General features: G+C 35.8%; 1 protein-coding gene and 1 long non-coding RNA gene across 9 annotated transcripts; one reads left to right on the top strand and one right to left on the bottom strand.

The window, feature by feature from the left end:
• Positions 1-36,039: 36,039 nt before the first annotated feature.
• Positions 36,040-40,868, bottom strand: LOC113325950. Of its 8 annotated transcripts, none has more exons than XR_003348195.1 (9): positions 40,615-40,868; positions 39,944-40,521; positions 38,797-38,912; positions 38,263-38,310; positions 38,124-38,186; positions 37,770-38,013; positions 37,608-37,669; positions 36,499-36,665; positions 36,040-36,174 (listed from the first exon to the last, which is right to left on the bottom strand). It is a non-coding gene; the product is annotated as an uncharacterized LOC113325950 (long non-coding RNA). The 8 variants fall into 8 exon arrangements; XR_003348194.1 differs by lacking the exon at positions 36,040-36,174 and adding an exon at positions 39,224-39,330 and having other exon boundaries at positions 36,200-36,665; XR_003348199.1 differs by lacking the exon at positions 36,040-36,174 and having other exon boundaries at positions 36,200-36,665; positions 39,944-40,367; positions 40,457-40,521.
• A 25,505-nt stretch (positions 40,869-66,373) lies between these two features.
• On the top strand, positions 66,374-67,076 carry LOC113326722. Its single transcript, XM_026574386.1, has 2 exons — positions 66,374-66,465; positions 66,576-67,076. Exons 1-2 carry the CDS (start codon positions 66,396-66,398, stop codon positions 67,001-67,003), a joined length of 498 nt encoding a protein of 165 aa, XP_026430171.1. The 5' UTR covers positions 66,374-66,395; the 3' UTR covers positions 67,004-67,076.
• The last annotated feature ends 5,013 nt before the right edge of the window (positions 67,077-72,089 follow it).

The following is a 72,089-nucleotide window of genomic DNA, read 5'->3' as shown; positions in this document are numbered from 1 at the left end:
CATGTCCAAGATTTGAAATCTATGTGTATCGTCTTTAAGGATTGGTTTACCAACATGGAAGTAGGTATACCACCAATACTGCAAATTACTCCGTAATTTTAGTATTTTGACTTTACCTACATTTGTTCATAAAAATTATTTAAATTTAAAAATAATAATTTTGATATTTACCTCTATGATGCCCCAGAAACGAGTGAAATTAGGCACACCTATGGACGCTTGATCCATCCCACAATACAATTTTGCTAAAATTGCAGACACCCAGTCATAATACGGTGTTTTGTCAAGATCTTGTAACGCTTGAAGCCAACCAACACGAGCAACAGAAGTTGAGTTTGGAAAGAATGTCTGACCCAGTACCCATAAGATAAACACCCTTTCGATTTCAGGATAGTCATCTACATCTTCTGGGTTTCTTCTTTGGGTAAGGAAAGACTTCAATGCTGAACATTTAATCTCACTTCCTTTCAATTCTTTATGATCTTCACGTATTTATGATTTTATAAACGAGGGGAAAAGCGTGTCTCATTTACTATTTGATATCCATTCGTCTTGGTTGAATGGTACCGGTTCTCTCATTCCACTTGGGATCCCACAAATGAAATACAAATCAAGGGGCGTAATTCTTATTAGAAGAATATTATCAAGTATGATTAATTCTTTTGATTATTTAATAATTATTTAAAAAATATAATTTAAGTTAAGTTAAACAAGCTTACCAATTTCAAAATCCATAAAATGGAATGTGTGCATCGTCGGCCACCACCTTTCTACCACTGTTGTCGTAATTCTGTTGTTGTGCGCACGCCAGGGATATCTGTAAACCCTTGACCTTCATAAACATCTTTTAAGTCTGAAAATCCACCTCTCATTCTAAAATAACTCTCAGACCGATCTTGATGCCCCGACACATGATCTTGAACTAATGATGGATCAGCAACGACACTCGTCAAAGCAAACTCTACTTCCCGATTTTGAGAATAATCTACACCTGTGGCAGGCCACGGTGCCGGTTCATTTCTTCGATCTCTTCTCTTAAATAGTATTGACCTCTTTTCTTAAATAGTTGCTCATATTGTATCAAAAATTTATGATTTAAAAGAGTTTTAGAAGAAGGAAATAGTAGTGGTGTGACTGAAAATGAATTCAGTTGAAGGAATTTATAGTTTTGAAAACTATAACGTTGGGAATATGGACGTTGGAAAATCGACCGTTGGAGTTTTGGTGAGCGTTTTTTCTACCAGCGCCGCGTTTAACCTACACACGCTGGCGTATGTCTCTAGCCCGTGTGCTTGATGTTCAACCTCGCATTGTGGTTCCCGTAGTGCAAAATCCCATGTGACCATCCACCTCGCTCAACAAAAAATTTCATTTAAACATTGCCATGGGAATTTCCCTAAGGGTGCGGGAAAATGGAGAACATTTCTGCTGATTTTTGATCGAATTGTTGAACGTGTTCTAGGGAGATTCAATGGCTGATTTTTGGTAGATAGTTGTGATATGGCCTATTAAACACACTGTGGGCGTTTGGTTCGACCAGAATTGGCTAGAATCAGCTAAACAATTCATGGGTTGAAAACAGGGCAGTTCGTGTATATCACGGGGTTCACGTGATTTGGAGAAGATTCAACGTGTTTTGTGCGTGCATGGAAGACCCTCACAGCCTGTTGGAGCGTGAAGGAGTTAAATATGGTAATTTGGAGGCTTGAAAACGCGTGAGAAGATGAAACGGGAAAGAAAATATTCCCAGAAATATTTTCTTTACTGCCGAGTTAAAGAGAATTATATGGAGTGAATGAGCGAGATTCGATGGGTCTGTTGGCTATAAATAGGTTGTGGGGTTGAGTAGAAAGGGTGTCGAGAGTTTGGGGTCGATAGGAGAGCTCAGGAGCGAGAAATCAAGAGTTGATGAAACTTTTCTGCTCCTGCTGATGATGAAGAACACGAAGAACAGACTCGCAGGGACAGTCGTTTATCAACAGTGAAACAGACTCACAGGCGTGGGTCGTAGGTGTGGGTCTTAGAACCACAGCGACAATAGCACTTCTCTTTTTGTTCTTTTGTGACGCTTCCTGTGGGTCGCACATTAGCTGTTTACACCATTTTCTCTTCTTCTCTTCATTGTAAACACCATTTGAGCAATAAATAAATATTTTGAGCGTGTTTTTATCATGATGAGCTAAACCCAACACTGGGACGACGGAGGAGGGTGAATTTCATACACGGGTAAATTTATTTTATTCTTTTTATGACTTTTGCATTAATTTAAAATTGAAATATGATTTGAATTAATTGGTTGTTATTTAATTTGATGATGTATGCTTAGCTTAGGTGTTTTGATACATCATGCTTAGGACTTACAATCGATGTTTTGAGAATCTATCTTGGCAAAATCAGAGTCCATGTTAATTTTATTGAGTTTTAAATTGTCAAAGAATATATGAATGAACCCTGTGTAGTGAATTCGGCCAAATCCTTAGTCCCAGTACCTCTCGCCCATTGTTAATATTTTTGTATATATATTTTTATTAAATCTTTCATTTCCTTCACAAGTCTGAGAATTTTTGAACTCATACTACAACTCATCAAAAAATATTATCAAATTTTGGCGCCGCCGACGCGGATTTGTGCTTAGGTAGAATTTTTAGGTTTTTATTATTTTTTATTATTCCATTTGTTCTTTTTACGTCTCTTTGGTTGTGTCTTTGTATTACAGGTTTGAAGTTGGATACTAAAGACCTTGGAATCAAAGCTTAAAGCTAAAAGAGAAGGAAAAAGACAAAGCAAAAAAATAAAGAAAAAAGAGAGAAAAAAAAGAGAGAATTATTTTTTTTTATTTTTTAAGAGACTTTCCATTTTTATTTTATTTTTGTAATTATTATTATTATTCTTTGTATTTCTTTTCATTGGACTGGACTTTGGACAATTTATTTTAATTTTAAACCCTACGGAAGGGTTATATAAAAAAAAATATAAACTGTTTGCAGGGAAGGACGACGATTACAATATCGTCTCGGCCCCTCGGGTTCGCACACTGACACCGGAGTCAGTGGCCCGAGTCGACTACAGCGGTTCTTCGCCCGTCTGGTACGGGAGGTAAACTTCTAAACACCCGCGAATCTCCTGTCAGCGGGTTTACTGTCTGCCTTAAGGTGATTATATGTTGAGGACTGAACCGGCTGCTTTAATTTCCTAGTAAAGGGCAAGAACTGGCCATATAAGATAAGGGTTCGGATTTCATCACCGTTCCCTTCTTGCCCGCCTTAGGTAAACGAAACCTAACGCGAACCCAAGCTTAAAATTGATTAGAACGAGACCGATAGGGTAACGAGCTTGGTAGGAAAATCTTTCGAAAAATATTGGTTACTCTTTTAAGCATACTTCAAAGTTCTTGATGGTTTCTGTAAGTTGAATGCGTGACTGCGCCTTGTGATAGCGGTGAGGCCTTGGGTATCAAAGCTCCACTGAGCTTCCCTCGCCTCGATTCAACTTACATTAGCTCGGATTGATTCCAGAGGGGTGTGCTCAAATTGTAACGAATTCCTTTTCGAAGGAATAGAAGCTGGTCTAGAAAACAATCTAAGTGGAGCCATCATGCTTTTTGTTTGCTAGATTCTATAGGTTTGATTTGGTCGAGTCAGCCTTGTTTGTGATTGTGTAGAATTCCCTTGCAATTAAGAATGTCGAACTGGTATGATAGAAGCCAATACAATGATATCGACCTGAATTTGAATATGGACATCATCCTTTTTATGACCATGTTGGGAATAGTGGTTGGGAACGCCATCCTTTGGAAGGATATGGGTCATACCCTGGTGAGCCCAATTACTATCCACACATGCATCAGTCTTACGAGCAAGAAGATTATAGTACTAGTTCTTCGTCTCTAGAGGATACAATCAAACTATTGAAAAGTAGTCCTTTTTATGATCCCTCTGTTCCTATTCCTCCTTTAGAAGAGTCCCTCAGGAGTTAGCTGAGTCGACGCGTAAGTTAGCTGAGATGAATAGTATAATTATAGACGAAAGAACTACAATAATGAGTGAACTTCTTTAGAAGACCCTCAGCGGATAGCTGAGACGAACGAAAGAATTGCTCGAAATTACTTGAATTGCCAATATAGTGTATCCAATAATACCCTTGAGAATGAAGATAGTTATTTACATAATCAAGATAACAAGGTTAGAATTGGTAGCACTACTTGTTTTGATGAGGTTCGATCTTTTCATGTTATTATGATGAGGATAGTGTTGATGGAGAATCATACTTATGTAGGAAGTGATCAGGAAATGGAACTCCAATTGAGCTTTACAATGATAATATTATTTCTATTCAAATCCAAATAATTTTAATATTATTCACCTATTCAAAAGGACGAGGATTTGATAGAGATACCCCGTTTTAGACGATGTAGTATTTCTGTTTACAAAGCCGATAATGATTTAGAGGAACGAGTTTATTATGAAAATGTTTTAGAGTCTAGCGATTAGAAACAATAGTCTTAGACGAAGAAATGAACTCGTAGAGCTTTAAATATGAGTGAGGATGCATCACTGAGTATAACCTAACAGAAGCAATTGACTATTTTCAGGATTCCATGATCTAGAAATTAAGGAAATTGTAGTAGTCTACTAGAGATACCCAAAAATCTAAGTTTGGGGGTGATTATCATTCTCCTGTGCTACCTTTAGCTCTTAGAATCCCTCATTAGGACTTGATATTTGTGCCTCACCATTACAAGATTATCATACACGTTTTCCCGAACCTAATATGTCCAGAAGAAGTTCAGTCGTTAGAAACCCATCCTCTGGTTGATGTGGTTTGCCCAGGCTATGATACCCATTGACTTTGTTTTCCCACCAAATAGTTTTCTTCCAAATGTGGGAACGTTTATATTTCAAATGTGTCGAATATTAAGTTGTGAGACTAAACCTAAATGCTTTAGGAAATTAGAATCGACACATTTGCTTAAGAGTGACCACTACCTCATTGTGGTCAATTTTGTAAGTCAAACTTATTGACTTAGAGGATCCTCAATTATTTAGGTTATTATTGTGCTTCTAAATTTTATTGAGTTTTTAGACTCTAGGACCTAATGATTCGGATCCACCTATGAAGAAGCAACCAAAGAAATATATTTAGACCCTTTTTAGAACCTGAACCTGACCTGAACCACAATTAGATATTGTCTTAATCAGGAAACTAGATAAGGGCATGCTATCTTGTTCATTTCTTGGTTATGTAGTTTCCTTTGGTCAGCTCTTTTTGGTTTTGAAGACCCACAGTTATTTCGGCTGTTACTTTTTGATTCTATGAGGTGACTAATTCCTTCCGATGTCTGGCTGAAGACTTTAAACTTAGCACTTCTTGGGAGGTAACCCAATCTCATGCGACACGGTAATATCTTTCCTTAACTCTTTTGCTTCAAATGGTAACAGTTTCTCCTTGTTCATATGCTTTTAATTTTATCTTTAGAACATTGAGGACAATGTTAGATTTAAGTTTGGGGGTATGGGAGAAACTTTTTAGTTGCACTTTTGAAACTTCTAGCGTCACATGGTATCCGGTTAGCTAAGTTTACATACTGTTTCTCACCGAAAAGATAGAAATTGGAATGCTAGAGATAACAACTTATTGAGACATTAGAGAAAAACATTGAGATCCTTGAAATTCAGGAGAGAACTTGTTCCTTTTAGAGGGTAACCGTGATGGACCTAACCATACATGATGGAAAGGCAAGTAGGTCAGGGAAATGCCAGAAAGACAAAGCAACCTCACAATGTAGTCTTAGTTACTGGATTGCGACTCTCTCTCAGTAGAAACTTATCATCATCAACAAGCGGAGCGACATCAAAATCTATGAAGAAAGTTGAAGACGTTTTAGGTTTAGAAGCAACAATAGAAGAGAATAATTCAAAAATCAAAGTTGAAGTTATAAGAGCAAATGATATAAGTTGTTAGAATCCATGATACCAAGACATCACAAGTTGCGAAGATCCAAGTTTTGAAAGTCCTTCTCTCATGGCCATGTAAATTTTTGTCTTGTAATTTTTTGTTTTCAAAAAAAAAAAAATGAAAAAAAAAAAAAAATGAAAAAAAAAAATGAAACATTACGTTCTTTTTGTTCAATAAGGCCATAGGGAAGAAGAAATTTATAAGTCAAGCAAGAAATCGAAGAGAAGAGTTAATTGTCAAGGTTCTATGAGGTTCGAGAGTTTATCATCAACAGTTGAAGACCGAAGAAGGCGTTGTTTCTACTGAGCACTGTGAGAGAGTCGAAGAAAGATGCATTTTGGTTGCTTTGTTAGTCTGCTTTCAATCTGGCACAAAATCTTTCTAGCACTGGTTTAACTCATCACACGTAATTAGTCCAGCTGTGTAGCAGATGTCCCTCTCATTTTTATCTCTCTCCTAATCTTATCCAGCTGTAAAGCAGCGGACGCATCTTACAATGTTTATCTAGTGTGTAGCGGATATCTCTTTATCTAGCAGTGGTGTGGATGTGTCTCCCCTTTTCTTCAGTCAGCTTTAGAGCTGACACCTTTAATTTCTCTGGCATTCTACTTACTTGGAGATAGGTTGAGAATATGTATGTCCTCATAGCTCTTTGGATACTTGTGACCAATTAGGAGTAAAGGTTTTGTGGGTACACCTCTGGTAAACCCTCCGGAGACAACACTCCGCCGCTAGGGCCACCTAGCGGTTTAACGGCCTGCTGCACGTGCTAAGTGTAGTCTTTTTATCTTTTCAAAAATAAATTTTGCTCGAGGACTAGCAAATAATAAGTTTGGGGGTATTTGATAGACACATTTTTGTGTTTAATTTGATCTCAATACTATATATTGTTGGCACTCGAGTTTGTACTAATTTTGGTGTTTTATGTGTTTGTAGGCACCTTTGGAAAATAAACATTTTTTGGAAAATTCGGCTCGAAAAGTTGGTAAAAGCCCCGGAGGACACGTGTTATTCGGACTCTCACCGTTGGATAAGGGGCACCTCAATTACTAAGGGGCACCCCAGGTCACCCCAAAAGGCATCTGCTATTCGCACCCCAGTACAGGATTAGGGGGAGGTCATCTTCTCCATTTGAATTTTTTTTTGGCGGGAAAATGGAGAACACTTCTGCAGATTTTTGATCGAATTGTTGAACGTGTTCTAGGGAGATTCAATGGATGATTTTTGGTAGATAGTTGTGATATGGCCTATTAAACACATGTGGGCGTTTGGTTCGACCAGAATTGGCTAGAATCAGCTAAACAATTCACGGGTTGAAAACAGGGCAGTTCGTGTATATCACGGGTTTCACGTGATTTGGAGAAGATTCAACGTGTTTTGTGCGTGCATGGAAGACCCTCACAGCCTGTTGGAGCGTGAAGGAGTTAAATATGGTAATTTGGAGGCTTGAAAACGCGTGAGAAGATGAAACAGGAAAGAAAATATTCCCAGAAATATTTTCTTTACTGCCGAGTTAAAGAGAATTATATGGAGTGAATGAGCGAGATTCGATGGGTCTGTTGGCTATAAATAGGTTGCTGGGTTGAGTAGAAAGGGTGTCGAGAGTTTGGGGGTCGATAGGAGAGCTCAGGAGCGAGAAATCAAGAGTTGATGAAACATTGTTTCTGCTCGCTGCCTCTGATGATGAAGACACCAAGAACACGACAGACCGCAGGGACAGTCGTTTATCAACAGTGAAACAGACTCACAGGCGTGGGTCGTAGTGTGGGTCTTAGAACCACACGACAATATCACTTCTCTTTTATCGTTCTTTTGTGATGCTCCTGTGGGTCGCACATTAGCTGTTTACACCATTTTCTCTTCTTCTCTTCATTGTAAACCCATTTGAGCAATAAATAAATATTTTGAGCGTGTTTTTTATCATGATGAGCTAAACCCAACACTGGGACGACGGAGGAGGGTGAATTTCATACACGGGTAAATTTATTTTATTCTTTTTTATGACTTTTGCATTAATTTAAAATTGAAATATGATTTGAATTAATTGGTTGTTATTTAATTTGATGATGTATGCTTAGCTTAGGTGTTTTGATACATCATGCTTAGGACTTACAATCGATGTTTTGAGAATCTATCTTGGCAAAATCAGAGTCCATGTTAATTTTATTGAGTTTAAAATTGTCAAAGAATATATGAATGAACCCTGTGTAGTGAATTCGGCCAAATCCTTAGTCCCAGTACCTCTCGCCCATTGTTAATATTTTTGTATATATATTTTTATTAAATCTTTAAATTTAATCTTCACAAGTCCGAGAGTTTGAACCTCATTACTACAACATCATCAAAAAATATTATCACTCACTCATGAACTAGTTTGAGAGTTTTTCAATTGCTTAGATCTCATAGAAGTATACAAGACATAATAGAAGCAAAATCGGTTTGATTCACATGAATCGATTCATGGACATTATAGCCACGGTTTTTAACTTGCATTCCTTATTATATAAATGTTTAAGTTCATGAACAGACCGATTTTAAAAAGTAACCAACTTAAGTATGCGTACGGGTATGCGTATTAAGTGACCGGAATTGAGTTTGTTTAAGTTTCCAAACTCAGCAGAAATTCACGGATGTGAACTTCTCGCCAGTATGCGTATGGGTACGCATACTTAGGTAACCAGATGAGTTTGTTTTGGTTTTCCAAACTCAGCAGAAATTCACGGACGTGAACTTCCTCCAGTATGCGTTCCATCACTTCCCGGTTTTGGATTTATACACTAATGTGCGAACACACTATATATGTTTATATCCAAAGATGGTTACATATTCTAAACTTTTTATTTCAATCATTGAAACATTCTTAGAGGATGTTATATAGTTGTTATTCACAAACTATTTTTCATCAAAGCAATTTTTAAGATATTGAAATAATCATCATGACAATCGTCACGAGTAAAGATGAACTTGGCTAAAGCGAAAGCTTACCAACACATAGCAATACGATAAGAGATAGAATAGATAGACTTTTGAGTGATAGATAAGTTCAAGTATCCACATACCTTTTTGTCGATGAAGTTCCACCAGTTCCTTGAGTAGTTCTTCGTCTTTGAATGATGAACGTCGTGGAGTCTAGAGCTCAACTATACTTACTATCCTAGTCCGAGACTTAGCTATAAGTAGACTAGAAATTAAGACTTATAGTTTTGATCACTAATATTGAAAAGCATGATTGAGATACAAACGCATGCGAGTTCGACCGAGCAGTGCTCTAACAAAAGGCTCTTCCGTTTAACCAATAAAATCCTTTTCCTGGTCAGATCAATCTATCCAACAACTACCAAAGTAGCACAGTTTAGATTTGCAATCAATCAATATTGAATCAACAAGAAACTATAATGTGATGTAGATCTTACACAACTAATCAATCGAATAAATCTAATTCTAGTTGGATCCCAGCCGATCAAGGTTTGTGCACACCAAAGATATAAAAACCAAATTAGAAATCTTCTTTGTCTTCAAATGGATTATCACAAGACGTCTTTAGATCTACAAATTGTTCTAAAGATCCCGTCGATACTTCGATCTAGTTTGAGTGACTCTTATATCAGAAAAGAAGATTCTGAAGAATAAACAAACTAGGTGCAATAAAAGTTCAACAACCGTTAGTCAATTAAATCAATCAAAAACTAAAATAGACTGCAATTATCCAGTTTCCCACCAACGGTACTCGTAGACGCTTCTTGATCCCACAGAATTCTTTAAACGAGCGGTCGTAAGAGATTTCGCCTATAACTTTCCTCTCCGATTAGACGGCTCCACCAGAAACAACAAAAATATGAAGTTTGCCTGGTACTTAGGATAGTTTGCTTGAAATGCAAACTTGGGTATTTATAGACCAAGGATGTTTGGACACCAAGGAATTTCCAAAACCAAATATTCTCAAGATATGCAATAAATGCCCAAATCAGTTTTCATAATTCCTGGAAATGCTTTGTCAAATATTTCCGAAATCTCACTAGAAAATCTCCAATTAGTAAATGCACATTACCAATTTTTATTCTCTAGAGATATGCATTTAATTGCTGGTAATTAAAGCATATAAAACTAACAACCTTAATTAATAGATTTTTAATTTATTTCAGTCTGGGATCTCCTTGAGTTATTAAGGAACATCTTTGGACAATAAAAGATAAGAATTATTGAGCATGTTCAAAGTATGTTGACATCCTTTCTTTGTAAATTCTCTTTCATATTTACAATCTTGGAACCGATTATACCACACTTCCAAACGAGTTTAGAGTTGGTTCATATGTATTCCAAGAACTATGTGATTGATCAAACATCAATTCACTAATCATGGGTTTACGGTTTTACCTTACACGGGGATTGGTTCTACCTTAATATGGTTACTGGGACTGGTTACATCAGTTACTAGGATCGGTTACATCAATTACCAGGACCGGTTACCATATTCTCATGGTATTACTTGTGATCGGTTACACAAGTGACTAGGATCGGTTACACCAATTACTAGAACCGGTTACGCCAGTTACAAGGATAGATTACACAACTCTTTTGTGATCGTCTGCACCAATTACTAGGATCGGTCACACCAATTACAAATATCGATCATACCATCTTAGGTGATTACTTAGGATAGGTTACATAAGTCAGGCACTATGATTAGTTTTACCAAGATACATAACAAATTATGATCGGTTCTACTAAGTCACACATATTGGTAATCCATAGATATGCAATGAATAATAATACCAATAAGCCTAGCGGTTTCCCTTTCGATTCATAAAACAAGTTCATGAATGTACTTCCTTTAAACAAATATAACATTGTTTCCTAGGGAAATCTTCACCTTTACCCTACACATAATCACAATTGCATTCATACGATTATGTCGATGTATTATATACGAAGTTCAAAAGATAAGAGTTATACTTCATATCCTAATTCCTTAACACTATGATCATGTGATCATGTCTTACTACTAGAGATAATCATTCACAGCTTCGCAGTTATGTTTTCAATATAACACGACTTGAAAGATACGTTAGGAATGAAACAGTTCAAGTCAAAATATTACTAACCTCAAGCGGAAGGATGATGTCGTTGTTGTATCTTGTTACTTCTTCACATTCTTTAAATCTTCGATTAATACTTGTATGTCTCATAATCATAGTCTATCTAGCCTAACCTATATGAAGTTGTCTCTAGTACATAATCAAGCGACTCTTTAAATTTTGATTCACTAAAATATGACAACCAAACTTGACATACCGACGCTTGGTGGGTTCAACCGAGCTATGCTCTAACACCTTGTCATCCAACGGTTAGAAATTTTATTTCTATAAATACTCTCCATTTCAACTCCAAATTCACACATCTAGTCTTCTTTTTCTTCTTCTCTAAGCTTAAAAAAATTCTTCAATTCTTGAAAATGTCTCGACCCTTATTAGTTCGGTGAGCTCTGTATACTAAAGAAGAAGATGAATTTATTTGCAGAAAATATGTATTTCATTTACTCAGCTTGCTTCAGCAAAATATCCATGGGTGAATTTCTGGGCAGTTATTCACGACGGGTTCTGCAGTGACACCTGTAATCCGAGTGGTCGTGCTTTATGCGACATATAAAATCGTTTTCATACAATTAAGAAAGAAGTAAGTGAATTTTTAGCTTTAACTATACAAACCAATCGATATAGACTGAGAGGTGAAACTGATGCTGAGATGGTAAAAATATCTTTGGCTGAATGACGAAGATGGAAAAATGTGTCTTTTCCTTTTGAATTTTTTTCGAAAACCTTAAGGTGTTGATAAGTTTCAACCCCTTCTTTGTAGTTCATGTTCCACCTAGTACTTCTCATGAGTGAAGCTAATGTACTCTGCCGTAATTCAGTGAAGCTAATGTAAAACGCTTAATTTTAAACATATATATGTATTTTCATTTAATTCAGCCCGTCGTACTTTTAAAACTATAATTAAAAATGTAGCAGAATTAAAAATTACAATCACTCTAACGTCGCTCATCGCTAGCTCCCTTATTGTTATCTTCTAGAGTCAAGAATTCTCCAAGACCTGGGATATCCCCTCTTTCCAACATATTAAATAAATTTCCATAAGGGGATAAAACTGGTTGAACAATATTAGGCGATTGTCACTAGGAGATTGGAAAGCACTGGGCGATTGGAAAGAACTCGGTTGTTGGAAAGCACTCGGTGCACTCGGTCCTCCAAGCATATAAGATGTGTTTGTTGTTTTGGTAGTGGTGATGTAACATTGTAGCAATCATTTGGGTTGTAGGGAGAGAATGATGATGAAATGCGCCTAGGATCTAACCGAAATACTTGAGGTTGAGATACATGCAAAATTTGTGGTGAAGTACTGTGTCGTACTTGTGTTTCTCCCACCAATGTATTATCATTATCGTGCAATGATCTGTTGCTCCTAGTGGAATCGGTAGATGGTAAATCCCCATCATCGTTCACAGTTGGACTCGATCCAAACATTGTGTCCTCGTGCCATTTCCGACACACCCCAAAGTGTATAGCCTCCATTTGCCGATTCACACAATACAAATCGTTCAGTCGGCTTTGAAACTCTTCGTAACTGGCAGCACATTGTAGTAAGGAAAATCACGTTCCATAGCTTGGGAAACAATGGGAATCATGGTTGGCTCACCTTGTGAAGTAATACTTGGAATCTCCCAACGAATTTGGTCTTATTTGACGAAGATAATGAAGAACTTGCACCCGTGGTGGGGTAAGTCATAAAGCATAGCTCTTTTGGAGGTGGCTGGCTAGGAACGATATTTGCATCATGGGACTGGCTTGATAACCTTGGGAAATCAAACCCATAGATCTTCATGGTGTGTGTCCCAATTACAGGCTTTACAATCGAGTTGTACCAGGTGACATACTCAGCTTCACCAATATCCCTCTTTGTATTTAGTTCATACCTCTCCTAATTGATTCTTCTCAGGCGGTCAAAATCTGATCCAGAGGTTTGCATCTTTGTGGAGGTTAATTCAATTGGATATATACCTTGTATTTGGTACTGCAATCTTTCTCTCCGGTACCAAGCCCTTTATCCAAATCTGGAGTGTAAAAAACAACTCTACGGAGAGAATGATCAAGAACGCGTTCTGCAATCATTTTCAAAAACTGAGGAAAATCAATATAAGGGTGAACAACAACATTCTTTGGCCTCGATCATCTGTTGAAATCTCTGAACAAAATCGGAAGCCAGACGTCGCTACCAGTGTCCTTCGCCCAGTTGCTCGAGACGTACATGTCCAAGATTTGAAATCTATGTGTATCGTCTTTAAGGATTGGTTTACCAACATGGAAGTAGGTATACCACCAATACTGCAAATTACTCGTAATTTTAGTATTTTGACTTTACCTACATTTGTTCATAAAAATTATTTAAATTTAAAAATAATAATTTTGATATTTACCTCTATGATGCCCCAGAAACGAGTGAAATTAGGCACACCTATGGACGCTTGATCCATCCCACAATACAATTTTGCTAAAATTGCAGACACCCAGTCATAATACGGTGTTTTGTCAAGATCTTGTAACGCTTGAAGCCAACCAACACGAGCAACAGAAGTTGAGTTTGGAAAGAATGTCTGACCCAGTACCCATAAGATAAACACCCTTTCGATTTCAGGATAGTCATCTACATCTTCTGGGTTCTTCTTTGGGTAAGGAAAGACTTCAATGCTGAACATTTAATCTCACTTCCTTTCAATTCTTTATGATCTTCACGTATTTATGATTTTATAAACGAGGGGAAAAGCGTGTCTCATTTACTATTTGATATCCATTCGTCTTGGTTGAATGGTACCGGTTCTCTCATTCCACTTGGGATCCCACAAATGAAATACAAATCAAGGGGCGTAATTCTTATTAGAAGAATATTATCAAGTATGATTAATTCTTTTGATTATTTAATAATTATTTAAAAAATATAATTTAAGTTAAGTTAAACAAGCTTACCAATTTCAAAATCCATAAAATGGAATGTGTGCATCGTCGGCCACCACCTTTCTACCACTGTTGTCGTAATTCTTTGTTGTGCGCACGCCAGGGATATCTGTAAACCCTTGACCTTCATAAACATCTTTTAAGTCTGAAATCCACCTCTCATTCTAAAATAACTCTCAGACCGATCTTGATGCCCCGACACATGATCTTGAACTAATGATGGATCAGCAACGACACTCGTCAAAGCAAACTCTACTTCCCGATTTTGAGAATAATCTACACCTGTGGCAGGCCACGGTGCCGGTTCATTTCTTCGATCTCTTCTCTTAAATAGTATTGACCTCTTTTCTTAAATAGTTGCTCATATTGTATCAAAAATTTATGATTTAAAAGAGTTTTAGAAGAAGGAATAGTAGTGGTGTGACTGAAAATGAATTCAGTTGAAGGAATTTATAGTTTTGAAAACTATAACGTTGGGAATATGGACGTTGGAAAATCGACCGTTGGAGTTTTGGTGAGCGTTTTTTCTACCAGCGCCGCGTTTAACCTACACACGCTGGCGTATGTCTCTAGCCCGTGTGCTTGATGTTCAACCTCGCATTGTGGTTCCCGTAGTGCAAAATCCCATGTGACCATCCACCTCGCTCAACAAAAAATTTCATTTAAACATTGCATGGGAATTTCCCTAAGGGTGCGGGAAATGGAGAACACTTCTGCAGATTTTTGATCGAATTGTTGAACGTGTTCTAGGGAGATTCAATGGCTGATTTTTGGTAGATAGTTGTGATATGGCCTATTAAACACACTGTGGGCGTTTGGTTCGACCAGAATTGGCTAGAATCAGCTAAACAATTCACGGGTTGAAAACAGGGCAGTTCGTGTATATCACGGGTTTCACGTGATTTGGAGAAGATTCAACGTGTTTTGTGCGTGCATGGAAGACCCTCACAGCCTGTTGGAGCGTGAAGGAGTTAAATATGGTAATTTGGAGGCTTGAAAACGCGTGAGAAGATGAAACAGGAAAGAAAATATTCCCAGAAATATTTTCTTTACTGCCGAGTTAAAGAGAATTATATGGAGTGAATGAGCGAGATTCGATGGGTCTGTTGGCTATAAATAGGTTGCTGGGGTTGAGTAGAAAGGGTGTCGAGAGTTTGGGGTCGATAGGAGAGCTCAGGAGCGAGAAATCAAGAGTTGATGAAACTCTGTTTCTGCTCCTGCTGATGATGAAGAACACGAAGAACAGACTCGCAGGGACAGTCGTTTATCAACAGTGAAACAGACTCACAGGCGTGGGTCGTAGGTGTGGGTCTTAGAACCACAGCGACAATAGCACTTCTCTTTTGTTCTTTTGTGACGCTTCCTGTGGGTCGCACATTAGTTGTTTACACCATTTCTTTCTCTCTTCTCTTCATTGTAAACACCATTTGAGCAATAAATAAATATTTTGAGCGTGTTTTTATCATGATGAGCTAAACCCAACACTGGGACGACGGAGGAGGGTGAATTTCATACACGGGTAAATTTATTTTATTCTTTTTATGACTTTTGCATTAATTTAAAATTGAAATATGATTTGAATTAATTGGTTGTTATTTAATTTGATGATGTATGCTTAGCTTAGGTGTTTTGATACATCATGCTTAGGACTTACAATCGATGTTTTGAGAATCTATCTTGGCAAAATCAGAGTCCATGTTAATTTTATTGAGTTTTAAATTGTCAAAGAATATATGAATGAACCCTGTGTAGTGAATTCGGCCAAATCCTTAGTCCCAGTACCTCTCGCCCATTGTTAATATTTTTGTATATATATTTTATTAAATCTAAATTTAATCTTCACAAGTCCGAGAGTTGAACCTCATTACTACAACTATCATCAAAAATTATCAAATTTTGGCGCCGCCGACGCGGATTTGTGCTTAGGTAGAATTTTTAGGTTTTTATTATTTTTTATTATTCCATTTGTTCTTTTTACGTCTCTTTGGTTGTGTCTTTGTATTACAGGTTTGAAGTTGGATACTAAAGACCTTGGAATCAAAGCTTAAAGCTAAAAGAGAAGGAAAAAGACAAAGCAAAAAAATAAAGAAAAAGAGAGAAAAAAAAGAGAGAGAATTTTTTTTTTTATTTTTTAAGAGACTTTCCATTTTTTTTTGTAATTATTATTATTATTTTGTATTTCTTTTCATTGGACTGGACTTTGGACAATTTATTTTAATTTTAAACCCTACGGAAGGGTTATATAAAAAAAAAAATATAAACTGTTTGCAGGGAAGGACGACGATTACAATATCGTCTCGGCCCCTCGGGTTCGCACACTGACACCGGAGTCAGTGGCCCGAGTCGACTACAGCGGTTCTTCGCCCGTCTGGTACGGGAGGTAAACTTCTAAACACCCGCGAATCTCCTGTCAGCGGGTTTACTGTCTGCCTTAAGGTGATTATATGTTGAGGACTGAACCGGCTGCTTTAATTTCCTAGTAAAGGGCAAGAACTGGCCATATAAGATAAGGGTTCGGATTTCATCACCGTTCCCTTCTTGCCCGCCTTAGGTAAACGAAACCTAACGCGAACCCAAGCTTAAAATCTGATTAGAACGAGACCGATAGGGTAACGAGCTTGGTAGGAAAATCTTTCGAAAAATATTGGTTACTCTTTTAAGCATACTTCAAAGTTCTTGATGGTTTCTGTAAGTTGAATGCGTGACTGCGCCGCCTTGTGATAGCGGTGAGGCCTTGGGTATCAAAGCTCCACTGAGCTTCCCTCGCCTCGATTCAACTTACATTAGCTCGGATTGATTCCAGAGGGGTGTGCTCAAATTGTAACGAATTCCTTTTCGAAGGAATAGAAGCTGGTCTAGAAAACAATCTAAGTGGAGCCATCATGATTTTTGTTTGCTATTCTATAGGTTTGATTTGGTCGAGTCATCCTTGTTTGTGATTGTGTAGAATTCCCTTGCAATTAAGAATGTCGAACTGGTATGATAGAAGCCAATACAATGATTATCGACCTGAATTTGAATATGGACATCATCCTTTGTATGACCATGTTGGGAATAGTGGTTGGGAACGCCATCCTTTGGAAGGATATGGGTCATACCCTGGTGAGCCCAATTACTATCCACACATGCATCAGTCTTACGAGCAAGAAGATTATAGTACTAGTTCTTCGTCTCTAGAGGATACAATCAAACTATTGAAAAGTAGTCCTTTTTATGATCCCTCTGTTCCTATTCCTCCTTTAGAAGAGTCCCTCAGGAAGTTAGCTGAGTCGACGCGTAAGTTAGCTGAGATGAATAGTATAATTATAGACGAAAGAACTACAATAATGAGTGAACCTTCTTTAGAAGACCACTCAAGCGGATAGCTGAGACGAACGAAGAATTGCTCGAAATTACTTGAATTGCCAATATAGTGTATCCAATAATACCCTTGAGAATGAAGATAGTTATTTACATAATCAAGATAACAAGGTTAGAATTGGTAGCACTACTTGTTTTGATGAGGTTCGATCTTTTTCATGTTATTATGATGAGGATAGTGTTGATGGAGAATCATACTTATGTGAATAGTGATCAGGAAATGGATACTCCAATTGAGCTTTACAATGATAATATTTTCTATTTCAAATCCAAATAATTTTAATAATTATTCACCTGTTCAAAAGGACGAGGATTTGACTAGAGATACCCTCGTTTTAGACGATGTAGTATTTCCTGTTTACAAAGCCGATAATGATTTAGAGGAACGAGTTTATTATGAGAATAATGTTTTAGAGTCTAGCGATTTAGAAACAATAGTCTTAGACGAAGAAGATGAACTCGTGAGCTTTTAAATATGAGTGAGGATGCATCACCTGAGTATAACCTAACAGAAGCAATTGACCATTTTCAGGATTCCGATGATCTAGAAATTAGGGAAATTGTAGTTAGTCTACCTAGAGACACCCAAAACTCTAAGTTTGGGGGTGATTATCATTCTCCCTGTCCTTTACCTTTAACTCTTAGAAAGTTCCCTCGTGTAGGGCTTGACATTTGTGCCTCAACCATCGTACAAGATTATCTCATACACGTTTTCCCGAACCTAATAATGTCCAGAAAGAAGTTCAGTCATTAGAAACCCATCCTCTGGTTGATGTGGTTTGCCCAGGCTATGATACCCTTATTGACTTTGTTTTCCCACCAAATAGTTTTCTTCCAAATGTGGGAACGTTTATATTTCAAATGTGTCGAATATTTAGTTGTGAGACTAAACCTAAATGCTTTAGGAAATTAGAATCAACACATTTCTTAAGAATGACTACTACCCTCACTGTGGTCAATTTTGTAAGTCAAACCTGATTGACTTAGAGGATCCTCAATTATTTAGGTTATTATTATGTGCTTCTAAATTTTATTTGAGTTTTTACAGACTCTAGGACCTAATAATTCGGATCTCACTTTTGAGGAGTTGCAGCCTAAAGAAATATATTTAGACCCTTTTATAGAAGAACCTGAACCTGAACCACAATTAGACGTAGTTGTCTTAATCAGGAAACTAGGTAAGGGCATGCTAGTCTTGTTCATTTTCTTGGTTTACTGCAGTTTCCTTTGGTCAGCTTTTTGGTTTTGAAGACCCACAGTTATTTCGGCTGTTACTTTTTGATTCTATGAGGTGACTAATTCCTTCCGATGTCTGGCTGAAGACTTTAAACTTAGCACTTCTTGGAGGTAACCCAATCTCATGCGACACGGTATATCTTTCCTTAACTCTTTTGCTTCAAATGGTAACAGTTTCTCCTTGTTCATATGCTTTTAATTTTATCTTTAGAACATTGAGGACAATGTTAGATTTAAGTTTGGGGGTATGGGAGAAACTTTTTAGTTGCACTTTTGAAACTTCTAGCGTCACATGGTATCCGGTTAGCTAAGTTTACATACTGTTTCTCACCGAAAAGATAGAAATTGGAATGCTAGAGATAACAACTTATTGAGACATTAGAGAAAAAGACATTGAGATCCTTGAAATTCAGGAGAGAACTTGTTCCTTTTAGAGGGTAACCGTGATGGACCTAACCATACATGATGGAAAGGCAAGTAGGTCAGGGAAATGCCAGAAAGACAAAGCAACCTCACAATGTAGTCTTAGTTACTGGATTGCGACTCTCTCTCAGTAGAAACTTATCATCATCAACAAGCGGAGCGACATCAAAATCTATGAAGAAAGTTGAAGACGTTTTAGGTTTAGAAGCAACAATAGAAGAGAATAATTCAAAAATCAAAGTTGAAGTTATAAGAGCAAATGATATAAGTTGTTAGAATCCATGATACCAAGACATCACAAGTTGCGAAGATCCAAGTTTTGAAAGTCCTTCTCTCATGGCCATGTAAATTTTTGTCTTGTAATTTTTTGTTTGTTTCAAAAAAAAAAATGAAAAAATAAAAAAAATGAAAAAAAATAAATGAAACATCATTACGTTCTTTTTGTTCAATAAGGCCATAGGGAAGAAGAAATTTATAAGTCAAGCAAGAAATCGAAGAGAAGAGTTAATTGTCAAGGTTCTATGAGGTTCGAGAGTTTATCATCAACAGTTGAAGACCGAAGAAGGCGTTGTTTCTACTGAGCACTGTGAGAGAGTCGAAGAAAGATGCATTTTGGTTGCTTTGTTAGTCTGCTTTCAATCTGGCACAAATCTTTCTAGCACGGTTTAACTCATCACACGTAATTAGTCCAGCTGTGTAGCAGATGTCCCTCTCATTTTTATCTCTCTCCTAATCTTATCCAGCTGTAAAGCAGCGGACGCATCTTACAATGTTTATCTAGTTGTGTAGCGGATATCTCTTTATCTAGCAGTGGTGTGGATGTGTCTCCCCTTTTCTTCAGTCAGCTTTAGAGCTGACACCTTTAATTTCTCTGGCATTCTACTTACTTGGAGATAGGTTGAGAATATGTATGTCCTCATAGCTCTTTGGATACTTGTGACCAATTAGGAGTAAAGGTTTTGTGGGTACACCTCTGGTAAACCCTCCGGAGACAACACTCCGCCGCTAGGGCCACCTAGCGGTTTAACGGCCTGCTGCACGTGCTAGTGTAGTCTTTTTATCTTTTCAAAAATAAATTTTGCTCGAGGACTAGCAAATAATAAGTTTGGGGGTATTTGATAGACACATTTTTGTGTTTAATTTGATCTCAATACTATATATTGTTGGCACTCGAGTTTGTACTAATTTTGGTGTTTTATGTGTTTGTAGGCACCTTTGGAAAATAAACATTTTTTGGAAAATTCGGCTCGAAAAGTTGGTAAAAGCCCCGGAGGACATGTTATTCGGACTCTCACCGTTGGATAAGGGGAACCTCAATTACTGGGGCACCCCAGGTCACCCCAAAAGGCATCTGCTATTCGCACCCCAGTACAGGATTAGGGGGAGGTCATCTTCTCCATTTGAATTTTTTTTGGCGGGAAAATGGAGCACACTTCTGCTGATTTTTGATCGAATTGTTGAACGTGTTTAGGGAGATTCAATGGATGATTTTTGGTAGATAGTTGTGATGTGGCCTATTAAACACATTGTGGGCGTTTGGTTCGACCAGAATTGGATAGAATCATCTAAACAATTCACGGGTTGAAAATAGGGCAGTTCGTGTATATCACGGGTTTCACGTGATTTTGAGAAGATTCAACGTGTTTGTGCGTGCATGGAAGACCCTCACAGCCTGTTGGAGCGTGAAGGAGTTAAATATGGTAATTTGGAGGGTTGAAAACGCGTGAGAAGATGAAACAGGAAAGAAAATATTCCCAGAAATATTTTCTTTACTGCCGAGTTAAAGAGAATTATATGGAGTGAATGAGCGAGATTCGATGGGTCTGTTGGCTATAAATAGGTTGCTGGGGTTGAGTAGAAAGGGTGTCGAGAGTTTGGGGTCGATAGGAGAGCTCAGGAGCGAGAAATCAAGAGTTGATGAAACATTGTTTCTGCTCCTGCTGATGATGAAGAACACCAAGAACACGAAGAACAGACTCGCAGGGACAGTCGTTTATCAACAGTGAAACAGACTCACAGGCGTGGGTCGTAGGTGTGGGTCTTAGAACCACAGCGACAATATCACTTCTCTTTTATCGTTCTTTTGTGATGCTCCTGTGGGTCGCACATTAGCTGTTTACACCATTTTCTCTTCTTCTCTTCATTGTAAACACCATTTGAGCAATAAATAAATATTTTGAGCGTGTTTTTATCATGATGAGCTAAACCCAACACTGGGACGACGGAGGAGGGTGAATTTCATACACGGGTAAATTTATTTTATTCTTTTTTATGACTTTTGCATTAATTTAAAATTGAAATATGATTTGAATTAATTGGTTGTTATTTAATTTGATGATGTATGCTTAGCTTAGGTGTTTTGATACATCATGCTTAGGACTTACAATCGATGTTTTGAGAATCTATCTTGGCAAAATCAGAGTCCATGTTAATTTTATTGAGTTTCAAATTGTCAAAGAATATATGAATGAACCCTGTGTAGTGAATTCGGCCAAATCCTTAGTCCCAGTACCTCTCGCCCATTGTTAATATTTTTGTATATATATTTTTATTAAATCTTTAAATTTAATCTTCACAAGTCCGAGAGTTTGAACCTCATTACTACAACATCATCAAAAAATATTATCACTCACATGAACTAGTTTGAGAGTTTTTCAATTGCTTAGATCTCATAGAAGTATACAAGACATAATAGAAGCAAAATCGGTTTGATTCACATGAATCGATTCATGGACATTATAGCCACGGTTTTTAACTTGCATTCCTTATTATATAAATGTTTAAGTTCATGAACAGACCGATTTTAAAAAGTAACCAACTTAAGTATGCGTACGGGTATGCGTATTAAGTGACCGGAATTGAGTTTGTTTAAGTTTCCAAACTCAGCAGAAATTCACGGATGTGAACTTCTCGCCAGTATGCGTAGGGTACGCATACTTAGGTAACCAGATGAGTTTGTTTTGGTTTTCCAAACTCAGCAGAAATTCACGGACGTGAACTTCCTCCAGTATGCGTTCCATCACTTCCCGGTTTTGGATTTATACACTAATGTGCGAACACACTATATATGTTTATATCCAAAGATGGTTACATATTCTAAACTTTTTATTTCAATCATTGAAACATTCTTAGAGGATGTTATATAGTTGTTATTCACAAACTATTTTTCATCAAAGCAATTTTTAAGATATTGAAATAATCATCATGACAATCGTCACGAGTAAAGATGAACTTGGCTAAAGCGAAAGCTTACCAACACATAGCAATACGATAAGAGATAGAATAGATAGACTTTTGAGTGATAGATAAGTTCAAGTATCCACATACCTTTTTGTCGATGAAGTTCCACCAGTTCCTTGAGTAGTTCTTCGTCTTTGAATGATGAACGTCGTGGAGTCTAGAGCTCAACTATACTTACTATCCTAGTCCGAGACTTAGCTATAAGTAGACTAGAAATTAAGACTTATAGTTTTGATCACTAATATTGAAAGCATGATTGAGATACAAACGCATGCGAGTTCGACCGAGCAGTGCTCTAACAAAAGGCTCTTCCGTTTAACCAATAAAATCCTTTTCCTGGTCAGATCAATCTATCCAACAACTACCAAAGTAGCACAGTTTAGATTTGCAATCAATCAATATTGAATCAACAAGAAACTATAATGTGATGTAGATCTTACACAACTAATCAATCGAATAAATCTAATTCTAGTTGGATCCCAGCCGATCAAGGTTTGTGCACACCAAAGATATAAAAACCAAATTAGAAATCTTCTTTGTCTTCAAATGGATTATCACAAGACGTCTTTAGATCTACAAATTGTTCTAAAGATCCCGTCGATACTTCGATCTAGTTTGAGTGACTCTTATATCAGAAAAGAAGATTCTGAAGAATAAACAAACTAGGTGCAATAAAAGTTCAACAACCGTTAGTCAATTAAATCAATCAAAAACTAAAATAGACTGCAATTATCCAGTTTCCCACCAACGGTACTCGTAGACGCTTCTTGATCCCACAGAATTCTTTAAACGAGTGGTCGTAAGAGATTTCTCCTATATCTTTCCTCTCCGATTAGACGGCTCCACCAGAAACAACAAAAATATGAAGTTTGCCTGGTACTTAGGATAGTTTGCTTGAAATGCAAACTTGGGTATTTATAGACCAAGGATGTTTGGACACCAAGGAATTTCCAAAACCAAATATTCTCAAGATATGAAATAAATGCCCAAATCAGTTTTCATAATTCCTGGAAATGCTTTGTCAAATATTTCCGAAATCTCACTAGAAAATCTCCAATTAGTAAATGCACATTACCAATTTTTATTCTCTAGAGATATGCATTTAATTGCTGGTAATTAAAGCATATAAAACTAACAACCTTAATTAATAGATTTTTAATTTATTTCAGTCTGGGATCTCCTTGAGTTATTAAGGAACATCTTTGGACAATAAAAGATAAGAATTATTGAGCACGTTCAAAGTATGTTGACATCCTTTCTTTGTAAATTCTCTTTCATATTTACAATCTTGGAACCGATTATACCACACTTCCAAACGAGTTTAGAGTTGGTTCATATGTATTCCAAGAACTATGTGATTGATCAAACATCAATTCACTAATCATGGGTTTACGGTTTTACCTTACAAGGGGATTGGTTCTACCTTAATATGGTTACTGGGACTGGTTACATCAGTTACTAGGATCGGTTACATCAATTACCAGGACCAGTTACCATATTCTCATGGTATTACTTGTGATCGGTTACACAAGTGACTAGGATCGGTTACACCAATTACTAGAACCGGTTACGCCAGTTACAAGGATAGATTACACAACTCTTTTGTGATCGTCTGCACCAATTACTAGGATCGGTCACACCAATTACAAATATCGATCATACCATCTTAGGTGATTACTTAGGATCGGTTACATAAGTCAGGCACTATGATTAGTTTTACCAAGATACATAACAAATTATGATCGGTTCTACTAAGTCACACATATTGGTAATCCATAGATATGCAATGAATAATAATACCAATAAGCCTAGCGGTTTCCCTTTCGATTCATAAAACAAGTTCATGAATGTACTTCCTTTAAACAAATGTAACATTGTTTCCTAGGATGAAATCTTCACCTTTACCCATACACATAATCACAATTGCATTCATACGATTATGTCGATGTATTATATACGAAGTTCAAAAGATAAGAGTTATACTTCATATCCTAATTCCTTAACACTATGATCATGTGATCATGTCTTACTACTAGAGTATAATCATTCACAGCTTCGCAGTTATGTTTTCAATATAACACGACTTGAAAGATACGTTAGGAATAAACAGTTCAAGTCAAAATATTACTAACCTCAAGCGGAAGGATGATGTCGTTGTTGTATCTTGTTACTTCTTCACATTCTTTAAATCTTCGATTAATACTTGTATGTCTCATAATCATAGTCTTTCTAGCCTAACCTATATGAAGTTGTCTTTAGTACATAATCAAGCGACTCTTTAAATTTTGATTCACTAAAATATGACAACCAAACTTGACATACCGACGCTTGGTGGGTTCAACCGAGCTATGCTCTAACACCTTGTCATCCAACGGTTAGAAATTTGATTTCTATAAATACTCTCCATTTCAACTCCAAATTCACACATCTAGTCTTCTTTTTTCTTCTTCTCTAAGCTTAAAAAAATTCTTCAATTCTTGAAAATGTCTCGACCCTTGTTAGTTCGGTGAGCTCTGTATACTAAAGAAGAAGATGAATTTATTTGCAGAAACTATATATTTCATTTACTCAGCTTGCTTCAGCAAAATATCCATGGGTGAATTTCTGGGCAGTTATTCACGACGGGTTCTGCAGTGACACCTGTAATCCGATTGGTCGTGCTTTATGCGACATATAAAATCGTTTTCATACAATTAAGAAAGAAGTAAGTGAATTTTTAGCTTTAACTATACAAGCCAATCGATATAGACTGAGAGGTGAAACTGATGCTGAGATGGTAAAAATATCTTTGGCTGAATGACGAAGATGGAAAAATGTGTCTTTTCCTTTTGAATTTTTTTTCGAAACCCTTAAGGTGTTGATAAGTTTCAACCCCTTCTTTGTAGTTCATGTTCCACCTAGTACTTCTCATGAGTGAAGCTAATGTACTCTGCCGTAATTCAGTGAAGCTAATGTAAAACGCTTAATTTTAAACATATATATGTATTTTCATTTAATTCAGCCCGTCGTACTTTTAAAACTATAATTAAAAATGTAGCAGAATTAAAAATTACAATCACTTTAACGTCGCTCATCGCTAGCTCCCTTATTGTTATCTTCTAGAGTCAAGAATTCTCCAAGACCTGGGATATCCCCTCTTTCCAACATATTAAATAAATTTCCATAAGGGGATAAAACTGGTTGAACAATATTAGGCGATTGTCACTAGGAGATTGGAAAGCACTGGGCGATTGGAAAGAACTCGGTTGTTGGAAAGCACTCGGTGCACTCGGTCCTCCAAGCATATAAGATGTGTTTGTTGTTTTGGTAGTGGTGATGTAACATTGTAGCAATCATTTGGGTTGTAGGGAGAGAATGATGATGAAATGCGCCTAGGATCTAACCGAAATACTTGAGGTTGAGATACATGCAAAATTTGTGGTGAAGTACTGTGTCGTACTTGTGTTTCTCCCACCAATGTATTATCATTATCGTGCAATGATCTGTTGCTCCTAGTGGAATCGGTAGATGGTAAATCCCCATCATCATTTACAGTTGGACTCTATCCAAACATTGTGTCCTCGTGCCATTTCCGACACACCCCAAAGTGTATAGCCTCCATTTGCCGATTCACACAATACAAATCGTTCAGTCGGCTTTGAAACTCTTCGTAACTGGCAGCACATTGTAGTAAGGAAAATCACGTTCCATAGCTTGGGAAACAATGGGAATCATGGTTGGCTCACCTTGTGAAGTAATACTTGGAATCTCCCAACGAATTTCGGTCTTATTTGACGAAGATAATGAAGAACTTGCACCCGTGGTGGGGTAAGTCATAAAGCATAGCTCTTTTGGAGGTGGCTGGCTAGGAAAGATATTTGCATCATGGGACTGGCTTGATAACCTTGGGAAATCAAACCCATAGATCTTCATGGTGTGTGTCCCAATTACAGGCTTTACAATCGAGTTGTACCAGGTGACATACTCAGCTTCACCAATATCCCTCTTTGTATTTAGTTCATACCTCTCCTAATTGATTCTTCTCAGGCGGTCAAAATCTGATCCAGAGGTTTGCATCTGTTGTGGAGGGTTAATTTCAATTGGATATATACCTTGTATTTGGTACTGCAGTCTTTCTCCCAGGTACCAAGCCCTTTATCCAAATCTGGAGTGTAAAAAACAACTCTACGGAGAGAATGATCAAGAACGCGTTCTGCATCATTTTCAAAATACTGAGGAAAATCAATATAAGGGTGAACAACAACATTCTTGTGGCCTCGAGTCATCTGTTGAAATCTCTGAACAAAATCGGAAGCCAGACGTCGCTACCAGTGTCCTTCGCCCAGTTGCTCGAGACGTACATGTCCAAGATTTGAAATCTATGTGTATCGTCTTTAAGGATTGGTTTACCAACATGGAAGTAGGTATACCACCAATACTGCAAATTACTCCGTAATTTTAGTATTTTGACTTTACCTACATTTGTTCATAAAAATTATTTAAATTTAAAAATAATAATTTTGATATTTACCTCTATGATGCCCCAGAAACGAGTGAAATTAGGCACACCTATGGACGCTTGATCCATCCCACAATACAATTTTGCTAAAATTGCAGACACCCAGTCATAATACGGTGTTTTGTCAAGATCTTGTAACGCTTGAAGCCAACCAACACGAGCAACAGAAGTTGAGTTTGGAAAGAATGTCTGACCCAGTACCCATAAGATAAACACCCTTTCGATTTCAGGATAGTCATCTACATCTTCTGGGTTTCTTCTTTGGGTAAGGAAAGACTTCAATGCTGAACATTTAATCTCACTTCATTTCAATTCTTTATGATCTTCACGTATTTATGATTTTATAAACGAGGGGAAAAGTGTGTCTCATTTACTATTTGATATCCATTCGTCTTGGTTGAATGGTACCGGTTCTCTCATTCCACTTGGGATCCCACAAATGAAATACAAATCAAGGGGCGTAATTCTTATTAGAAGAATATTATCAAGTATGATTAATTGTTTTGATTATTTAATAATTATTTAAAAAATATAATTTAAGTTAAGTTAAACAAGCTTACCAATTTCAAAATCCATAAAATGGAATGTGTGCATCGTCGGCCACCACCTTTCTACCACTGTTGTCGTAATTCTGTTGTTGTGCGAACACCAGGGATATCTGTAAACCCTTGACCTTCATAAACATCTTTTAAGTCTGAAAATACACCTCTCATTCTAAAATAACTCTCAGATCGATCTTGATGCCCCGACACATGATCTTGAACTAATGATGGATCAGCAACGACACTCGGCAAAGCAAACTCTACTTCCCGATTTTGAGAATAATCTACACCTGTGGCAGGCCACGGTGCCGGTTCATTTCTTCGATCTCTTCTCTTAAATAGTATTGACCTCTTTTCTTAAATAGTTGCTCATATTGTATCAAAAATTTATGATTTAAAAGAGTTTTAGAAGAAGGAAATAGTAGTGGTGTGACTGAAAATGAATTCAGTTGAAGGAATTTATAGTTTTGAAAATTATAACGTTGGGAATATGGACGTTGGAAAATCGACAGTTGGAGTTTTGGTGAGCGTTTTTTCTACCAGCGCCGCGTTTAACCTACACACGCTGGCGTATGTCTCTAGCCCGTGTGCTTGATGTTCAACCTCGCATTGTGGTTCCCGTAGTGCAAATCCCATTTGACCATCCACCTCGCTCAACAAAAAATTTCATTTAAACATTGCCATGGGAATTTCCCTAAGGGTGCGGGAACATAAGAAACCGCAAATTCCGGGATAGTAGCCATTACTGAAGATGTTGAGAACCCACCATTCTCTGGGACAGTGCCGACATCATTGTCCTTTAAATCAAGTGATTTCATCGTCATAAATAAGAGTGAGCAAAAATTCCGGAACCGCGGATTTCATCCGTATCCGTCCGTAAAATTACGGATGAAACTCAATCCGCAAGATCTATGGGCCGGACACGGGTGAGATTCTCAAATCCACATTTTTGGAGGTTTGGTTACCGTTGGAGTTTGAAATCCGCGAATGCACCTGCACCGTACGGGAAAATAAAGTGATACATTTCACACAAGTGCAGTCTGGATGTTCGAGCGGTATAGAATTCCAAACAGTGGAGCAGTACTCTCTTGCTTAGGCTGTTTCCTTGCATCCGGAACCCCACGTGTGTTTGGATATGGAGTGAGCAAAATGACTTTCTTTGCTCAATTCAAGGGCGGGCCTTGTTCTCCTTCAGTTTCCAAGCAGAAAAGAATCTTGTTGAATGTGAACATGAACTGAATCTTTGGAAGTGCGGGTAGGCCTATGAAAATGTTGCTGCTTGACATCGCGTCGATATGGTATTTTGTCAACTGTTATGCGGATTATTGCTTTTTGCAATGTACTCAAGTGGCTGAAATTACATTATCAGTTTTTTCTAACCCCTAATATTTTAGCTCTACAAAAGTTCATCTTCTCTTTGGTCTATCAGCAGGCTGTAATTGCATTTTCTCTGCAGCATTCAGTAGCAGTTTGAACTCTTTTTCTTTTTTCTTTTTTTTTCTTCCGACCGAATCCGTGGTTAATCCGCATCCGGTCCGTATCAACCATTGATCCGCGGATGTGAAATCCGCGGGTGATTGGACCGGACATGGTTTGATTTTCCAAATCCGTAATTTTGATGGATTGGACACAACTAACCCCTAATCCGCATCCGTCCATCCGTTGCACACCCCTAATCATAAACATCCCATCATTTTGCTACTAACATCTTAATATCTTCCTTTTCCATGTTAGCTTCTTTCCCTGTGTATCTCCATGGTTTTGATCCCTACATAAGAAAATTCCAAAATTAAATATGTTTGCGGGATCGAGTCCCCTCTCGCACATATTTTTACTTCGCGAATATTTGCTTCTCAAACAGTTTCCATCGCATATGTTTTCTTCGCAGACAGTTCCTTCGCATATATTTTCTTCGTAGAATTTTTCTTCGCCGATATTTCCTCCGCAGTACAATGCTTCTTCGCGTGATTACTCTTCTTTGTTATCAACTTATGCGAGCACAATTAGTTACAAGAACAAAGTGTCGCCAAGCCCAGTATGATTAAAGCCCACTAAGATTCAGTAAATTGTAAAGCATCCCATTATAGCTTCAACTTAGCCAGCGTCATTTCTCGTGCGAGATTGACATCACTAGCGAGTCATATTAAAGCTAAGTACCACTTTTTTTGAAATTTTTTACTTATAACATATAAAAAGTTTTTGATTTGGTTCGATGCTATACAGTTACACAATTACAAAAAACTGAGAAAAGTCTCACATATATCAACTATTAATATTTTTCTTGTCTATTTGCTTTGCTTCAAATGATATGGTATTTAACATGGAAAGTAGTAGGAGGAAAAGATAAGCCCTGAAGACCATGAGTCGGTTCAAAAACAACAATTAGGAATCATTTCCATGGGAGGTATCTATCAAATGAAACGAAAAAAATCTTACAACGGAAATCAAACAAACAAAACGATTTGAACTTGCACATAAATGAAATTTTTTTGACCTTTGAAATTTTGGATGCTAATTTAAGTTTTTATTTGCATTACACCACAAATGGGGCAAAGTATAAGGAGTAGTAGTTTCATATGCTTTGTTCGCGATACTTCTTATTGGCATTCAAAGATCGATACTTCTTATTATTTATACTTCTCATGCGATACTTCTTATACTTCTTCAAGGATACTTCATACTTCGCATATACTACATATTTCATACTTCGCATACTTCGGGAAATGATACTTCTTATTTCGTAAATATACTTCGCAAATATTTGGAACTTCGCAAAAGAATAGGGACAAGTACATAATTTGAAGCAAAATGTATTCTTTCAATCTATTGCTTCAACAACAAAGATCAAATTTCACAAAGCTTGCAATCATTTACTCTAGCACCATGCGTTTCGCTCCAAGAACTACACCAAGACGGATTTTTCTTTAAATATCACTCTTTCGGCAATACTCAAGAAAAAAAAGGCAAAATATAGATACAAAAAATGTTACTCGACACGTGGCTCAATGCAAAATCCGAAGCTACTTAGTATTCTAGGATCGCCTACATCTTATTTTTGCATAGTTACCTTAATTTGTAAGTAAAGGGTGTAAATGTAATTTTCTCTCCTAATTACCCTAATATATAAAGAAAGAGATTGGGAGAGAAAAAAGGAGGTCAATTTTTATATTCTCTTTTATCATCTTCTTCCTCACAACCTTAGATCTAGAGCTTCAACCAAAGACACATTATACATTTTAATAAAGAACCATGGATGTAGATCCTATTATCGATCGAACCATATAAAAATCAGGTGTCAACTTTACATTTCTAGCATTTATATTTCATTTTTGATGTTGAATGATGTTTAGATCTATGAATTGTTAAGGGGTGTAGTTTGTAGGATTTCCTGCAGCTACATTTAATATTGAGATTTTCTAATTATTTCAAAATAATCAAAAGAATAAAAATATAGCGACACTATGGAACTTATAACAGCATAGTTGTGGACCACTTTAACTTTTTCGATTTCAACATTCTCTGGATGGCACCATAACATGGTTAAAATTAAGTTTTATGTGTATGCTATGTCGGTGCCAAGATTGAAATTAGTCAAACTTGTTTAGTCGGTGAGTTTGGGTTTGGGATTAACCCAAACTTAGTTGGCTAGTAATTTTGGGATAAATCTTATTTGTTTACTTGTGCCTAAATTCTAGGGAAAACTTATTCTTAAATTGTAAGTTCTTAGGAGACAGGTTAGGATTTGTAGGGTAAACAATGTGACTCTTATAAAAGGAGGTCTAGGATGTGATTTTTATCTATGACTTCTCAAGGAAATTCTCATTACAGATGTGAGGAATTCAATCCACCTATTGGGGTGGATGTGAAAGACCATTATGGTGGAAGGAGTACACCATTATGGATTCATGGAGTGCTTATCAATGTTGAGATATATGTCATTCTGGAGGACTAGTATGGAGATGTTTGTACGACATCGTATTTGAGGACAAGATCATCTTGATGGTGCTGGAGAAAATTATTAGTGCTGAAAAGAAGGCCAAGAATAATTTATGTCAGGGTGTGTCTAGAAGATCATCTCGTTGTGGTAGATAATATAGTAAATATTATCTCGTTTGGGTGAAGACACTATTTTAGAGTTATTGAGAGTTTGTGGGAGTTTGTTGTGTTCAGTCACATTGTGGTAAATCAACAGATTGATTATTCAATTCTTGTGTAATTCTCATGTTGATGACTCTATAATAAAGAAAGAGGTCGTAGCCGTTTTGGTGAATGTAGAAAATATACACACATTGTGTCTGTTGTTGAAACACGTTAAATCTATGAGTACTTTCTTTACTTATTGCTTTTGTTTATGTCTTGCATCTATTTGGTTCTTTTTCTCTTCTTCTTATCCTGGATCGGAATGAGGTTCATGGAGCAGTCTGAGAAATCAAGTGTTTCTTGTTAACTATTTTGTGTTCCGCATTATTAGCATGTGTAGATGACTCTGAACCCCGAAAATTGGTATCAGAGCAATGTGTTGGATCAGAGCCCTAGGTTGGATAGAATATTTGAAGAGAGAATGTTTGGATTTTTTGGTTGACAGAAAATTTAGAAGAATGGGGATTTGGTTTCATCAAGTATGTAAGGATTTGATGTTTCAGCTTTCGAGGATGCAGAGTTTGATGTTATCAAGTATATGTAGGATTTGATTTAATCAGCTTTGGTCACAAAGAAAAGTAAGAATACTTTTGAAGGAATTAGATTATATCAGGTGATCAATATTCGATGTAGTCAAGATGTATGGACTTGATGTTTGTGATGCTTTACATTGGAGATTTTACATGATACTTATTAGAGCATAAACTTTATGCATGACTTCAACTAAGTTTATTTATTCTCTATACTTCGTACCATATTCTTGTGAACTGTTTGAAAGACCTGCGTAGATTGTTTTTCAATTAATTGGTGTTTGCATGGCAAGACACTTGGGATGCAAAAAGAAATTGTATGTTGGTGGAAGTAAATATGAAAATATTAGCATGTCAAAGTCTCGTTAATATTCCAAACCAAGAGAAACAATAATTGGTTATCAATCGTCATCAGTTGCACCATGTTGTTGTTTATCTTTAACCTGAAGTTAGAGAATGTGAAGATGAATTCAGAATCGTTCTGCCTTAGTTGTTTGTTACAATAATGATTTTGGAAAATCTCCCAGTAGGTTTCGTTTTGGAAGTATTGATCGTTGGCCAGGATTAAATACGTTCTGAATGTGAAGAGTTTGATTTTTAGTCTTAGTATTTGAAGCGCGTGGCTACAAAAAGTTGCAGGACAATGATCGTTGGATGAGACATGTTATTGATTGTGGAGGAGTTATGGTTTCTTATTATTGTATAAGAAGCATTTTGTCAACACAGTTTGTTGGGTTTGTTTGTATGTGTGGAGTTTAACATTATGTCGGATAGAACAATGTTATGGAATTTCTCTCAGACTGTTTCCGATGGAGAATCTAGATAGTTTGTGATCTGTTGATTCTTGTCGATGACGTTCAGTCGAAGAGTTTTTTGGTTGTACACCATTTGAAGTCTATCAGAACTAGTTGAAGTGCAAGACCATTGGGAGAAACAGGTTGGTCTATTGTGTTTTGGATATGTTCCTATTTTTGGTAAAGACCCATTATGAGGAATTAAAAAGTTATCGCTTGGACACTTCAAGAATTTAAAGTATAAAGATACGATACTACAAAATATGTGTAGTGGTGTGGCTAAAGAAGATAGCGCATATTACAAGGAGTAAAACACGGTGCATGAATTTGAGAAGGGCTACGATTTGGGCGTGTTATTCCAACAACATTATATTATTCATTGGATATTTGATTTTTTGATGATCAGTGAGAGACTTTATGTTGGATAAAATTACATTGTCGAAATAATAATATTTGTGGGCTTACTCGTCTAGTACAGTTATTGAAATTGATTTTAATAGTGACAGAGCCTGTAAAGATGGAGGTAAAGATTTCTTTTGAGAAATTTGATTCAGCAACGATTTATTTTCCGTCAAGTTATTTTCTCTACACAGCATGAGAAGATAAATACAAAAACGTCTTAAATTTCTTGGAGCTTGAAGAAGTTATTAAAGGTTTCAGAACAACACGCATGAAGAAGTCAATTCAATTCAATTCAATACAAAATCTAAACAACACCCGGAACACCTACTTCAAATCTAACTTTTGATGCAGCAGCTGCACCTCCATAACCTTCAACTAAGTATACACGCATGATTTTCCAACCCTTAATCAAATGTAAATTAAAAAGATAAGACCCTTTCATATCGGACGGAGGAAGAAAAACGTTACATTTAAGATATGAACCTATCTTTTAGGAGCATGATTCTTAACATTATCGAGGGTTATATTGTTTCTACATGTGAAGAAATATTTCGGGAGTTGGAGATTAAGTTTTGGGGAGATGATAGAAAGATTGAAAGAATGGACGGCGTAGTGGTTTTTCTTTTTTGTAATTTCCAAAAAGAAAAAAAAAATAGTAAAAATACAGATATAAAATAAAATTGAAAGTGGTTTCGTTGATTTTGTTTTAGTGGTTTTGTTGATTTTGTCGATAAATTGGATTAGCCATAATGTGCACCACGGTTTAAGAGGGTGCACAAATTTGGACTCTATTTTTGGAAATTATGATTGTTATTGTGATTTATTTTTAAATTGGAGAGAGAAAATAATAAAAAAAATAGAAAAACATAAAGATAAGGAACAAAATGGTTTTACCTATTTTCCATCCGCATTTTCCCTAAATCCCATCCCAATTATATAAATTATATTTTGTTAAATTCTTTTTAAATTGGGAGACCAAAACACTCTATTATTCTCCATATTCAACTCTCACCACTTCCACCAAATTGATGGGGATCGGATCCCAAATCACCGTCTAAAATGGGCTGAAGATCAAATTGCGGAACACTCATTTACATACTATCTCCAATTTTAGTTATAAAGTAGGTCACCTAATAGTGGGACGGAGGAAATATATAATGTGATAATCAGGTAGTAGTATGGACAACTAAAGTAAAAAAATTCATTAAATATATAATCACTGGATTAAATACAAAGAAAACCTAATGCAAACAGTAAAAATGACATGTTTCCTTCGTAGATCGATTTTGGTGTTTACACTTTGTTTCAATCATATTAATAAAGAAATTAAACGTCCACTAAAATAAGAAAAGATTAATTAGATTTGGGAAAGAGTCATTAGATTCAAGAGAGGAAGAAAGAAGATGATGTTTGATGGTTAGTAGTGCATATCTGTTACTGATTAAATTTGTAGCAGATATACGCCGTTGCAGAAACGCTGAGTGTAATATTGTTATAGTTTGTTGCAACGGTGTTTTCTGTGACAATGATTAATTAAAGTAACATTAAAACCGTTACTAACAAATAGCAACAGCTAATCTAATTTTAGGATTTCAACACGTGTCTTACCACAACTAATTTAACGGTTAAAAGTGTTACTCTTTCTTGCAACAGTTACTAGGATGTCACGTGTCACGATACTCACACTTTTGGTATCGATTATATTTGTTACATCTATCTTTGCAACAATTCAAAAGAAGACACGTGTTTTTGTTTAGTCACAGCTCTCAAAAATTGATCCAGTTATTTCCGTTAGAATCTTCGTTACATTTAATAAAAAAAAGGTGCCCTCCGATCACCCTAAACCTGCCGGAGTTCCAGGCTACAATCTAACCAGAAACACAGACCCACAATGCATACATTTCTCACTTGAGGGATCACCCTGAACCTGCCGGAGTTCCAGGCTGCAATCTAACCAGAAACACAGACCTGCAATGCATACATTTCTCAATCTCAATTTGCAATCTACCCGTTATTACCTACACTCCTTAAGATCTTGAGATATCATTTTCTTCATGAATCCTGCACAAAACACGCTGAGAGATTAATTAGTTCATATAACAATTTAACAATGGCAACGTGGAACACAAAGAAACCGAAATAATAGACCAAGTTATCAAGATCTTTCAGAAACGATAATTCTACTATTTTAAGCAAAACCAAGTAAGCTATCCACAAAATGTTTACCTTCTTCTCAACAGAAAGAAAACCCCGAGTATTGGGGCCTCTGATACTCAAACTCAGCACATCCATCTTGGAAGAAATGGCATGCTTAGGACTGCACAAACCCGACCCAACCCACCGACCCAACCCACACCCACCTGAAATTACCCACACCCGACCCAACCCACCTAGGAGCGGGTCGACTATGGGTCACAACATCAAAACCCATAGTATTGTGGGTCGACTATGGGTCAAAGCTTCCCTCACCCGACCCAACCCACCTACCCACCTAAATATTTCTTAGTTAATATTAACCCTTAGATGACCTATCCTAGATGAATCATAGCCGTTGAAGTAGTGATATATAATGCCTAAACCTAAATCGCTAACTTCACTTCAGTCTTCACTTCTTCAATCACTTCCTTGAATAGTCTTTTATCTTCTGAGCTTCGAACAATTGAGCTCATTTCTTGTACCTTGTATGCACTTTGCACCAACTTCTTACTTCTCTGGATTATAATTATCATTTGTTTACACTTGACTTGGGGTCAGTTCTTTAATTGTCATATGTAAGAGTTTTAGGTAAGTCTGTAACTTTTTTTTTTGATGCAATGTAACTGTAATGTGTATTTTACGGTGGGTAACCCACCACCCACCCGACCCAACCCATTATAATGTGGGTCGGGTGAAAACCGACCCATTGTTATGTTGGGTTGGTTGTGGGTGACAACTTCTGCTACCCACCATCAGTGGGTTGGGTGGTGGGTGAGGCCAAACCCGACCCAAACCGACCCATGTGCAGCCCTAGGCATGCTTGAACATGAACCCCAATGAATAAAAGGATACCTGCAATAGGCAGAATATACACTTCTCAGAAACTTGCACGTAATAATATTTACAGGTGGTACTACACAGGAATTAGCAAAAAAGCCACAAGCAGAGAAGGTAAACTCTTGCTTAGCTTTCTAGGCTCTAGATTCAGAAATGAAGAAATTATGTGTGCTATGTACAACTTGTTCAGGTGAGGTTCAGAACCAATCCCCTGACAGTTCCAAGAAAATGTAATTCACAGTTTAATACTTCTCAACAGACAACTGTGGACCACAATGATACAAGAAGTTGCAAGAGAAGAAAAATACACAAATGAATCAGAATGATTTGTAATCATACCATATTTCGAGTTTAAACAAAGTTATCATTCCAAGTAATTCCGTCTTTGGCATCAAAATACGCGTGACCAGACCAACAATAAAAATTGAACATGTTAAGGACGGAAATGTTGAAAGTTGAAGAGGAAAAATACACAGCTCCTCAATTGCAGCCCCTTAAACAAACCCCTGGCATGATTCAAACAACAAAGAGAAAGACAAAAATATCATTTTAGGCTACACTATTAGATTATAACACAGGCATACTTATAAGAGGTTATGTGTCTCATATAATGTTTTAAAGTCTAGAAACATCTCAACCCCACAGCAATAACTAATAAAGAGGTCCAGCATAATGGAAGAAACCTAGAATCACAACTGAAAATGGGTTACTACTGAATTTACAACACACGAGAAACATAAAATAAAACTTATTTGAATTAGCTACATCACATAATCTTGTTTAGAAAACAAGACTCGTGTCCTGCATTTTTATCTTCCCCGTTGTCATTTACTTTACCAAACACAAAAGCATCATACCAAATCAAGATACTTTATTTACCTCATGAATTCTAGCAAAACAGGATGGTACATGCAAGATTTTTCTCAATGAGAAGATTAGTTGAAGCACTTTTAACACATTCTGGGTTTTACTTTAACAGCTTCTTATGGCTGATCCTTGTACCGGACATCGAACTTCTTATGGCTAAAAATTGCTACGCATTTTACCCACTTATTAGATTCTTATTATAGACATTTTAGACTATACCAAGCAACATATATATAAAACATACAGCAAGCAGAAACATATCTTCATTCATTCGAGTATACCTCACATAAACCTTCATGTATCAGAACATAAACCTTGATAAATAATTCAGAAAAGTGCAAAGAGAAGCTGTAAATCTAGAATTTCATGACACCAGAGTCTTGCTAGCAAGAGTGAAATGTGAATTATGTATACAAATTATTCATTTTGTTCCAAGTGCTACCCTGAAATCTATGCCTAACTACCCTGTAAGGTATCCCTGTCTTCTAGAATGGTGAAATGTATTTAGTAAATATCAAGATCAATCTGAGGATTATTATTTAAGAAGTCGACAGTGACAACGAAATCAGCTGCAAGTATACCTTGACACAGGCTCAACAAGATTACAAGCTCTCTTGAGACTTCATTCTTCTCGTCATGATTCCTACAAACAAAAAAATGGTCCGAGAAATTAGTTCACATACCAATATTGACAAAACCCACAAGATATACATGAAAAGTAAAAAATAAAAATCAAACCATACTTCTTAGATATTCCAGCAGACTCCCAATACATGCCAAGAGCAAGCAGGCTTGCATCATTGGGTGCAGACCCACACTAAAATCTAACCCCTCGGGCCTCGCATAGCATTATTTGCAAAGTTAGTGCCTCATACAGGTTCTCAAAGCTACAGGGGTTTTCAGCAGCTAAATTGACCTCCCAGTGCTTACTCGAATACCCCATTTCAACCACACAAGTTTGTCTTATCTGTGCAAGACGTTATGAACCTGTGATGTTGCAGGCCAAAAATCAAAGATTATCAAAGCTATACTGATCTTTCCTTGCAAGAGATAAAAGAACTGAGTTCAAAAATCAATATAAGCCTACAAGTGACTACCAGTTCAAAAGCTACCTCCATTGCATCATTTTCTCACTTTCCTCTCTAACAGTGTCATTCAACCTATTCAACAACACACCATACGGTTAGACCATTCACAAGGCTAACATTATATAAACAAGCTCAGTAAAAAATATACCTTTACACCCAGATCTAGGCACAAGTAGCTTCAGCTGCAAGAGTGTCCCTGCAAATCACAGAACCCAATACAATTAGGTTTCCATCTCCAGTACCAACAGTGGTGGAACCAGGATTGAAGACTAGGGGGGCTTGGAAAAAAATGATGGGCACTTGGAAAAGAAAAACGAGCGGTGCAAATTATTACGATGCTTGGCATATTGACAACACAGATACAAAATATAATAAAACACTGACAGACATCACAGTTGGTGTTACCCAGACAGCTATTAAAAAGACATAGGACTTCATACTGCTACTCTACGCAACCAACTTGTAGCATCAAGACTTCTCAAGTTTACCATAGCACAATAAACTAAACAAGACTATGCTTAAGAATTCAATTCAAAATACAAACTGGATGCACACAAGTGAGAATTCATTCTTGTTTTCTACCAGAATCATATTATACAAACGCGCATTTGTGAAATCCTTCAAAAAAAATTGAAAAACAACCAACAAAATGAATACTGATGGAGAATGGAGAAACATTCACCTCATAATTTTTATTCCTGTCATCCTGGTGACAAGTCACAAGTATAGAAAGTCTGTGATATGAATACTGATGGAGAATGGAGAAACATTCACCTCATAATTTTTATTCCCGTCATCCTGGTGACAAGTCACAAGTATAGAAAGTCTGTGATATCTTTTGGTTCATTTCAAAATTCTCAATCAATCAACACTAATAACATAACATCCAATTCCCATCAACTAATTTGCCTAACTAGCTAGATAATCACAGATTCATAGATGACATCAAAAATTAAACTTAAATAAAACATACAAGCCCCAGCAATTTGGGTCATCAGTTATAGCTATACCTATACATCACAGAATTGAAAGAATTGAAATCTTTTGGTAACTATCAAGCACAAAAAAACAAGAATATAAGAGAAACAGATCTACAAGTTCATTCTTACCACACTAGCATTCTTAGTGGGATAAACATCACCGTATACATTCATCTCAGGCCTATCTAGCAACAGATATCATCCTAGAGTTCTCTTTGAGGTACTGATGTAAAGAACTGAAAGGGGAAAGAACGGAGAAAAAAAGATATGGTATTAGCATACCATCTTCGTACATACAAATCTACATCCACGGCCGGTCCTGAGGCAAGGCTGGCAAAGCCTTACTTCGGGGCAGCACGTGTAGTGGGGCAACAAATTTCAAATTTCAAGCGTAGTTTATGTGACAGAAAATGAGAAAAATAATCTAAATTGTGATTGGAAATGAAATATCAGACATATATGATATATCCTGAAAGATTCATGGGCAGCACACAAGTAAGTAATTACTTCAGTGGTGGTCTATGTTAATATGTAGTTCAAAAACTAATCAGAAACAAGAAAAAAAATCTATATCGTTCTCTCTCTTGACCAGTACTGTTTCTTCCTCAACAGCACCAACTCTAATTTCATTACTAGTACTTAGTAGGATTAATCAATGAGTAGATTATCATTTATACAAGTGTAAGCATAATAATCATGATTTTTTGTCTACTTAATCTTTTGCATTTCTAGGGAAGAAACTTCAAACCCATTTTTGGCACAAAATCTTCAATCAATTCAAAATGGGACAAAAACTTCAATAATTCAATCAAAATGATTTGAAATGTGTTTTTTACCGTTGAACTATACCTATTTTGAATATTTCCTCTTTGTGCAAGGTGAGGTAACTGATGCCGATAAAGGTAAACTGCGGAGATGAACACATGGATCTACTTCACATAACAGTCTCTTCCCTTTGTCTCTTACCCCAATAATTTCTCTCTTTTGACAGCCAAATTTACCGAAAGAATCTTTGTACCCTTTCCGCATACAAGTATCAAGTTATGTTTGTTCCACCAGTTTGCATGTTTCGTTTTTAAGCTATCTACTCTTGGTTCGCTTCTCAGAACTTATTCTCTAAACTTTTTCTACTAATGGGAAAGAGGTAAGAAGAATCCATAACAAGCTCTAGTTGCCAACTTGGTGAAAACTCATTTGATGCGCAAGCAGAGCCGACCATGAGGGGGCAACAATTTTACCTTTACTTCGGGGAAGTAAAATCTCAACGCCGGCCCTGTCTCCATCATCCCAATTTGAAAATGAGAATGAAAAAATGGGTACAAACCCTAGATTTAAAAAAAAAAATGAAGAGAAGGAACAGACAGTACAAAACGATGATTTCTTCACAGAATCCTTAAGCAAGTCCGAAACAGCAAGTTTTCATTTTCCTGCACAGTACAAACAACATCACGAAATCAAATCGATGAGCAAAATCAACTAGGATTCTACGAAAAGTTAAGTATTTACAAAAAGACGCTAACCTTAAGTCGATATTCACCAAGTTGAACTAAGTTCTCTTGCTGATTGATAAATTATTTCTGCTCTATAACGGAATCAGGGACTCCTCTTCAAACAATTTTTACTTAGGGTTTTATTTATAGTAGATTCACCATAGAAACTTCTTCTATTTCTGGTTTTCGTAGAGGTGTCTAAGGGTTTCTAGTGAGAAAGATTAAGGTTTGCTCTGATTGATATTGGATTTACAAAGAGAATAACAGAGTTTGGTTTCGGAAAAAAAAAGATGGAAAGGTTGAGGGAGAGGAGGCGGAGAAGAAGAATCAGATAAGGATTCGGTTTTCACCCTTCTGTTACAGCGCACCAGAGCTAGATGACTATTGCGTACCACACCAATTTGATTGGTTTTTACAGATCTAAGGGTTAATATCCAACCATGTGTCCAAAACCAAAATAATTGAACAGCTGTCCTTGTTTTTATAATTATGAGGCATTTTATGACTTAGACTTAGTTTTGGTATTGCTCCAGCTTTTGTAAAAGCACTTTTCTGCTGTGCGTTGTTGTGCTGTGATGTGAAAAAAAAAGCAGTTAGATGTTTGGTAAAAAATTAATCAAAGTTAAAGCTGATTAAAAAAGAAATCAAAATGTGTTTGCTAAAATATCAGATTCAACCATTGTTGTTATAGCAAATGACAAAAACAGACATTTCTGAAAATTGTTTTATTCAATTTTATTAGTTTAAAAATAATTAATTTTTTACTATTAAATATAAATATATATAATATCAAATTTACTAATTTTCATTATTATTATTATGATTGCTAAAAGAAAATATTTTACTTAACCACTTTTTAATATATATATATATAATTTTCAAACAAAAATCAAACTAAAATAAAGTGATTGTTTAATATTATTTTTATTTCTAGTATTACATCTTGCATCTGCTTGAATGAGGGTTTTGTCTTGATTAACTTAGAGATAAGATATTAACCTACCCGTATTTATCTCACATTTAAAAGCTAACTTTCTCAATTAATCCCTGCAATTAAGAATGATACGACTAAGGCTTCCTTTTGAACAGTTACGGATTAAATGCACAAATTATCTCTAGGTTCCGTTTTAGATTTGAATGGAAAAACAATGGCAAGAATAAAACTGGTGGCCATTAATGGGAGTTCAAGTTTGAAAGGTATATAGTTAGGAACGAGTAATAAGCGTGCTTAAAATTTTGTGAGGATAGTTCTGTCCGATTTATACAAATATATTAAACCGGTTGTGATTATAAGTCAACAACGATTTTTACACTCCTCGGATCCATTTTTGCTCTTCCTCTAACAAAAATCTTGCTTTTTTTTTGAAAAGAAGTTTGTTAGTAGTTTAGTTTGGTATATCTGCGGCTTTTATAGAAGCACTTTTCTGCTGTGCGTTGTTGTACTGTGCTGTGAGAAAAAAAAACAGTTAGACGTTTGGTAAAATATTAATTAAAGTTAAAGTTGATTAAAATAGCAATCAAAGTGTGTTTGGTAAAAGATCAGATTCAACCATTGTTGTTGTGGCAAATGACAAAAACAGACATATCCCTGAAAATAGTTTTATTCAATTTTTTTGGGTTTAAAAATAATTAATTTTTTACTATTAAATAAATTGTATTCGTGAAAGAATATTAGTTTTTTTTAATATTAATTTTTTTAAGATTGAAAGAATATGGAGAAAACTTACATTTCTAATAAATTGTATTCGCGATGGTTAGTGAACAAATACTTGGCCGAACTTTAAAATTTAAATATAAATATATTAAATATTGAATTTACTAATTGTCCCTATTGTTACTATTATTATAATTGTTAAAAAAAATTATTTTAATTAACCATTTTTTATATCTAATTTTCAAACAAAAAATCAAAATAAAATTAAGTAATTATTAATTTATTTTTATTTTTATTTTTATTTTTGACAAATTAAATGAAATGAAAATAAAATATAATAATATTTAAAGAATAAATATATGAAATAAAAAATTGATTGTATATATATTTTAAGGGTAATTTTTGTCATTTACAAAATAAAATAAGGATGAAAAGGATAAATCAAGCACTAACAGAGATAGACTCGGGGTTCGGATATCACTAGAGTTAGACTTGAGTTTCTCATTCGGATGAATTGAAGAGGGAAATATATCAGATTGGAACATCCTAGGTTCAAAGATTACTAGAGTTAGACATGAGTTTCTCATGCGGAAGAACAAAAGAGGAAATATATATGATTTGAACATCCCCGATTCGAAGAATAGTAGAGTTGGACCTAAGTTTCTCATTCGGATGACTATAGAGGAAATATATTAGATTTGAACATCCCAGGTTCCAAAATTACTAGAGTTAGACCTAAATTTCTCATTCGGATGAACTGGAGACGAAATATATTAGATTGGAACATCCCGAGTTCAAAGATTACTAGAGTTAGACCCGAATTTCTCATTCAAATGAACTGAAGAGGAAATATATATCAGATTTGAACATTCATCGTTCGAAGATTACTAGAGTTAGACCTGAGTTTCTCATTCGGATGAACTGCAGAGGAAAATATCAGATTAGAACATCCCAGGTTCAAAGATTACTAGAGTTAGACCTGAGTTTCTCATTCGGATGAACTGGAGAGGAAATATATTAGATTGGAACATCCCAGGTTTGAAGATTACTAGAGTTAGACCTGATTTTCTCATTCAGATGAACTTGAGAGAGGAAATATATCAGATTGGGACATCCCAGGTTTGAAGATTACTAGAGTTAGACCTGATTTTCTCATTCGGATGAACTAGAGAGAAAATATATCATATTTGAACATCCCAGGTTTGAAGATTGCTAGAGTTAGACCTGAGTTTCTCATTCGGATGAACTGGAGACGAAATATATCATATCCGAACATCCTAGGTTCGACGATTACCAGAGTTAGACATGAGTTTCTCATTCGGATGAACTGGAGAGGAAATATATCAGATTTGAACAACACATGTTCAAAGATTAGTGGAGTTATACTTGAGTTTCTCGTTCGAATGAACTGAAGACGAAATATATCAGAATTGAACAACACAGGTTCAAAGACTACTAGAGTTAGACTTGAGTTTCTCGTCAGATGAACTGCAGACGAAATATATCAGAATTCAACGACACTAGTTCAAAGATTAGTAGATTTAGACTTGAGTTTCTCGTTCGGATGAACTAAACATGAAATATATCAGAATTGATAAACACAGGTTCAAAGAATACTAGAGTTAGACTTGAGTTTCTCGTTCGGATGAACGGAAGACGAAATATATCAGAATTGAACGACACATGTTCAAAGATTAGTAGACTTAGACTTGAGTTTCTCGTTCGGATGAACTAAACACGAAATATATCAGAATTGATAAACACAGGTTCAAATATTACTAGAATTAGACTTGAGTTTCTTGTTCGGATGAACTGAAGACGAAATTTATCAGAATTGAACGACACAGGTTCAAAGATTAGTAGAGTTAGACTTGAGTTTCTCGTTCAGATGAACTAAAGACGAAATATATCAGAATTGAACAACACAGGTTTAAAGACTACTAGAGTTAGACTTGAGTTTCTCGTTCGGATGAACTGCAGACGAAATATATCAGAATTGAACAATACAGGTTCAAAGTTTACTAGAGTTAGACTTGAGTTTTTCGTTCGGATGAACTGGAGACGAAATATATTAGATTGGAACATCCCAGGTTCAAAGATTACTAGAGTTTGACCTGAGTTTCTCATTCGAGTGAACTGAAGATGAAATTTATCAAATTTGAACATCCCAGGTTCAAAGATTACTAGGGTTGGACCTGAGTTTCTCATTCGGGTGAACTGAAGATGAAATTTATTATATTTGAACATCCCAGTTTCAAAGATTACTAGAGTGAAAATGACCAGACTACCTTTATCGGAAATAAGTAAAATAAATATTACAGATTGTGAAAATGACCATATTATCTTTTGTCGGAAATAAGTAAAGTGAATAGTACAGACAGTGAAAATAACCATATTACCCTTACTAGAAATTAGTGCATTAAATATCTTGGAGACAGTGAAAATGACCATACTACCCTTATCGGAAATAAGTAATGTAAATATTACAGATTATGAAAATGACCATATTACCCTTACTGAAATTAGTGCAATAAATATTATGGAGACTGTGAAAATGACCAGACTATCCTTATCAAAAATAAGTAAAGTAAATATTACAAACAATGAAATTGACCAAGTTATTCTTACTAGAAATTAGTGCAATGAATATCATGAAGACAGTGAAAATGACCAGACTACCCTTATCAAAAATAAGTAAAGTAAATATTACATAATGTGAAAATGACTATTTTACCCTTACTGGAAATAAGTGCAGTAAATATTATGGAGATTGTCAAAATGACCAGAGTATCCTTATCGGAAATAAGTAAAGTAAATATTATAGATTGTGAAGATGACCATATTACCCTTATCGGAAATAAGTAAGTAAATAGTACAAACAGTGAAAATCACCATAGTACCCATACTAGAAATTAGTGCAATAAATACATGGAGATAGTGAAAATGACCATACTACCCTTACCGAAAATAAGTAATGTAAATACTGCAAATTGTAAAAATGACCATATTACCCTTACAGGAAATAAGTGCAATAAATATCACAGAGATAGTGAAAATGACCAAACTACCTTTATAAAAAATAAGCAAAGTAAATATTTCAGACTGTGAAAATGGTTATTTTACCCTTACTGGAAATAAGTGCAATAAATATTATGGAGACTGTCAAAATGACCAAACTACCCTTATTGGAAATAAGTAAACAAAATATTACAGACTGTGAAAATGACCACATTACCCTTACTAAAAATTAGTGCAATAAATATCATGGAGACTGTCAAAATGATTAGACTATCCTTATCGGAAATAAGTAAAAGTAAATATTACAGACAATGAAATTGACCAAATTACCCTTACTAGAAATTAGTGCAATAAATATCATGGAGACAGTGAAAATGACCAGACTACCCTTATCAAAATAAGTAAAGTAAATATTACATTCTGTGAAAATGATTATTTTACCCTTACTGGAAATTAGTGCAATAAATATTATGGAGATTGTCAAAATGACCAGACTATCCTTAGCGGAAATAAGTAAAGTAAATATTACAGACTGTGCAAAAGACCATTTTACCCTGACTGGAAATAAGTGCAATAAATATTATGGAGACTGTGAAAATGACTAGACCACCCTTATCGGATATAAGTAAAGTAAATATTACAGTCTGTGAAAATGACCATTTTACCCTTACTGGAAATAAGTGCAATAAGTGTTATGGAAACTGTGAAAATGACCAGACTACCCTTATCGGAAATATGTGAAGTAAATATTACAGATTGTGAAAATGACCATATTACCCTTACTGGATACAAGTGCAATAAATATCACGGAGACATTAAAAATGACCAAACTAACCTTACAAAAAATAAGAAAAGTAAATATTACAGACTGTGAAAATGACTATTTTACCCTTACTGGAAATAAGTGCAATAAATATTATGGAGACTGTTAAAATGCTAGACTATCCTTATCGGAAATAAGTAAAGTAAATATTACAGACAGTGAAAATGACCATATTACTCATACTGGAAATAAGTGCAATAAATATTATGGAGACTGTGAAAATGACCAGACCAACCTTATCAGATATGAGTAAAGTAAATATTACAATCTGTGAAAATGATCATTTTACCCTTATTGGAAATAAGTGCAATAAATGTTACGGAGAATGTGAAAATGACCAGACTACCCTTATCAAAAATAATTTTACCCTTGAGTTTCTCGTTCGGATGAACTGAAGACGAAATTTATCAGAATTGAACGACACAGGTTCAAAGATTAGTAGAGTTAGACTTGAGTTTCTCGTTCGGATGAACTAAAGACGAAATATATCAGAATTGAACAACACAGGTTCAAAGACTACTAGAGTTAGACTTGAGTTTCTCGTTCGGATGAACTGCAGACGAAATATATCAGAATTGAACAACACAGGTTCAAAGTTTACTAGAGTTAGACTTGAGTTTTTCGTTCGGATGAACTGGAGACGAAATTTATTAGATTGGAACATCCCAGGTTCAAAGATTACTAGAGTTTGACCTGAGTTTCTCATTCGAGTGAACTGAAGATGAAATTTATCAAATTTGAACATCACAGGTTCAAAGATTACTAGGGTTGGACCTGAGTTTCTCATTCGGGTGAACTGAAGATGAAATTTATTATATTTGAACATCCCAGTTTCAAAGATTACTAGAGTGAAAATGACCAGACTACCTTTATCGGAAATAAATAAAGTAAATATTACAGATTGTGAAAATGACCATATTACCTTTTGTCGGAAATAAGTAAAGTGAATAGTACAGACAGTGAAAATAACCATATTACCCTTACTAGAAATTAGTGCATTAAATATCTTGGAGACAGTGAAAATGACCATACTACCCTTATCGGAAATAAGTAATGTAAATATTACAGATTGTGAAAATGTCCATATTACCCTTACTGAAATTAGTGCAATAAATATTATGGAGACTGTGAAAATGACCAGACTATCCTTATCAAAAATAAGTAAAGTAAATATTACAAACAATGAAATTGACCAAGTTATTCTTACTAGAAATTAGTGCAATGAATATCATGAAGACAGTGAAAATGACCAGACTACCCTTATCAAAAATAAGTAAAGTAAATATTACATAATGTGAAAATGACTATTTTACCCTTACTGGAAATAAGTGCAGTAAATATTATGGAGATTGTCAAAATGACCAGAGTATCCTTATCGGAAATAAGTAAAGTAAATATTATGGATTGTGAAGATGACCATATTACCCTTATCGGAAATAAGTAAGTAAATAGTACAAACAGTGAAAATCACCATAGTACCCTTACTAGAAATTAGTGCAATAAATACATGGAGATAGTGAAAATGACCATACTACCCTTATCGAAAATAAGTAATGTAAATACTGTAAATTGTAAAAATGACCATATTACCCTTACTGGAAATAAGTGCAATAAATATCACAGAGATAGTGAAAATGACCAAACTACCTTTATAAAAAATAAGCAAAGTAAATATTTTAGACTGTGAAAATGGTTATTTTACCCTTACTGGAAATAAGTGCAATAAATATTATGGAGACTGTCAAAATGACCAAACTACCCTTATTGGAAATAAGTAAACAAAATATTACAGACTGTGAAAATGACCACATTACCCTTACTAAAAATTAGTGCAATAAATATCATGGAGACTGTCAAAATGATTAGACTATCCTTATCGGAAATAAGTAAAAGTAAATATTACAGACAATGAAACTGACCAAATTACCCTTACTAGAAATTAGTGCAATAAATATCATGGAGACAGTGAAAATGACCAGACTACCCTTATCAAAATAAGTAAAGTAAATATTACATACTGTGAAAATGATTATTTTACCCTTACTGGAAATTAGTGCAATAAATATTATGGAGATTGTCAAAATGACCAGACTATCCTTAGCGGAAATAAGTAAAGTAAATATTACAGACTGTGCAAAAGACCATTTTACCCTTACTGGAAATAAGTGCAATAAATATTATGGAGACTGTGAAAATGACTAGACCACCCTTATCGGATATGAGTAAAGTAAATATTACAGTCTGTAAAAATGACCATTTTACCCTTACTGGAAATAAGTGCAATAAGTGTTATGGAAACTGTGAAAATGACCAGACTACCCTTATCGGAAATATGTAAAGTAAATATTACAGATTGTGAAAATGACCATATTACCCTTACTGGATACAAGTGCAATAAATATCACGGAGACATTAAAAATGACCAAACTACCCTTACAAAAAATAAGAAAAGTAAATATTACAGACTGTGAAAATGACTATTTTACCCTTACTGGAAATAAGTGCAATAAATATTATGGAGACTGTTAAAATGCTAGACTATCCTTATCGGAAATAAGTAAAGTAAATATTACAGACAGTGAAAATGACCATATTACTCTTACTGGAAATAAGTGCAATAAATATTATGGAGACTGTGCAAATGACCAGACCAACCTTATCAGATATGAGTAAAGTAAATATTACAATCTGTGAAAATGATCATTTTACCCTTATTGAAAATAAGTGCAATAAATGTTATGGAGAATGTGAAAATGACCAGACTACCCTTATCAAAAATAATTGAAGTAAATATTACAGACAATAAAAATGACCAAATTATCATGTTTATTTGATAACATGAGGAGTGATTCTGAAACTTGTATACATTTCCCTGTTTCTAAGGATTTATGTGAATCGACAAAAGAGCTATTGAAAGGTTTATTAACAATTTTGACCCAAATCAGTAAACGAGCTTTTGAGACGTTTGTCGGCTAAATGAAATTTACATATTTCATCCATAAAACTGCATGCAATTACTCATGTGCACCAATTTTTTCTTAATTATATTGACTGATTTCAATGCCTAAATCCTAGAACAAACTATGAATTTATATAGAGAACCTAGGTTGAACTTTAAGCAAATAATAAATAAGGAAACACAAACTCATTCCTAAAATAACAAATATTCCTATCGGTGTTGGTATCCCAACATCCCCAGCCTCTTGAAATGCAACTTGTCCTCAAGTTAAATTGGTTGAATGATTCATTACGATAACATCATCAACGTCGGCTCCTTCAAAAAGTAATAATTGGCCTTCTCCTGTTCCTTGGCAGTGATGACCTGGTTTATAAACTTGGTCACAACCGAAACATAAACCTTGCTTGCGCTTTTCTTCTTGCTCGAACCTAGAAATTCGACGAACAGGAGTTGAAGTAGACGTAGTTTCCACAACGGGTGTTGATGCACTTTTTGGAGACTTTGCAGCTTTAAAACTTGATGTTGCATTGATGGCATCTTCTTGCAGAAGTGCCAATTCAAAAGCGTCTGATAAGCTTATGGATCGACGCATTTGAACACCTGCTCTTATATCTTCACGTAGAGCAAAAACAAAAATACTAATTTGATGCTCTTCGGCCATCCCATGAACAAAATTCAATATTTTTTCAAACACAGTAATAAGGTTGCGAATAGTATCTTTTTGTGACAGCTTAGATAAAGTAATGCATGCATCAATATGTTGTCGATTACCGAAACGAGAACGAAGTGTACGCGAGAACTGTTCCCACGTTAAATCTCCTAAAGAGTCTTTGATCCATCGATACCATGCGTTTGCATCACCGTCAAGATGTGTTGCAGCTACAGGTACCTTTTGAGCGTCGGTTAGGCCATGAAGAGAAAAATATTGCTCAGCTTTAAAAATCCACCCTTCTGGATCATCACCATCAAATATAGGAAACTTCAGAGTAATAGGTCCCCCTCGGATCACTGGAACAGCCCCACCGTTAACGCGGCGATTATTATTATCAAGTCGCTCATGGTGACCACCACCTTGCTGCAGGCGAATAAGAGCTCCAATGTTGCGATTCATGGATTGCAGTTCTATAAGGAGGTTGGTTTGAGTGTTCTGGAGAGTTGTTTGCGCTTCTCGGAAGGTTTCAATCTTCGTATTAGAATCTTCACGCTCAGTTCACATCTCTTCAAGAACGGTCGTCAAAGAAGAATTCAAAGTTTCAAGACGATCATTCAATTGTGCGTTGGTTACACCCGTCATCTTCCAAAAGTAATACGGCTGGTATAGTATGGTAACAGGAGCAACCTGGTTGTTGTTGGAAAAAATCTAATATATACAGGCTACTGTATGTTGAGGTTGTAAGTGAGGATATATATATCTTTTGATCCAGGCAAGTGGGTTGATAACTATTAATTAAGTAATCAATAGAGACCACGGGAGCAAAAATTTTAAACGGGCAAATTAAGTCACCGACCAAGATGGAGCCTTCCTTGTTGTCACAGACGTCTTCTTCTCTGTTTTTTATTTTAAATCGTTGAATGATGCCTTTCCATAGTTAACGTCAGCAACAATCGTTCGTTTTTTTTTTGTTTTTTGGTTTTTGGCAGCGGAAGATTGAACAGAAAGAACCGGTTGTGATACCAAATGTCAGGGTACCGATCATAAACTCGTTATAAGCCCATGGGCAGAACTCAACTCGAAAACCGGTTGACTAGATGAGGAAACCTATTGACTTATAAACTACCCAATTAAGCCTCATCAACATCATGTTATGGTACCGACCATAAACTCGTCATAAGCCCATGGATAGAACTCAACTCGAAAACCGGTTGACTAGATGAGGGAACCCATTGACTTATAAACTACCCAATTAAGCCTCATCTAACCAATGTGGGACTAGGATCCCAACATCCAACCACGCTTCCAGACCCCAACGTCCTCATTGGCCCACTCTATCGACATTGACCTGGCGGTATCCCTTTCCTGATGGAAGCTCCACTCGACTATCAATATTCAATGCGGTGACAACTACGCCCATATATAGGTTCCTCTATACCTTAATCCATCCTATAGGTATCCCCTTCGGTGGAGCGAGTATGGGTCCTGGAGGTTGGCTCTGATACCAAATGTTAAGCACCTAGACCAAAAAGATAGAAAAGTGATAGAAATCCTTTGAGTTGGGGATTAGCCGCCGTTTTAACCAAAGCTCTTAATTATATTGATTGATTTCAATGTCTAAACCCTAGAACAAACTATGAATATATATATATATATATGGTGGATTTGGTTGCAGAATTCACAATTTCCAAGAATTTGTAATCCGACGTGATTACAAATTCTGAGATTCATGTAAATCCCTCGTATGTTTGGCAATTCAGTTGAGATTCCTAGGATTCATAAAATTTTCTTGTGTTGAAGTCCATGTATTGTTTGGCATTGCTCTAAGAATCTTAAAATTGTATATATATGGGTTTGGGAGTAAAAAAAAAGGGTCCATAAATCCCCTAATAAGTTTCCCAGCAAATCTTATGGGGAGAGGTCAGACTCCATATGGAGGATTTGATGGAAAAGTGAATCCCGTCGGAAACGTAATTCCAGGGATTTGGACAACCAAATGTAGCGAGGGAAACATAATTTCACCAAATCCCCTGGACCCATAAATCCCATCTTTAAAATTCTACATCCATAACCAATAATAGAGAACCTAGCTTGAATCCTAAGCAAATAATAAATAAGAAAACACAAACTCATTCCTAAAATAACTAATATTCCTCATGAGTGTTGGTATCCCAACACAATTCAACTGAGCATGCAAGACCACCGAACATTGTTCTTGTAGCAATGATCATACAAATAATCCAATTATAAACGCCAATTCAATTCTCCGTTCCATATAATTTTAGATTAAAAAATCAATTTTCACAGAAAAATAAGCCCAAGAATAATTACCTTTAAACAAAGATTCAAAGAATACATGAACTTAAAGATGAAAATCATATAGTGATATTGGCTTGTGGTTGCCAGAAATTAATCTTTGATCTGCGACAATAATCAACAGAGAGCTTGGGTGTTTGAGATTCCAAGTTTTAACCTAGCAACTTAAAGAAACGAAAGATAAAGAAAAAAAAAAGATTGTTTCTTTTTTTTTTGTCTGTACAGGGAGGGACTTATTAGTGGGAAACATGGCGAGCCGTATACTGGGTCATATTTCAACTACTGGGCTAAATATGATTTTGACCTGGGCTAATTTTTTTCCTCTTACAATTACGCTAGTAGTAGAATCATAATTTTGGGCAAACCAAAATCTTTCAAGGCATACTGAATGAAGACAAAAAAGGTTGTTGAATAGCAAAATCAGATAACCCCTTAACCCAAATTTTTTTTAATGACAAATCTGCCCTTTACGTATTAGTGTTAATAATCTTGATTAGTGATTAAATATTTTGTTTAGATATTAAGATAATTTTCAGAATTATAAGAGTTGTTTAGATGAAAAATATGAGGAAAAAAAAATCAAAGTTTTGGTTTGGTTAAGAAGGAGAGAAAGAGAAGGAGAAAGTGAGAAAATTATAATTCTTGATTCAATGGAGGATGAGGAGGGTCATATATCATCTAAAAAACCTAGGAAAATACACATCAACTACACCAATGATTCACAAATGGCTGATTTCTTAGATTATGAATCATGGTTCGGCGAAACAGGTTGAGGTTCGGCTCACATCTATGAGCCGAATCTACCAATTGATGAACGGTTCGGCTTACTGAATCTGTTTACTGCATGCGCCGAACCTATAATTTCCAATTCCCACCCTTTTACTAGACACTAGTTCGGCTTATATGAAAGTTTCATAGTAAGCCGAACAACATCCTAAATAGTCCGGAATAGAATCATTACTAATTCGTCTTACATATCCAAATTCGTATGTGCCGAACATAATTTTTTAATTTCTGGGTTGAAATATTTACTGGTTCGGCACATATGGAGAATATCGTATCAGCCGAAACCTCTTATGTTCAAGGTTCGGCACATAATATGATTATCGTCTGAGCCGAACATGAATTTGTTAATTTTTGGGTTAAAATATTGTTCGCGGTTCGGCACATATTGAGGATATCGTATAAGCCGAAACCTATAAATGTTCATAGTTCGGCACATAATGTGATTATCGAATGCGCCGAACCTGAAGGACAAATGATTCGGCGTGTAACTAACATTAGAGGATAAGCCGAACTCTGTAAATTCGGAACATAATTGTTAAGCTATTCATTAAAACATGAAATTGACGGTGTCCATAACCCAATCCCAGCACCATTAAAAACAAAGTTCAGCACCTTAAAGCAAAGGTGTTTGCAACACCATAAAAGTGTACTTAAAACATAAGAAAAAGTGTACCATAAAAGTGTACATAAAAGGGCATTTAACCACGACCCCTCTTCTTTGTTCCACGACCACCTCTTCTTCCACCTTGGTCTTCATCTTCCGACGCATCATTACCGGGTTGGACGGTAGCACCAACTTGGCTTGTACCTTCACCAACTTGTCGAGACCTCTTAGTGGTAGGCCTTTGTTCGGGTTCCTAGGGTCCTTGTCCTTTGTTGATGATTGCATCCCACTTGTCGATGAGGTATTTTTGTACTTCCACGGTCATTGTTGTTTTGCAACCAAGTTTGGCCTTCATTTTCTTCAACATCTCCCTACCCGCGGCAACCTATTTTTCATTTGAGAACAACTTATAACCATGAGGTTGAAGACATTTTTACCATAACTAATATATGAAAACAGTATAAAGTGAAGTCATTCTTACCATAACCTTGAAAGCTTTGACTACATCTTCGGAATTAGACTTGTTGGTGATCTTGATTGGCCTCGACTTTTTGGTGATCTTGATTAGCCGATCCTATATATTCGGCTCACAACCGATACCGTCGAATAAGCCGAATCTAGACTTATGAATCGAAACCTTTATTCGGCGCAAAACTAATACAACCATACAAGCCGATCCTAAGCACATGCAAAAATTCTGAAATTCAAACAACAATTATTCGGCACAAAACTAATACTACCATACCAGCCGATCCTACGCACATGCAAAATTATTAGCCGATCATATATATTCGGCTCACAACCGATACCTTCGAATAAGCCGAATCTATGATTATGAACTCAAACATGTATTCGGCGCAACATGATATCATATAAATAAGCCGATCCTACACACTAGTAAAATTTATGAAATTTTAACAATGATATTCGGCGCAACCCTAATACTATCGAATAAGCCGAATCTAGACTTATGAATTCAAACATTTATTCGGCACAAAACTAGTACTACCATATGAGCCGATCCTATACACATGCAAAAATTCAGAAAATTCAAACAACAATTATTCGGCACAAAACTAATAATACCATACAAGCCGATCCTACGCGCATGCAAAATTTCTGAAATTCACAAAACATATTCGGCACAAAACTAACACCATCGAATAAGCCGATCCTAAGTATAAGTCTCTGTGTCACCAAGTTCGGCTCAAAACGGATTTCAGATATACGCTGAGCCGTTCAAATGCACTTTCAGGGTTCAGTTTCAAGAACAGCTCGGCGCACATCTAAGATTTGTTTTGCGCCGAACCATACCCTGTAACCGCCGCAGAAACATGATTTTGACGAATTAAATCAATCAAACCAATCAAAAACATCAAATACGAGATGGGTTTGTAAAACTAACCTTCTTATTATCATTTGTGGAGTTGGTTCTTCTTCAATCTCTTCTTCCGGTTGATTTTGTGGTTGATTTTGAGTTTCTTCTTCACTCTCTAAATCTTCTTCTTCTTCAATCGGTTGTTCAATCGCTCGATTAGAACGAGATACTGGCTTACGGCGAACCATTATATAGATGAGTTTAATCGTCAACTAAATTTTCACGAATCGACGATTAAATTTCTGCGATGATACGATGAAAAAAAAGGAAGAAGAAGGGTTCGGCTGTTGTGGAGGAGGAAGAAGAAGGGGTTAGGGATATGAAACTGATTTTGGTTTATTGATTATAGGTTTTTGTATTAGGGATAGGGATAGATTATTAGTAATTTAGAGAATTTAAGGGCATATAGGTAATTGAACCACCCCATAGAGTACCCCTTATAAGGTCACCCAAGTTAGGACTAGTCCTTTGTATGCCTTGAAAGTTTTAGGCATGCCCAAAATTAGTGTTCTAGTAGTAATCGACTTTCACCATATTCTTGGGGGCTACAGCCTAGGTATGACACCCCCAGTAATAAGAATAGAAGCCTCATTTGGGGCATACATGAAAATTTTGGGGCATACAGACTTATTACGCCATCCAATGCAAGATGATAAGGGGTGTTCTAGTGATGCTTAAATTACTATAATACCCTTATATAGTTTAAATTACATTATTATCCTTCCACTAAATTAATTTCTAATCCTAAAATTTTCACACTAATTAACCATCCACTAATTAACTACCCTCCCACTAGTTAACCCGCTAATTAGTTTTAAAACCAAAACCCCTTCTCTTTCCCTCTTCTTCTCCAAAAACAACTACCAAATTCTCAAAATTTGATTTTTCGATTAAGCTCTCGGTTAAACCCATATTTGGCACCTCGTTATAAGCAACGTGCTATAGGTAAGACGCCGAATTCTGGCGTTGCTTCTGTAGCATCTCAATCTAGGATTTTTGAAAAAGATGGAGATGAAGAGGATAGTGGATTAATTGGTGTTGGAGAGCGAGAAATAGACCTCTAAAGGTATTTCCCACAAACCCATTTTTTTTTTTTTCCGCATTTCATTGATTTCATGACATGTAATCGATGATTCCTTGCGATTTTGGTAGTTACAGATTAGTGTTCGGCTGACAGTCATCAGCCGATTTTTTTTTCTACAAACGAAGAACAGTTAGGCTGAAAAACATGTTGTATTTTGAATATCGAATCAGCCGAACCTACATTTTCGGCTTATACATAATTGTTATGATAATCAGCCGAACTTGAATAATCCATCTTACACTGTTCGGCACATTGTTCGGCTCATTTTAATAAATATCAAATGTGCCAAACTTTACTCTGTGTATGACTAATAGGTTCCTATAAACTTGTCCATTTATAGGTGACTTATCACATTGTTTAGTAGAGCCATATTTATTTATTTTGGAAAATTAATTGAGGTGTATCAATTGTTTTATCACCCATCCGGGAAAATTCAAAGAAAAGCTTAAAAAGAGAACAATAGAAGTGACTCTTTCTAATTCAAAAACTCCCAAACCTCGAGGTGGTGGCACCAAAAACTTGCATGCATGGGAAAGGCGAAATGACACGGGTGGATGTTTGCCTGTAGAAAAAGAGGATGATAATGATGAAAATAAGGGTGTAGTATGAGGTGATGAAGAAAATGGTGGTGGCAGGGAGGATAAAGATGTGAAATATAATATGAATGATAAAATGTGGTGTAAAGAGATGATAAAGATTTAAAGATCTCTTCTTAAGGATTTTCTTATATAGAGCTCTCAAACTTAGGCTTTAGAATCCTTCCGAAACCGTTTCTCCTAAAGATAAAAGTCAATTTTGCGTACAAACATGCCTCATAACAGTGTCAGGTTCCGCTAATACCTTGCCAACCTTTCCCAGCCGAACCTGAAAAATGAAATTTACCCCAGGTGGTTGTCAGGTTCGGCTGACTCGATTATATTAATTTTAAGCCGAACTTATCTCTGTAAACACTTCGAAAATCTTGATTTGAGGTTCCGGGTTCGGCTAACTCGTGATGATGAGTTATCATCCAAACTTATCTCTGTACACTCATGTTTTTAGATTTTATTTTGGCCATAACTTCTTCGTCCGACATCAGAATGGCCTCATTCTTTTTGCGTTGTTTTCGTCTTTTAATTCTCTTGAAGATGACGATAATATCCCATTGATTTGAATCAGTTTAATTTGTACATTGATGTTCTCCATTAGTAGACTTCACTATCGTTTGAGGTTAGGTTCGGCTCATTCGCAATACTATTTAAAAGCCGATCTTTGAAGTTCCGCTCATTAGCACATCCTCTTTAAGCCGATCCATGGAATTTATTTGGTGCGAAAATAATTCTATGACAGTTCATCTTATAAAGAATTCAATCGTACAAACCGAACTGTTCTTATTTATCAAGGTTCGACATACAAATTATCTGCCGAACCTAACTCTGGTGCGCCGAACTATATACAAAAATCATAACTTTTGGTGAATTCAAGCTAAAAAACGTACATTAAACAACGTGTACAACCATACCTATGTATTATTAGCATTGGGTCCTCATCCATGTATTCATCTTCGGGATTTGGCTCCAAAAAGTCATCATCTTGAGCTTGAGAAAAAAGTTGAGTTTGAGATTGAGTTTGGGTAAAATCATTTTCATAATCCAACAAATAAGCCATCTACGGATCTCCATCGTAATTGATATGTATTTTCTTAGCTTTACGTGATGAAGATTCAGCTTCCTCACTCGAATTTGGATCACACATCTATCAACAATCACAAAGATCTCAAAGAATTTTTTTTATTTATTTACTCCTCTTCTTCTTCTTCTAAAATAACTCACTCACTCTCTCAAAAAAGAAAATTATTATCCTAAATTAACATTAAATTAACTACAATCATTAATAACTAATAAATCAAATTAGCAGTAATTTAACGCTAATCAGTCAAGGGTATTTTCACATTTATGAAAAAAGGTTGGATAAGGGATATCCTAGAAACACTATTTCCAACCCTGTTTTTGTCTTATTCTATATTCCCCAAAATTGTCTTGTATGCCCCAAATGAGGGTTCTAAGAATATAGCAACGAACACACACAAGTTCAAATTATACTCTAGCTATGTTACATAAGAACGATTTTTTGGGGACCATGGTTTTTTCGGAGGGACCACGGTTTATTTTGGGTAAGACATTAGAAGTAAATCTAGGTCACCCCTTATCTAGATATTTATATTAATACCTAAATTACCATCTTGATTAATTTTGGGTAATAATTAGTTAGTGTAATGATTAGTGAGATGATTAAGTTAAAGATAATTAGTGGGTTTGTTTTTTTAAAGAAGTAGAATTATTGAGAGAGTAAAGTTAGAGAAGATGAAGAAGGAAAACATGAAAAACGATGGATTTTACCAACCACAGCCGGAGGAAGGGTATTTGGGTACCCAAGTAAGCTTCAAATTTAGATAATGTTGGTTGAATTGCTCCAAATTTTTAAAAAACTGTAAATTTTTAGAGTAAATTTGGGCTTGTTCGGTTACCTTATGTGAAGAACAGGTTACCGAATTCATCTGAAAGTGTAGTTTGGTTACTTTTTCCAAACACGCAGGTTACCGAACTCGCTCTTTAATGGAGGTTTTTAGCCGTTCGGTAAACAGACATGTTACCGAACTTTGTTTATAGGATTTACAAAGTAATGTTTGATTGGTTCGCAAACTTTAACCCAGCATTATATCTAACCGAACTCCACATGTATGCAATTAGTGAAGAGTTCGGTTTGTCAAGAGTTTTTGCGAACAAACCGAACATAGTGGGACAAGTTCGGTTAAATTGAAACTCAACATAGTAGGAAAAATAGCACAGTTCGGTTACATTAGAAATTTTTTTTCCTTTTTGTAATATGGGTAGGGTTCGGTTACTAGATAGTTTTAGAAATTTTTGCGAACCAAACGAACAGAGTAGGCAAAGTTCGGCTAAATCATAACTCAACATAGTGGGAAAAATAAAACAGTTCGGTTATATTGTTTTTTTTTTTTGGTATTATGGGTAGAGTTCGGTTACTAACTAGTTTTAGAATTTTTTGGGGACCAACCGGACACAGTATATTGGTTTTCAATGAGGAGTTCGGTTAAAACTATTTTTTGCGAACCAACCGAACTCGGAGTTCGGTTACGAAAGTTAAATTCGTGATAATCGAAGTGTTCTTGGTTTCAGAATGTTCGGTTACAAAATTAGTTTTTTAAAAACTATTCCTAACCGAACATGCCACTTTAACTTCCATTTAAACCATATTTTGAGGATTTCTACTCAATTTTCCCAATCTAAAAACAAATTAAAAAGATTGATGGGTTTTTCAATCGAACGAGGAACGTCAAGGAAAGAGAGAAGAAGAAAAGAACAATTTTTTTTTTTCAAAACTAAAAAATTTCGATTCCCCTTCTGTTTTTGATTTTGATTTTGGTTAATAAATTCATTTAGATTAGATGTATATGATTAGATTTATATAGCTATTAAGTTAGTTTTAATTTAAATTAAAGTAAAGGATAAATGTGTATTTACCTATTTTCAGGACACTCCTTATAAGTATAAGGAGGTTGGACTAATAAGACCATGATTCCCCAAAAAAAACATGATCCCTAAAAAGTGGTTCTTACATAATGGGGGTTAGTGTCCAGTGGGGAGGGTTGAAAGCCCATTTTCCTACGGATAGGAGTGAGGTGGGCTTTTCTACATATGGGCATAAAGAAGGATCATGCGGTTGAAAATAGTGCTATACTTTGGGTAGAAAGGATCAAAAGATTCATTAAGACCATGTTGACATAGTGATGTTGTATTCTCCTAAATGTTCAAACAGATAATGATGGTGAATAATGAATATTAAATTCCAACAACTGTGGATTAAGTGGCGAGGATGATTTTGTTTATATGGTTTTGGTAATTTTGGGGGATTTGGTAACCTCTGCAGCAGTCATACAAAATCCAACTAAGTTCGAAAGGGAAAAATGCATGCCAAATACTCTTATTTTGCCAAATGCATCGCATTGGTAACCATCACTTACCATCTTAACAGTGTGGCTCTTTCCATCACTCCCAAGTCTCCCATCAAATCCACCACCATTTTATCAATTAATGTGCCTCTTTTCGTTACTCCCTACACACCCTCGCTCACTCATGCTGGAAAACCTGTAGCGTACAACCACATGATTTCGTTGTTGGAAGGAATATTAACATCAAATCTTGAATCCGGAAAACTAATCTTCATTAAGACACCAAGTTTTTGTAAAAATGTTCTTATCAAGGTGTTCTACGTACCTATCAAAAATGCTCTTGAATATGAAAAACTAATCTTCTTATTAAAGTGCTCTATGTACCTATAAAAAATGAGCATAATCCGAAACATACAAAACATCACTATCTACCAATTTGATCAATATCCGTTGAAGATAAATGTTGCGATGCCAACTCTTAGTATTTGGTTTCTTTACGTATTTAGTTTCCTAGTTTTACAGGTTTCCTTAATTAGTTGCTTTCTTATCAAGTCTATTCAGCTATAAATAACTCTAGTTTAAGCTTGCAAGGTACGGATTATCAATATTAAGAAGTTTATTAAAATTTATTTTCAAAGGCAGAGGCTACTTGTCCCAGATCAAAGGATTTTATCCCCTGTTTTCAAGTATTCTTGCGACTTAATTCCAATATAAAGGTTTAGAACCCTAACAATAAAAGGTTGGTATTATAATTGGTAGATGGTACGATTTTGTATCTTAGAATATATTAACTTTTTGTAAAAAATGCCCGAGCTTTGTAAGTAAACCATGTTCACAAAGGATGAAACATTAAGTTCAAATTCGTAGGTATTTAGATTTTAAAAGTGGCGTGGAAATTGTGAAAAATAGAGTTTCTTTTCATTATCTTCCAATAAATTTTGAGTCAACTCATAAGCGCAATTGATTAATTATTGCATGAGATCATGCTGCTAAGATTCGTTAATCAAACTTCAATAGTTGCCAAAGTCTAAGCGAATACATCTATTAACAATTCGAACGAGATCCAATCGGATCAACTAAAATCGAAAAGGAAATATAATCTTCATCAACGCACACACTGTGAATCACATGGACCATTTCGTGGAAATCGATTCAAATAAAATAAGATAAAAAACAGAAATTATATTTTCTTCCTATATAATTTTTGTGCAACTGTAGCATGTCTATCAAAAAAAAATGAAAAAAAAAAGAAAGAAAAAAAAACTAATTGCAAAATGTTTGAATATATTGGGGAATTTTAATAAAGTGCCACACTTCCTATTTCATGTTTAAGAAAATGCCACCGTTTTTTTCAAAGTTTATTAAATGCCACACTCTTGACTTTTTCCGTCACGTTTTTTTTGAGAAAACAGTTAACTGGCGTTAGTATCCGTTAGTGCATATGTGGCATTAAATCAGCAGCGTAAAATGACATTAAAGCCCCTGAATCAGTAACTGGAACGAGTTAGCCAGTGATTGAGCAGAGAGTTAACTCGCGACTCGGTGCAGTCAAGAAAACGAGTTAACCTGGAACGAGTTAGTCACTGCATAAACAAGAATGCTACAAAGAACAATGCAAATCAGAAATGCATCTGAGAATATGTAAAAATTAACTTGAAAAGACAATTAACATGTAATCTGAAAATTAGTTCTAACTAATATCATTTTCATTCATAAAGCAAGATTATCCCATCAAAATAAAACTGATTTCTGGTACATATACATGTCCATACCAGAATCAGTGTCTAAAGCAACCAAAAAAACTAACCATCAATTAGATACTTGTCCACAACATATCTAAAACAAACAATAAAGCACACACACTTCTACTTCCTAGTCTTCTTAGCCTTGGTTTGCTTTCCCTTTGTGACAGAAAGATGTTGACTGACAGATCCAATACCAGCAAAATTCTGACTGAAATTTTGATTATCTTGTGTAGATCCATGAGTGTTAGGTCCTGCTACTGGTCTTCCTTGAGTGCTAGGTCCTACAGATGACTCACCAACAAAAAATGGTGTACCTCTGGATCTGTTCACCTTGGCTTTACCCCTTTCAGTGCTACTTTCAGGCTGATCTCTCTGTGTGAAGGTGCAGTTTGCAGCATCATACTCAGTGCTTGGCTTGAATCCAGTTTGGTTTTTACCAACATCACCACCAGCACAGGTTCTCTTGTTGTGGCCAGCAATAGATCCACATTTTCCACACTTCCTTTTCTTCACCACAGTTTCAGGCTCATCATAACTTCTCTTCGTCTTCTTTGCTGGTCTTCCAGTTTTTCTCTGATAAGGAGGAGGGTTTACGTTGACGTTCATGGTTTCCTGCCAGAAGAAGAGAAAACAAATGAGAAAGTTAAAGTAATGAAACCCTAAAGGGTTTGATTCTTAAATAGGGAAAAGAGAAAAATAAATAACCAATATCTTGAAAAGTAAATGCACCACTTTCAATAAAGTTTATAAATCTACCTTATCTTCCCATAACCATTCAGTTATGTCTTCTAAGGGTGTGACAACATTTGCATATGTGGTCCTATAATACTCCACGGAATAGTAAGGAGCACAATAACTGTTCAATCAATAAAACAAAGGTGTGTCAGTGTACAAGGAACAATAAATAATACAAACCACTTACAAAAACAAAAGTAAATGAATAATACAAAAAAAGTAATTGAATAATACAAACCACTTACTCTTTCCAGTTTGGCCTCAGCAGTTTCAATGCACATACAACATGTTGACAAGGGAATCCCCTTAGCTGCCATTGCAAACAAGTGCATTGTTTGTCTATAATATTCACTGTGAATATTTTCTTGGTGATCACATTAGTTACCAAATAAACTTGTCTAACCACACTGCCTTCTGTATCAAACTTTCCAACCAAGTCAAGCATCTTATTTATGAATTTAACAGCAGCAGGGACCAAACCTTTTTCATTCCACTTAGCAGATTCTTCCCTTCTCTTAAATAACAAACCCATGACTAACTGACCATACATCATGCCTAGTTGGATTATAGGTTTATCTCTCATATTAGAAGCCATGGAATTAAAAGATTCATAGAAATTGTTATTTATATGCTCACAACAGCTAAGGGGATCAAAATAGGCCCTAGACCAAGTACTTGGATCTTCTTTCCTAAGATATTCACCAGCATCAGCATTTTCTTTGCATATACTGTCAAAGTTCTCCTACATTGCAAAACAATCACAATTTTATATATAACCTACAAACTAATAATCAAGAAACATAGGGGATTTTAACAAAAGAGGCACAAACCTGAAAATGCTTTACTTTGTATGCTTTGCATGCATTCCACAATGAGCTGTGCAAGATTGGTGCCTTGTAGTATTTCTTGAAGTTCTTGTATAAGTGCCTGCATATGCAAATAAAGAGTTAGTACTTCTTCAAGTTCTTGAACAAATAGAAAAACACATACACAATGTAAACTACTGTAAAAAAACACATACCTGAAACAATATCTAACTCTTGCACCAGGGAAAACCTTAGGAACATCTTCCAACAAGCCTTTCTGCCTATCGGAAATAAAGGTAATTCTGCCAGCATGATGTGCATTGATTGCTGGAGCCAAATCCTTGAGGAACCCAGTCCAGTTCTCCTTAGTTTCACTCTGACAGACCTTAATGCCTAAAGGCACAAGATTATTCTGACCATCAAGTGCTGTTGCAGCCATTAGAACACCACCACGCTTTCCAGTTAGATGGCATGCATCTAACCCTATGACTGGTCTTCCTGCTTTCTGAAATCCTCTCATTGGTGCAGCAAATGAAATAGTCATGCTCATGAATGCCTTATCTGCACTTTAAGTAACCAAACTATGTAACTAACTGAGCATAACTTACAAATAAATAAAGGGAAGAGCATAAATAAGATGTATTGAACATAATGTTACCTTTTTTTCGATAACTGTATTTAGCAACTGACCCTGGATTAGTATGAGCCACCATTGCACAAATGATGGGTACATCCTTGTAGCTGTCATCATAATTACCAAACAGATCTTCTAAAAGAAGATTTCTTGCTTTCCATGCACAAGTATATGGTATATCTATGTTATGAGTAACAAAAAAGTCTCTTGCTATATGTCTAGGCTTTGGAATTAAGACCCCAGTTGTCTCCTTTAACTTCTCATGTACCACTTCTTTTACAAACTCAGGATTGACAGATCTGTTAAAACTCTTTGGATTTCCAACACAAGTATGTTCTAGATTAACCTTCCTAACAATGAAAGTAGGCTCATGACTTTTTATGCTTGCATTTACAAACCATTGACATCCATACTCTTCCCTAAACCTACATCTGACTCTTAATCTAGTTTTATCACTCTTGTAAACAGTGTACTGATAATTATTTTTTACACAGTAACCCCTAAGATGTTTCTTAAATGCCTTCTTGTTATTAAAAGCATACTTTACCTCAATCTTTGTAGGATCAACAGGAGCCACCTCTTCTTCTACAGGGAATAAGGGTTCTTCTTCTTCATCACTGTGCATATTGAAGTCTTCTTTCCAGTTCTTGTAATCAAACTTCGCTTTCACATCTTTATCATTTATTACTTCAAGACAATCATTATTATCATTACTCCCACCATCATTAGAAACTGCAATTGACAAACAACATCAAAGTGTTAGTACATTTAAAGAAAGGGGAAATAGACAATAAGTTATAAACATCAAAGGGTTAATACTTCAATACCTTCTTCATCATCTTCTTCACCGCTGCTTGAATGACTACTTCCATCTCCAACTTTATATGTCTTGACAATATCTTCATAATCAATATCATCCTCTTCATCACCGTCATATATTGGTGGAGCATTTGGGTCTTCAATGGGGTGACATTCATCCACAGTAGTGTTCTCTAACACCACATTCTCCTCATCATCATCACTGCTGACCCCTGCATCATTGTTGTTCACTGCATCAATCTGGTTCACTGCATCAATATTCTTGACTGCATCAGCCTAGTAATCATGGTTAAAGTTTTCAGTCACTTGAATTGGTACACTGCTAGAACCCACAACACTGGCTTGACTAACGCAAGAATAACCCTGAGATTCCATTTCATTTAACAGATCCACAAACAATTTCCTAGATACTCCTCCATTTGAGTTTTGAAACTTTGACTGAGCTTGCAACCTTGGTGATCTCCTTACAGTCTTTTCTGGTGATCTCCTTACAAACTTTTCCTTTGAAACTGGCTTTTTAGCAATCCTCTTATGGGACTTATTTGGAGTCTCATCAATTATTGTCACTGGTTGTTCCATTGCAGCCTCAATGAAGTCATTGTCATTACCGAATTCAGAATTTAATATCTTCAAATGTAAACATATAAATCCTTTATCATCAGGTACTGCATGCTCCCAGAACTTAAACAAGTCCTCATTCCTATCCATAATCTCAGGCAAACATGGTTCTATCATCCAATATAAACTAGGAATTTCATTTTCAGAAAGGCGCAACTTAACACGCAACATCTGCTCAAATTCCTTGAGGTCAAATTTTTCTCTATCCATGTGAGGGAAGAACAAAGTCATATTACTGTCCATAACCAAGACGCTGATGTCTCTATATGGATAATATGTTTCATCACTGCATCATAAGTAAACAAATAAACTTCAGTAAACCCACAAATTTCTAAGCACTGAAATCCAACAATTTAAACCCTAATCATACAAATTCCAAAATTTAAGCCCTACTTACATTACATATCAAACAATCAAACCCTAATTAAAAATAAATTTCAGAAATTGAACTCATGCTTCGAATCTCTATGAACTTTACTGAAACAATCAAACCCTAGTGAAAAATCAGAAAACAATCAAACCAAACATCAACTCATGCTTCGATTCAAAACCCTAAGATGCAACAACATCGATTTAAGTAACAAAATGAAAAGAAGACAAAAGGAAGATGAAGAAAGAGATGGGTTTCTTCAGAAATCGAGAATAACGAAGTTAGGGTTTTAGTAAAACATACAACTGGTTGTTCTTCCCGTTCTTCTTCTTCTTCTTCATCTTGAACTTTGCTGAAACCCTTTACTCAGATTCACAACCTAAACCAAATCCCTTTGTAGAACCCTAGTTTTCTCTAACCTAAGTTTCTCCGCTGGAAAAGAGAGACACGGAGAGAACGAAATGAAAAATGAGAAAGCAAAAAACTTGGTTTGGTTTCATTTCCGTGAAGGATAGGATAGTAAATTAAAACACTACACGTGTAGTAATCTCATGAAGCTAATCTTGAGCCGTCGATATATAGACAGGTGTAAGAATCTTGACCTGGTCAGCGAAATTTTGACCAATTAGGTGGGTCCAGACGGAAACACTAACAGTTGTGGCATTTAATAAACTTTTTAAAAAACGGTGGCAGTTTCTTAAACATGAAATTGGAAGTGTGGCAGTTTGTTAAAAATCCCGATATATTGTAATGGATTCAAGTGGGTGGCCAAGTCAGATTTTGCTCTATAAATAGAGAAGTTCTTGATCACATAAATGCGCACCACTAAAGTTTCTAAAGCCTTATCAAAAATCTAGCATGATGGTTTCTAAGAGCTCCCAAATTGGGTTGTTTTTCTTTGCAATACTTGCTTTATCCGTTAACTTTGGTAAGTATCAGCTAATAGGCTTCTTTTTTCTAAACAAGTTTTTCTAATTTTTTGTTTCGGGATATCGTTACTATCTAACGATGTGCATTTGATGATATTTATGTTTGCAGAGAAAACATCTGCACAAAACCCTTATACATGTTGGCATCGTGGGACTACTAAAGTATCAACAAACTACCATAGAGTCTTTGGAAGTGATCTCGAAGCTAAATGCACTTCTGTCCTACTTGAATGCGGAGCTAAATGTAAAGCGCAGGGCAGAAATATGACTTGGAGCATTTGCCAATGGAGAACTATACAACAGTTGTACGCATGCACAGCTTGCTGTGGATTTGTTGCTAGTCCTCCACCACCACCTCCTCCATGTCTGCCATCACCCCCTCCTCCATCTGCACCAGCACCTGATCAACCATCACCCCTGCCTCCATCTCAAGCACCAGAATTACCACCAAGTGATCAAGGTGATGATATGTCCGATCCAGCTGAGACCTTCTTATTCAAGGCAAGGAACAAGTTTCTCCGCTTGTACAACTTCTAATTGTGACGGATAGTGTCCGGAAATCAGAGCTAAAAAATCGTATGATAATTATCGCCATGTTTTTTCTTTTACTTTCTACTGCAGCTGTTGTTGCACTAAAAGATCCCTTACAGCATCAACTAGGACTAATACTAGTTGTGGTACATCATTATTGCAGCACAGTAAAGCTCGTTAGCTAGCTGCAGCCAATGTTCAAGTTATCTTTATGTTGTTCAATAATAAAAATAAGCAGTGTATGGTTTATTTATTTTTGTTATACATGACAGTTTTTGAGTTTTCCGTGTGGTCTTAACTCTTAACTCGTAAGAGCATCTCCACCAGAAGGTGTAAAACATCGTAGGTGGATTTTTCATTTAGTCCTTTTATTTATGGGGTCTACACATAGAGTAAATATAAGACCTCATATCTAAAAAATCATCTCCAACCGTGAGAAATTTAACTCTTAGAATTAAAAGAAAATTGGTTAAAAACATGATGTGGAGGTGCAACACGAGGTGTAGGTAACACTTTCTTGAACACCTTTATATTTAGTAATTGGTCCCTCTTAACTTCAGGACCCTATTATTGGAGATGGATTTATATCAAATAGAGATCTAACATCCTACGTGTCACTAAAAATAAATAGATCCACACTTTCTTGGAGATGCTCTTAGTGAACGAGGTAGATTTTGGGTGAAATATCAAATGTTGGGTCATTGACCAGTTATAGATCGCCTAAGAAATTAACAAAGTTCAGATTGCAAAACAAAATCAACTGTGGTGATCTGATCCACAATAGAGGGGTAAACTATATAGAGAACCCCATGTTCAGCTTCTGCTATTAATTGGTATTAATTAACTGGATTATACTGGATGCCTGACTGGATGGGATCTTATCTGAAATCTTCCCCAAATCAACAAGCACGAGCAATTAAGAATTTAAGATACCAATGCCAAACTACACCAAGGAGATGTGCGACTTCTGCATATAATACAATATCAATTACATTTATGAGGGATTAACTATATTAATCCGACTTCCTTCCATTTTACAATGCGCCTTAACTCCAGAAACGTGTTGAGTTCATGGGATACATTTTGTAACTCCGAAAATGATGACAAAGAGGAAATATGATAACAAATTACAGGTTCCATATTCCAAAACCAAAGCAATCCTGGATGATCTGATTCAAAATGATGGGTAAATTAAAAACTAGCCAACCAGGCAATCACACCACATATTCAAATATGTTGTAGGAATTTGGGCCTATGTGTCTGCAGCTCATCTATATGTTCACCCACTATGTACACCGTCTTGTACCGATTACGAGGGTAAAAACAATTTAGTTTAATTTGTTCTTCCTGGCATAAGTTGTCTTGTGAAACTATAAAATAGAGAAGGAGACCCAAAGTAGAGGGATGAAAAACAGATAAATTTTATTCATCACTACAATGGTCAACATTGGAGCCTCTATTTTTAGGGCTATATATAAGGGCATCCCGGTAATAAATGAGATTTATCCTAGACATCCTTAACATAATTACACGTTTATAACATTCCCCCTGATGACATTGTGTCTAAGATAATTTCCTCGTTAAATCCTTGTCAGAAAATCCCAAAGGGAAAAAACCTGATTGAAAGGAAAAAAGTACAAATGTGAGTAACCTTAGAACGGAGATGGACATGCATATGTTGCCTCATTAAAACCTTGACAAAGAAAAACCCAGTGGGACAAAACCTTGACGAAGGAAAAAGAGTACAACGTGATAGTCCAGTAAAATACCTTCTAGTTTGATATTCCCCCTGATAAGTACTTCAGTGAAAATGCTAGAGATAGTAATGATTTCTTGAAAAAATTTCCAGTTGATGAAGTCTTCTTTTATGTTAGTCTTCTAATGATAGTGTTTTCGAGTCTTCATGCTTCTTTATATACATTGAGTTTTTTGCTTCTTGGATTGCTAACTTCTCGAAGATGATTTGAAGAAATAATTGATATAGTTTCTTCTACAAAGTGCCAATATATTTTTACAGTTGCATAGGTGAACAAAATTTGTGATCATACCTTATGTGGATTAAAAGGATATCCAAATTCATAGGAGATGGTTATGTTGATGTGATCCAACAAAATGACCTAGTTAATGGTGGGAATCCACCAAAGAACCGAAATTATACAACTCCCCCTTGGATGACCACCATGTTGAATTAAATTGTCTCACTAAAACCTTTCCAGTAAAACCCAAGCGTCAAAATGTAGTTGCAGGAAATCCTACAACTACACCCTTAATAAAATCTATGGAACAATTAGGTAATCATCATAAGAATCATAAGAATTTTTATTAAAATCTTGAGAACAAATACAAAGTGATGAAGAAACTCTAACTTGGGAAGCAAATAATCTTTCTCTCTCCTAAATTTCTTGTGTAAGCTCTCCAAAAACATCCCTCCCAACACAAGGTTGTTTGGCTCCTTATATAGGAGTTTACATAGTGGAAGACAGCTAATAAAGCCCATAATTTCGGATCTGATGTGTGTCAGGGACGCACGGTTACAATGATCCTTTTCGCACGTGCTCTTCAATATCGCTCGAATCTTCATACTTTACTCGTGATTTAGATGACATCGTCTGGTGCGTCATTTTGGATAAGTTATACACGGTCATCTTCGTTCAATCATAATGATTATACTCTCGCATGTCTGATAGGTATGCGGTATTTTGTACCCACGGTGAAAATTCCAAGTGAAGAGAAACCTAAGAATACAAAAGAATTGTATCCCAGGTTTGTTTCACTAGAAGAGTTTATCACAAACATGCGGTCGATTTGTAAATCTCCGTGAGCGCTTGGCATTTATTGGCATAGTCATGTTGCAAAACTTCCAGGTCTTGTCTGGTAGCTGCGTGGGTTCCATTAGAATATCCCTCTTCATGCATTCAATTTCCTTATCTCTAGTTGGACCCCAAACAGTAAGCTGAAGAAAAGAACAAAACTACAAAAGCATATAAAGTGAGAATCGGTGACAAAAATGTCTTGTGATTTTGGCAAGGATGTCACAATTGTAATAAAAAATTCATGACCTTATGATGGCATCATGAAAAAGTGGTAAAGTGTACATTACACGAAATACAAACATGGATCCAGAAACTCATGAACTTTCGTAGATAGCAAGTATACATCCCAAATGTGGTGGTACAATCATTGCTCATGGGTAAATATGGGAGATGAGGAAAAATTTAAAAAGAATTTCAATAACCTTTCTGAGTAAGCAGTCATAATTTTTGAGAACCACATAATCAAGTTAGACATGGCTATCCATTCTTACAAATGATCCTCCTGATGGCAAGTATATTGTTATTCACCGTGTTCAAAATGAATGAAAAGAATATGAGATCCGTAGGAAAACTAGTCAAAACTATGGTGCGACTTAATTTAAGTTACCATCCCAGTAAAACAGCTGATAACAACAAAATGAAGCAGCTTAAGACATTACCTTTAATGTTAAATACAAAAATGTATTATATTTATGACTTGATAGACAAAGGAAAAACAAAAATACTTTATGACTTAATGTTAAATACAAAAATGAAGCATCTATGTATATTTAAAAGAAAAAACAGAAATGCTTAAACATGCTCTATTAATTGGTAAAATTCAACAGCAGCTACTGCTTTTTCAGTTCCTACAGGTATATTTTCAAATGAATGGTTTCATGATTCAGGAGCCTCAAATTATATGACATATAACTCATCCTTATTTGAGAATATACATCCCATTGTGACACCCAAGATTCATATAACTGACGAATCAAAATTGTCTGCTAGTCATATTGGTCAAATCAGAGTTTCGAACAAGATATATGTTCCTGATGTACTGCTTGTTCCTCATATCAAGATGAATCTGATATCTGTTGGTCAGCTTTATAACCAAGGGTTTAACATTCATTTCACTCCATCTAGTTGTTTTATACAGGATCTCAAGACAGGAAAGCTTGTTAGGATAGGCCGTAGAGTTGGTAGGTTGTATCTGTTAGAGCATTGCTCGGCCGAACTCGCATGCGTTGCTATCTCAAGCATGTTTGTCAATGTTAGTGATCAAAACTATAAGTCTTCATTTCTAGTCTATTATAGCTAAGTTTCGGACTAGGATAGAAATTGTAGTTGAGCTCAAGGACTTCATGGCGATTCATCATACAAGTAGAAGAACTACTCAAGGAACCGGTGGAACTTCTCGACAAAAAGGTATGTGAAGACTTGAACTTATCTATCACTCAAAAGTCTATCTACTCTATCTCCTACTCTTTGAGACAAGAAGTCGTATGCTATATACACTACACCAAATTTAACGTTTAGCAACAGCTTAAATATGTTGCTGACTGGGCTTGCAACAGGTTTTTGCCGTTGCTAAACACCCTGTCGCAGTTTTTCGCGACAGCTCTAGCTCTGTTGCTAATTTCGGTCAGCAACGGCAGTAGCAACATAATCAAGTTGTTGCGAAATGAAAATATAAAAACAGAAAATATCTGTTGCTACTCTGTTGCTAATTTTGGAGTTATTCCGGGATAAATTTTACTAGAACAGGATATAGTTGTTCTGGTTCAGACTTAGCAACAGGTTTCTGCAGTTGCTAAATTTTTGCAACAAAAAAAAAGGTCAAGTCTTCGTTGACCAAGTCAAAAACTATTTCTTCCGAATTTATCCTGCAATATTTCAGTTCCCTGCAATTACTCTGATTCATCCAATTCTGATGATTCAAATTAAGAACCATCGTATGCAGCATTCCCACATATTATATACTCCAACTACAATGATTATAATTTATCCATTAACCCACAAATAAATTTGGTAATTGACATACAATATTTTATGTTGAGATTCATACAATGTTCTACGCTGAAAACAACAACAACTAAACTTCAAGTACAATCCAACGCACATGACCCAAGTTAAAGGAAAAAAACAAACCTACAAGATCCTATAATATACCGTATTATCACTGAAGCTCAGTCTCAAATCCATGTTTCCACACATATAACAATAATTCGGTGCAGATTCACACCTACACCGAAGAAAGAAATACCATTCAGAAGTAGTAGAGGACCACAATATGCCTA

Source organism: Papaver somniferum, unplaced genomic scaffold (assembly GCF_003573695.1).
Source record: "Papaver somniferum cultivar HN1 unplaced genomic scaffold, ASM357369v1 unplaced-scaffold_10, whole genome shotgun sequence".
Lineage (NCBI taxonomy): Eukaryota > Viridiplantae > Streptophyta > Magnoliopsida > Ranunculales > Papaveraceae > Papaver > Papaver somniferum.
This window is presented reverse-complemented; position numbering and strand designations above follow the sequence as displayed.

Bases quoted from the DNA above. Each gene is read 5' to 3' on its own strand.
- LOC113326722 (XM_026574386.1), top strand. From the start codon at position 66,396: ATGATGGTTTCTAAGAGCTCCCAAATTGGGTTGTTTTTCTTTGCAATA. The intron at 66,466-66,575 runs GTAAGTATCAGC...TTATGTTTGCAG, and splicing joins TGCTTTATCCGTTAACTTTG to AGAAAACATCTGCACAAAAC.